The 72,089-nt window shown below is 32.3% G+C and overlaps 1 pseudogene; it reads left to right on the top strand.

Annotated features, from left to right (window-relative positions):
* The first annotated feature begins 20,353 nt into the window (after positions 1-20,353).
* LOC115890513 lies at positions 20,354-45,262 on the top strand (annotated as a pseudogene).
* Positions 45,263-72,089: the final 26,827 nt, after the last annotated feature.

Genomic DNA, 72,089 nt, shown 5'->3' with positions numbered 1-72,089 from the left:
GTCGTTCACATTATAGTTTTCTTAGTCATGAATCGTTTTGGCGAGAAAGAGGTTCAGCTCGCAGCAGCGGCGTGCGTAATTATTTTTGAACAAAGAGAAAGAAAGTCGAGAAAAAAAAGCGGTTTTGAGTCCGCCATAGCCTACCAGCAAGATCTAGATACAGTTGAACTCAATTAGCTTATCTTTTCAATACTTGCCTCGGCTGTTTCTCGTGGTGTGTTTCTGTCTTTTAAAAACATTAATAACTTAAAAGCAAAAGCAAACCATTTTGAATTATCCACTTCATCTAAACCATGCAGTACCTGATTTGCATTTCTTTTGTTCCCTCTGGAACTGGTCTATTAGATAACGCATTTTTTTCTCAACTTTTTCTCTTTCCAAGCGATGGCTATGAAATGAAGATCGCTGTCATTTTATATGGAAAATTATATGGGGAATGTCATCGATTGTCATGCCCAAGCCAACTGGACGGGAGGCCGACGGGACGCAGTTTTTTTTCGATCATACGGTATTATTGACCAGTAAATAAACAAACCAATATCAGCTCACTACACTAAGATTCTGTCGCGCACGTCCCTGAAAATATGAGCGGCTAAACTAGAAATCTAGCAAGTGTGGACGCGTTGTTTCATGTTACAATAGCAATGTTGCACAACATCTTTTGATCTTTACCGACTACAAATGGATAACATCTAGCAAGTTATATAGCATCGAAATTTGCTAAATATAACTAAAAAATATGTAACATGTTATATAACTTTGCTATATAGCAGTGTTATATAGCAAGTGTGGACCGTCCTTTAGGCAAATCGAAAATAACGGTGCCTTGTCCACTGTTTGAATTTTATTTCATAATTAGGATAGTAAACACAGGTTGTTTAAAAATATGATAAAAATATAAAACTATTTTTAGAAGTGTTGTCAGTGTCTGAATTTTTTCCCAAAACTTTAGGACCATACGGTATAAAATGACAGCGATCTTCATTTCATAGCCATCGCTGACGCCGTTTTTATTAAGTGCTCAACAAAATATAAACTAAGACTAAAACTGTGTTAATATATTATGATATAAAATCTATGGTGTTCCACTCAAAATAGATGTGAAGAATATCTCAAATTTGGATAGTATATATCAATCAAGATAGATAGTAGGTATATCAATCAAATTAACCTATTTTAGTAAAATAAGTTCGGAAGGGACACACTATTGTAAAACAATTTGTATTGAAAGTGATTTGCCATTTTGCATTTTTTTGATTTTGGAATTTTGAAGCATTTTTTGGAAAACTGGCCCTTCCTATATAATAGTAAAGTAAACTGTTCAAATGGAAACCCACTTTTTTTATTTCACTAGTGAAAAAGTTTTTCAATTCATTACTTTCTGATTATACATGTTCCTATACCTAAAGTAAATAATTTTTATGTTATTTAAGATTTAGTTTTAAAGCGTATTTTTTTCTTGATTTTATCTAGCTTCGTATGACATTTAAGTGTTAAACCATCGTACAATTTATTTCCTTCTGTCAAAAACCTAATTATTTGAATTTCGTATAAGCACTGGCTGGCACAACTTTATAAAGTGTATTTATAAAAATATATCTCGTATTTTAATGATAGTTAATGGCAAAATGACATGGCCAGATATAGTTTTTACATGGCGCGATGGCGTGACGTTTAAAATCATAAGGCTAGGTACTGGTTAAAAAAACAAAAAATATGCCCTTTAAAACTATATCTTAAATAACTTAAAAACGATTTGTTTTAGGTATAGGAACATGTATAATCAAAAAGTAACGAATGAGAAAACCTTTTCACTGGGTTTCCATTTGAAAAAAATGATTTATGATAATTTTTTAATCGCTCAATTCCATGACAGCTACGGCCAATATTGTATGACATTCAAACAATTTAAATTTTGAAATAGATAGCCATATCCCAAGCAACACAGATAGTAGCAGGTACGTTCCTGGGACTACAAAAGCGACCATCAAGTAGACTGCCACTATCGACGGCTACGTTGCCGCCACGTAGCCGCCACGTAACTGTTACTAAAATGGGGAAGAATTTAGGGTAACGGGGTAGTATACCGGGTGGTCCCAGGGACTAACGCTGCCACTATATTTCGTAACTATAAAGTGAAAGGGTAGTAGCGGCCACTATCCTGCTACGTAGCGGCCTGGTCGCCCCTACGTAGCCGCCTGATAACTCCTACTAGATAGTAGCAAAACATTCTTCTAGCGACCTCTACTTTTAAAAAACGTTTTGAAATAAAATAATAATATGATATGACAGCCGCGGTGCATGGCCATGTTAAAGTTAAGTTAATAATGGCGTGTTATGTTTATGAGGAAAATGATGGTTTTTAATCGCGTATTTCGGACACTTCCAGGACTAATATAATAACGCACGTCACTTTACTGACAAATATTACCGAGTTAGATGGAAATATTTTAACGCGCCTTCGAATTAATTCAATTTTGTAAATATTTAAGGACAAAAAATAATATCAAAAATATTAAAAATAATATTTCGCAATGCACGAAAGTGTATTCGAGTTCTAATTGGAAAAATAAATGCTTAAAGCACTATAAAACTTGGGAAATTAAAGAAAAAATGAAAATATATTAACAAATAAATTTAATTAAAAAATGTCTGACAGTAAAAAATGGCTTCCCTACGATAAAGTTAGGCTCTTCCCTATGAAGTAGCAGGGACTACCCATTTTTTACTTTAAAAGATCCGCTACTTCCAGTGATTAAGTTGTTACTACTCAAAAGTTACTTTGTAGTATCGGTTATACTTCGGAACTTCGTTATTCTTAAATGTATTTAAATTTTGTACACTATGGTAACTACTGGAACTAGAAAGTTACTTTGAACACCCAAAAAGTCGGACAATGAGGCATTTTGTGACAATATAGTTCCATATGTTTCTATAAAGTTCCGCCTACCTCTAATCTCAAAACAATTTAAGAACACTAATTTCTTACCTAGGAGCCTTGGAAAAATATATTTGATCTTTTAATGTTTTTCGTGTCTTGTCCTGACTGGTTAAAAGATGCCTAAATTGTATTTTTAATCATATCTCAATTTTTTCAAATGGAACGAGGATGACTTATTAGCATATTTGAAAAAAGCATTTTTACGAATAATTTGGTACCACACACTTGATATTTCGAGTCAAATTGCCGTTATGAACCGATGTTACAATTTCAAATAAACCATATGAAAAAATGTCGTATTATGATATGTCATTCTATTCAGAGTGTCATTTTCTATTGAATTAAGCAAAAAATATTGAGGGTGCCATTTAAAAATCAAAAGTTGTCTTTTCCGGTGAAACATGAATTGACCAAAAACAATTGCATAAAAAAAATGATGAATGAGAAAATCGAATTTTTACTTTCACCCTAATCTGATTTACTTTAATTCCAGTCTTCAAAATCCCATTTAATTCTGTTACAAAATCATGTAAAAATTCTTGTAATGGAGGTTTTGACTCGGCACAATTAATAGCTGCCACCATGGGTTGATCGCAAGGATATTCATGCATTTTTAGGAGTATCGGCCAAAATTCTAATGGAGAACTCTTAAATGGAGGCAAGCCGTCAACACTAAAAATTAGAGACACCGATTCTAGGTTGGTCTCTTCGGATAAACGTTCTACTAAAATCTTCCTTATTCCATTGTACCAAAATTCTCCATTTCCCATTGGAACAATGACACAATATCTCAGTGTACTCAGTAAAGTCCTGCTGTTTCCTGGCAATGATGTTAAGCCTTCATTTTTTAGCATATCACGTAAATATGTTAAAGCAATGTGGCTAATTTGGTGTTTTAATGGCCAACGCCTTAGTTCCTGTCTTATGTTACTTTTTTCTCTGAGCTCTGTTTTATCTTTAAATTCATCAGTAGTCACCAACTCGACATTCCTAGAAAATGCAGCTATAAGAACTTTACAAATATATAGAAAATACGACAATTATACATAATAATAATATGTATATGAATTTCAAAAAAAAAATTAAAATAATTTATTGTCATATCAAAGCCCAGTCATACTTCTCTAAATTTAATCCAATAAACCCTTTATCCTGGTGAACTTGTCTAGGAAGTTCCACTCGCAGCGCAGTGAACAAACAGTTTTATTGATCTTTATTCTTGTGGTAACGGACAGGATGGGTAAATACGCGATCTGCTACTATAAAGAAATATTTTTTAGTTTCCATAACTTTATAGTAGCAAGACGTCAATAGGAGTATAGTACCCTTTACTTTATAGTAACAAACCATAGTCGCAGCTACTATTTTGGGACCAACAATTAGTATCCAAATACCTCGTAACTTTAAGACCCAAAATATAGGGTACTGCGACTATTCTGCGACTAAGCATGGGACTATATAGTAACAAGTACTTCATACACCCATTTTAGTAGCACAGGCTGGTAGCCGTTCCGTATTTATTGTCACTATGTAGATTTTGCCACTTAGTGGTAACAATGAAAGGATTTCGTAGTCCCAGTTACTAGACGCAACAACCTATTTGCTACCTTAATTTTGGGTGTTTAAATTCCAAATGACTAGTAACAGGGTGGTAACAGATACTATCCAAAAATACTTTGCAGTGGTATTACCGGATATAGTGACAAATTAGGTAACAGGGTGCACCCAGGAACTATGTTTTGGTAGCCAGTCTTAAACCGAAGGGATTTGGAACTATCTGTGTTGATTGGGATGTCTTCACTTAATGCCACAGGGTGTTTAATATCAAAATTCATAAAATTTTAAAGAGAATTTAACTATGTAATAAAAAATGGGGATACCCATTTAAAATAAGAAAGTTGCTGTCAACTTTCGGTATTTCCGGAGGTGCCACCATATTGAAAATATTTTAATCGATAGATCTTGTTGTGAAACAATAATAATAATGTGCAAAAAATCTCCGATCTAGATGTTGTAGTTCTCTAAAAACTGCTAATGCACGCTCAGCCTGGGACACTCTGTATACTTTACTAAAAAAACTCTAGTAGCAATAAATTAAATCGTTAATTTGTTACTAAGATAATTATTTAGTAGGTACCTAGAAATAAGTTGCGGAAACATTGATGTGGGTCATAAAACTATCTCAACTCGCACAAAATTAATTGATCGGTTTTATTGGTAGTTAAGTCTGAGTCACACCAGGACATTAATTTTATTATTCGCTTTATATAAAACGGATACGATAAATGTTTAAAATCCGTTCTCAAATCGAAATGTTCCAAACTTACGAGCTCATTTAAGGCAATAGAATAACTATGACTATAATTAAAACGATACTTTAATAGTGTTCGAATAAATGTTTATGATGCAGGGTAAAAACTTTAAATAATCAACTACACCTGGAGAATTGTATGTTGATTGCTACAAAGAGTTTAAAAGAAAACAGGAAAACAGCTGTTTTAAATGTATGTTATTTCTTTGTCTCTAATTTTTGTAAAATCGCTTATTTCTGGGGCTTACTCAACTGGGTCTCACAATGCAAATTCACCTCAAATATCCATTTAGTTGGTCATTGGCAAGCACTCTCTCATTGTACATTAAAATAACAAAACAAACATTTACTGATCTGGATAAAATTGATAATTAAATAGTAAGACTCACCCCGGGGTATTCCGCCCCCTAACCACTGACATCACTGACATTCTATTCAATATATCACATTTCATATCTTCCATCTAATTCAAATATTATTCGGATCTGTTGGTTAATAATCTTCAACAACTAGCTAGTGCCACCTGAAAGAGTATAGGGGCTTCCCCCGGACGCAATTCTGCCGCTAAACAGATTCGCATACCAATCGAATAAGCTCTAATTGGAGTACCTCACTAGTCTCTCTAGCCCAACGCCGCATCGTGTCAATCGAGAAGACAAGGGAGACCTCAAACTCTCAAGACCAACCTCGAAGGCAAGACGTCACAAGAGGTTTTCTTCTGGTCAAACGACCCGTTGCCTTACAGTACTTGCGACGTTTATAGTCAAAAGACTCTCAACCCCCAAATATCAGCTCTATGACAAAACACAACACAACAGCCGGCTGGCCAGTCTACTACTGACCTGCCGCAGGCAAGCTGAGCCTCCTCTTACATCACAATTTTACCTGATCACAAATATTTACATCGCTTGCCAATGAATCATACTATTTTCTCTAATCGACTTTAAAATAGAGTGTTTTAGCATTACTAGATAAATAAATAGAGAGTTTCCGAAGGAATGCATATTGTTTATTTAGAATAGTGAATAAATAAAAGCATTATTATGACGAACTTATTTTCCAAGTTTTACGTTTTATTACATAATAATTATAATAATAATCGTTTATTCATTCTAGTCATAGTCATTCAACTTCAAACTCAATTACAAAGAACAATGAAAAGATAAATTATTTTTTTTTAATTAATGAAGCTCACTGAAACATACATACATACATACTGCCATTACTCGCTGAGGAGTATTCGACACGCATCAAAAGATGGTCACGCAAGGCGTTTTCTTTCATGAGCTTTTCTGTGACTGAAAAACCCGATACGTGATGTTATTTGCCTACCGCACTCCGGACATTCAAAAATCTCATTGCTTTGTTATCTCTTTACTTTTTGATTGTCGCTGTTAACTGAGTTTACAATTCTTCTCCATTGAGTTCTATTGTGAACTGCTTCTTCCCAATGATTCTGCATGTTAATCCCCTTTAAGTTTTCGTGGAAAATGTCCTTGTACCTTTTGAGCTGTCCACCCGGCCTCCTCTTACCGTCTACAAGCTCACCGTAAAGCAGAGATTTTGGTATGCGGTTTTCTTGCATTCTGCATACGTGACCAGCCCATCTCAAGCGGGATTTTGTAACCATGACTCCAATACTCTCGCAGTTAGCTTTTTCAAGGACCGATACGTTTGAGACATGATGGAACCACCGGATTCTTAAGAGTTGTGTAAGGTGTCTCTGTTTCAACTTGTTTAAAGCGTTCATGTGTCGGCAGTACGGTAATAATGTGTCGGTAATTGCTCGGTACACTGCAAGTTTCGTTTTTGTACTCAAGTCATGATTGTAGAAAACCCTGTCTTTTAATTTCCAGAATGCTCTTGAGGCGCTGCTAATCCTGTGCTGAATTTCAGAGTCTATATTGGCCTTTTCCGAAATCAAACTGCCGAGGTAATTAAACTCCGCTACATATTCCAGTAGCTCTTCTCCGATTTTTATAGCATTGTTATGATCTTGCGGGGGAGTGCACATGATTTTGGTTTTGTCGATGTTTAGCTTAAGGCCCAAAGCCTCGTATGCCCAGGTATATGTGTTCAACATTTCTTGTAATTGTTGTAACGTGTTTGCAACTAGAGCGCAGTCATCAGCGTATTGAAGTTCTCTGATGAATTTTGTACGTGTTTTTGCCCTGAGTCTTTTTATATTGAACAGACCGCCATCATATCTGTATCTAATGCCCAATCTTCTCTCCTGCAGTTTGCTGTCCACTGTAATGGAGAGCGCTGCCATGAATATGTTGAATAGAGAGGCGCTAAGACGCATCCCTGCCTAACTCCTGTATTTGTCAGGAAGGGATCGCTCAGTGATCCATGATGTGACACTCTTGACTGGTTGTTGTTATGGAGGCTTTTACAAACTGTAAGAAATTTGTTGGGTACTCCGAACTTTTTCATAATTGCCCAAAGTGCATCTCTGTTCACAGAGTCGAAGGCTTTTGTTAGATCGATGAATGCAACATAAAGTTTAGATTGCTGCTCTTTTACTTTTTCCTATAGTTGGCGGAGGGAAAATATGGAATCGACGGTGCCACGGTTGGTGCGAAAACCCGTTTGCGATTCTGGAAGGATTTTTTCCGCTCACTGAAAAGGCATTATAATGCAGACATCTACAGGGTCCGGCAATAGTGCGTCGGGCATCTGTAGCTCCTAGAATAAAAAACTTGAGAATTTTGTTTAAGTACAAACCTAAAGTATGTACCAGGATGTATTTCAGGAAAATATTTTAATTTCTATAGGGTGGCTCAAAAAAGTGTTAGTGGACCTGGATGATTTTTTTTTAAATGGAACACTCTGTATATTATTGCATTTTCTTGCTTCCTTTCTGATCACTTTACATAACCCAATAATACGCTCATAATAAGATATGAATTAATTTATTTCGATAGTTTCGGAGATATTAAAAAATAAATAAAATATATATATTTTTCAGCCCTTCTTAAAAAAATTATTAAAAATACAAGAACTGTTCTTAAATCAAAACTATATTAGGTATTTACTTTAGATGGTCTGTTCGTAATCGTAAATCATACAGGATGTTCAATATTCTACGCTAAACTTTCAAAAATATAAAATATGTGTTCTTTGTTTTTTTAAATGGAACACCTTGTATATTTTTTTTTTATTAGATGGAGAGTTAAACAATTAACATTTTTTCTATTTGGAGTATTTCAAAATTTTTAACGGTTTCGCAGATACACGCAGTATTATTTCATATGGCGCTTTCAATGGTAAAATACGAGAGAAAGATCATTGGGTGGCTTTGATAAAATTTTATTCTGGAAAATGCCATATGAAATATAAAACCGCAAATATCTGGGAAACCGTTAAAAATTTTGAAATACTCTTAATACAAAAATGTTCAATTTTAATTCTCCATCCACTCACACTTTTTTGAGCCACCCTATAGAAGTAAAAATATTTCCTGAAATACATCCTGGTACATACTTTAGGTTTGCACTAAGTTTTCAAGTTTTTTATTCTAGGAGTTACAGATGCCCGACGCACTATTGCCGGAGCTTGCATAAATATCTAGATACCATTTTAGCCATAAATTATAATATAAAAAAATTAAATTATCATATATAAAAATATACAAGAAAATAGGAAAGGGAAGGGAATGGAAATGAAGAAATGAATGAGATGAATGCATTGAATATATTGATGCTTTCGAAATATTAGTGAATGCAGAGATTTTTTTGTGATGTGTTGATAAAGAAGTTAATAAAGAAGTTACTGTGTCTGAAGAAGCTGAATTTTAAACTTGATTTAAAGGTAGTATATGACCACTAGACACTCAATAAAATGCGCTGCGTTGATTAAAGTTATAAAATTATATGAAAAGGATATTTTTGAATTTTACATTGAGATGACCCGTCTATTTAAAAATATATTTCTTTAAATTCAAAACATTCAATTTTACGACACACTGTATACATAAATGGACACAGTGGGCAGTGGACACACTCTTTTCAGTTCTGTTCCAGTTAGTAAACTGGCAGTAGCGTGTCGTGGATAAAAGGGCGGAGGGGGCGAAGACCTTACGGGACGCAATGATCAATAAAGGATCAAATCATGAAAAATGTTATTTTTTTTAATTATAAATTTGTTTATATTAAAAAAGTTAGTATACAAAACAGTTATTTCAAAGATGCAAGCGTCTTGTTTTAACCGATATAAAAGAATCAATTATTTCGTCTATATTTAGATCCTGGGCTGTGTCTGCTTCAATACTAAGAAATGATAAATAATTGGTTCTATCTTGTGTGCTGGTGCACCTCCGGTAATTATTAATTCTTCGTAACCTACTGAAAGATCGTTCTGCACCAGCACTGTTGGTGGATATCGGCTATAGTGCAAAAAATCCTCAGTAATGCACATAACGATGGATATGAAGACTCTAGGTCATTGGAAATTAAAAATGATAAATATTCGTCAGGTCAGTCAGGTGCAAGTTTGTTGTCATCAGCATTAATTTCTTTTAATAAACTGCAAAAATGGTTATATTCGTCAACTAAAGAAGGTTTAACATCCGCTTGGTACAATATCTGTAGATTCATAAGACATTTTAAATTGTCATCATTGATGTCCATATCCCATAAACAATTAAATTTTTGGCATATATTAAGGAAGTCTTCAAACCGATTCTTTAGAGTACTGGTTAAAATGTCTAAAGTACCATAAAATACTGTTATCTTGAAATTATCTTCAGAATTTTGATGTAGGTAATCATTCTGGATTTCGTCATGATTTTTTTTTTATTCTTCTTTGCCTTTTTGTGGATAATGGTGTTAACGTATTGCATTTATTTGCCAAAATAGTAGCCTGTTTTTTAAAATTTTCAAAATATTTTTCACTTCTTAATGATTTGAGTAGTGATGTAAAAATTCTAAGTAATCGTTACAAAGTAACAGTTACTTTACGAGGACTCGAAGTAACGCTTACTTTTTGAATTTAGGACTCGTTACTCGTTACTAAGCTAATTCGTTACTTTTGCGCCGGCAGTAATCGTAATCCCTGGAAATGCACGAACCGAGGACTCGAAATTCGATACTGAAATGTTCCTTACTTCGACGTAGGTCTAGTTGTTATCAATATGTTTATGTTTAAAGTGTTGACTTGACGCCAGCCGGTGTTTCGGATGGCAAATGTGTGATATTTTTATTACAATGGGCTCTTTCACAAAAAGTAAAATACCCAATTCAAGGACAAAATCTGAAATAGAAGACTATTTTCAGTATATTTATCCAAAAAAAAATAGTTCCATGACATTGAATAATTTTTTTATAGGCCCTCAAAATTGCTTTAATTTGAAATAATTTTAAAGCGCCAATTGATGACGTATGAAAAATACGCCCAATCACATTGCAGAACCATGCTCGTGCGCCAGCCAACAACTGGCAACATTGCGATTTGATTTGACCAGCACCACCTCAACTCAAGGCCAATCAACATGATATGGGCAAGGCAAATATGGCGGCGAAGGCAGCGCATTATTAAATTGTTTACCTTTAAACTGAAAAGCCGGTAGTGGTTTCTCGTTCCGATTGCATGCCAGAAATAATTAATTATCTCTAGTTTGTTGTGCTTCTGGAACACGTTTGTTTAGTTCTTAGTGTTCAGTGCATGGTGTGATCAGAAAATTGTGATAAAATAATAGTGTAATAAAAATCCAAACCAGACATTCCACATAGAGAACTTCAAACTTTTGTGCTTGTCGTACTCCTCTATTATTAATTATTTTAAGGTAAGAACTAGAAGTATTTATCAAGATATTACACCTAAATGAGTAAAAAACCTTCACCGCCAGTCTGCATAGTACTTTATAATGGTTACTTACAATAATCAAAAGATAGGTATTAAAGGGTAGGTATTAACATTTTATTGTAGCATACCTTTTACATGCTCAATCATTTGCCTTCGAATATCAAGTCAGTTTCATTCTTTCGCGCATTTCGCAAAGCTCTGAAATTATACTTACTGGATAGAGCCCTATATGCGGTAAACGACTTTTTTGTTGATGTTTAATCATGAACAATTTTGAATTTTAAAATTTTGATCATCTCACACACTGGTTAAAGGTCTAGTATTTAATATTTAATATTTTATAACTCTTGATTTTATGATATATAACATGATTTTATCCATTTACAGTTTTCCTTTTGTAAATTTTTCTAGATACGCCTGTGTTCTGCAATGTCCATATATGTTTTATTTGTAATTTTATGACGTAATTTTTTTTGAATTGATTTGTATTGTATGACATTTTTTTTTAATTATTTGTATATTTGTTTTTGTGCTTTTTTGTTTTGTGAATGCTTTGTCGATGAAGCTGTTTTGGCCTTTTGTACAATAAAGCTTTGAAAAAAATATCTCAACTTAAAGTGATCATTTTATATTGTTTTTCATTGTAGTTATTACTACTATTAAAGATATTTTTAATTCTTTATTTTTGTTACAGGAACCGTCTTATAACATCTAGGATACGTTGAATGTAAGTATTTCTTCTTATGTACTGTAAAAATTAAAAGAATTAACTAGGTACTCCCACTAAAAAAGAATATAAAATTTTTAAATTAGTAGGACATTTGGGGATACATAAATAATTTTAAAACGGAGATGGTTAATGTTTAACAATGACATAATATTGTTAATGTTTAACCAGTAAAACCCCTCATAATGTACTTGAAAAATATCAATGCAGAATAAAACTAATTATCAATAATAATGGAGATCGGATATTCATATATTATTATTTCCATGGATTAATATACAAGGTGACAATTTGAAAACGAACAGTATTTAATATTGCCTCTACGGATGATAGTATGAAAATTTGGCGAACCACGTCAATTTACATATCAAGGGGGACAATTTTTGAGGCATTTTTTGTCGTGTTACTTTCAACCCCTTGACCCCCAGGGCACCTACCCCTAAAATTTTAAATAGCAACCCCTATTTCTTTTACCATTTTTGTGTTTCTTATAGAATTCTACATAAACTGCATTATTTTTTTGAGAATTTTATAAGGAACACAAAAATGGTAAAAGAAATAGGGGTTGCCATTTAAAATGTGACAGGGGAGGCAAATTAAAGTAATGGAAATGTTAATAGGATATGTAAATTGACATATTTAGCCAAATTTTTATACTATCATCGGTAGAGGTAATATTAAATACTGTTCTTTTTCAAATTGTCACCCTGTATAAACTAATATCTGTATTCTAAATATAGAAAAATGGCACATGTACCTAAGAAATCGTTAGCCTACTATTTGTTTTATGGCTAAATTTTCACTCTCTGAATGATCGTATCTCTTTCTCTTTCAATCTTAAGAAAATATGGCCTTTTGTTTTCTTAACTAAATTAGGTGTTCACGGCACTTTCTTTTCTTTATTTACCTTTAGATCCAAGAAAACAATTAAATTTATAGTATTTTTGAATAATGAACAATGGACAATAAACAATATTGTTCGAAACGCCGAAAAAAATATCAGAAAGTTTTGATTGTTCAGATGGAATTGATTATTAACCAATTTTATTGCTTATTAAGTATATTAATTAAGAAATTTAAGTGTAAATAATTACAGACTAAGAATCAATGAATTGCAAAAGTTGATTTATGCAAAAACCCCCTGCACTCTCTTATTTGTGAACTTTTTGAAAAATGGTATTAAGAAGATATCTCTTTGTGCTAGTTTATATATTTTTGAAGCCAATTTGATCATATTAGTAAATAATTAGTACTGTCCTATAAAGGGTTAAACAGCAGAACACAGACTATGAAACTAAAAAAATGAAAGAATCAAAGAAATAAATACAAAAACCAAAGAAATAAATGTAAAGTAAATTATTTTAAATTGAATGTTTGGTGCGAAACTTAATGCAATGAAATTATAACCAATAACTTATAGCAAAATTATCTAACTACCTGAGCAAACTAATAATCTGTACCAAGTAGAACAGTTTTGGTTTTTAGACATTTTCCACACAGCTTTCCAATGCTTATGAAAAGGGTAATTATAGAAACGCTGAGTGAAAAAATCTAGCAAAAAATTGATTTCAGAATTTCACTGCATAATTATTATTCAAAATTTAATAATTTCTTTTTAAACATTAAATTAGATTATTGTGCGATTTAAGTTACCAGTCAACCAAAGCATGCGTGTGAAAATCTTTAAAAAAAAACATTATTTTTATTTATTACATTACTAACTGATACGTACCCACTTTGCTGTCCATAAAAATTTGGAACGATATATTTATAAATCTTCAATGTTGGTATACAGTGTGAGTATTTAAAGTGGAATAAATTCATTATGTCAAACACAGAACTTAAACAAAATTCTGGAACATGTCAATTATTATTTTAAGTTGTTCATATTTTTACACATATTTTTACATATATTTCTACGGAAAGATATATGCAGATATTTCTGCATAAATGTTTCTAAAAGAGGATCAGGTAATAAAATTGACAGTTTTGGCAGATATTACTACTTGAAAATTGACAGATATTTCTACTGATTATTTCCCTCATCGTGAAATGGACCAATGAGCTAATCTAATTTTTCGAATAAATTTTGTTTAGATAAGTGATTAAATCCCAAGACCAGTTTAAGTCATTTATCTGGCTATTGAGTATAGTTCTCCCTCATTCAGTGTTCGCTTTGTCTGCCCAATAACGACAGTTTTGTCGATTTACCTGGCTTTTCAACGTGGAAGTTGAATTCTCAGAAAAAAAGTATGTTCTTTGGGTTCACGGTAATATTCTCAAATAAATGCATCATTTGCTTACATAATTGTAGTTTCCTATCGCGATAGTCTTCAGTTCATTCCTCTACAGGGTGGTTAAATTGGACGCTTCTCAAGGGAAACACCATTTTCTATAGATCTCAGTTTTTATCAAAAACATGATGGTGAAAACCGCACACCGATATCTGTTTCCGTTTCGGAGTTAGAGGGTGTTTTTCAAAAATATGCATTTTTAACAAATCGCTGTTTTGAAAAAAAACTTTGTAATTTTTTTGCTATGAAAAATTTTGTATTTTTGTGAAAACATTTCCAAAGCACCTTTTTACGTAGAATTTAATGGTTTAAGTATATATTTTCTTTTAATAATAATTTGAGAATTATCAACAGCAAATTTGATTTTTTATATGGGACACCCTGTATATTTTTAACAACCAAACCAAACTACCGAACTACCCGTAATTTATTGCCTATGTCTTATTCTGATGTTTAAGCTATATTAATGTAAAGTTTCATTAAAATCCATTCAGTAGATTTTGCCTGAAAGAGTAACAAAGATTCATACATCCATACATACAAACTTTCGCGTTTATAATATTAGTAAGGATAGTTGATTTTGGGATCCCAAAAATCAAAACTCGTTTCTATATGATTTTTTCAGTGGTAGTTTCTATATCATTGCATTTTTATCCTTTTATGGATGATTAGTATTAATTTTTATTAACGTCATTGCTATTTTTTTTCATATTTTAGTTAAAGCAGCACAACATTTATAATCACCTTTTTCGCTGTCTGAACCTAAGTTTTGTGCTTCTTTAATATATTAAAACAGCAAAGAATATCACGTTAATCAAAAGTACTAATAACCATTTATCAAAGAATGAAAACCTAAAATTCTAAAAATGATATTGCTACAGACGCATTTTGATTTTTGGAACTAACTATATTTTCATATTTTTTAATTTTTCCCTAAGACTTTGGAACTAACTATATTTTCATATTATTTAAATTTTCCCTAAGACGGTATGGAAATTTGCAAAAAAATATAAACGTTAAATAAAAAAAAAGTTTTATTCTTAATTTAAAAATTAAGATTTTATTAATTAATTTATTTCTTTGTTTATAGCTTAATTTACTTATTAGACGTTGGCAAAAACTAGTCCATTATAAACATTATTCTAAGCGTTATTATGGGTTATTTATTTATTTATTCATATACAGCACCACAAGTGGTAATAACAAAAAAGAGGGTGACATTAATGCACAAACTAATTATGACAGAATTTACTTAAAAAATAACGTAGAAATAACTTTGAAAGTGGTATAATGTGCTGACCAATGACATCGAAATAAATCAAACTTACTTCTCTGACTGCAATCAAGGGTGGTAAAGCACCTTTATTGTCACAGGGAATCACAGGAATATTGCAATCAGGGAAGCTACAAGCCCTTTGCTTCGATTGTTTTAATACTTCGACATATTTTCAACACACAATTTTATGAAAAATGCAAACCAAAAACTCGAAAATCTAATTCCTAAAAGAACTCTGTTTGTGCCTAAAATTTTTTTTTAAAGACTATGAAAATAGGCAAAAAACGAGAATTACTCACAAAGATGCAACAACAACACGATATTATACAAAATAATGACTGACATTATGATAATTGTCAAATAATAAACCACAACATTGCTGAACACGGCGCAATGTGACCAATATAGCGATAAAAATTCGGTTTAAAGTAATTTTTGCAGCTTTAATCTAAATAAAATATCTGTTACAATCATTACGTATTACGTTACGTTAGCAAATGATTGTAACAGATATTTTATTTAGATTAAAGCTGCAAAAATTACTTTAAACCGAATTTTTATCGCTATATTGGTCACATTGCGCCGTGTTCAGCAACGTAAGTACAAAGTAAAATAAAGAGCTGGTCGGTATCTTAAATAATACAAGAAATTTAAACATTTTTGCCAAAATTTCAATTAGTCAGGTTTATAGGCTTTAGTGTCAATTTCGACATGATTGATGACGTGCATCGGAAAATGTTTCACGATTACCGTAGAAGAAACGCTTCAAAACCTTGAATATTCTACACCGGTCTTTAAACAATTTCATAATATACCGGCAGATATCCCATCATTGTCACGTAAAACCTTTTTAACATATGTTCATCTCGGCGGAAAATTTTTTCGCGCTACCGGCTTTCCAATGTACCGATAAGGCCGATAATTGCAGAAATTTTGATAGAATCGAATTAACCGAGGCTAGTTCCTGAATTTCACTGTAAGTTACCAGCATTATTTTAAATTTATTAAATACACAGGCTCGTTAAAATACCGATTCGTCTGTTAAGTACCGCTTCCTGTCGTGAGCTTCCCAAAAAATCTTCACGCGCAATAATTGCTATGTTAAATAAATATGGTTGATTGAATGTTTTCGTAGTGATATCACGCGATGATGTTTTTACTTAAAGCTTTTGTTTTTGAATGTTATTTAGTAGTCAATTAACGGTTTCAGATAATTTTTAGTATACAATATACCGGGTTGTTCATTACATACGACACTGAGTATTGTAGCTAAACGATTACAATTTTAGAAATTATAAGTTTTGGGTTCCTTTATTAGCCCTACAATTTAAAAATAATTTTACAAGATACAGAGTGTCCCTAATAAGTAAAAAATATTATAGTTGTATTTTTTTAAATGGAACACCCTGTATATTATTGTATTTTTAGATTTTACCATTGAAATAAAGGATAATTTGATTAAGGTTTATTACACTTAAACCTTACCGTTTTTGAAATATTTTCATTTTTGTGAAAGTGCAGTAAAAAATTTAAGGCTTCATTTCTCTAAGGGTATGAAAGTTTTTAATACTAAATATTTACTGAAGATTATTTATTGACCAGATATTGTGTTGCAATAATAAAAATTTTACTACCTTATACAGAGTGTCCTAAAATTTATATTAAATAATTACTATCTTTAAACGGCAATAACTTGTTTAATTTAAATGGAACACCCTATATATTTTACGTGAATCAGATGCACAATGTAATTGTCTATCAAATTGTATTATACCATTTTTAACCCATCTCTTCAAGTTTTTGTAGAAAATGCATTTTCTTATACTTTAGACCTCATTTATCACTATACCCATGGAATATTGACATTTTAGATTATTTTTAAAGATGTAACAAATTTTCAAAGAGTACAGATACTAATATTGCCGATATAGTTCGCTTATTTTATTAAAAAATAAAAAAAAACTGTATAAATATTTTCTGTTAAAGAGGGCAAATTAATATGATCCCAGTATTCAAACTACATTAATTGACTGTTTACGTTGATTATTAATAATTGCTCCAAATACTAAAAAACTGATTTTTGTGTGTGTATAGACAGTGTGGTAAATGTAACCCCTTATCAATTTTATTTCATTTTTTGACGAATGCTTATTTATAAAAACAGAGACGTTCATTTTCATAACTTATTATTATTATATTGATTTCTAAGCCAAATCCACATTTATTTGGAATACTTTATTAACTAAAAATTTTTGGTCGGAAATAATGGTGGTATATTTAATTGGTATACTCTTTTACAAATATTTAAATAGTTTTTTTTGTTGACCAATGGGCTTGCAATATTTACTACCTGTACATTTTGTACATATATTTATGTTGCTTTAAAACAATCCGAAATCTCGATATTCCCACTATACATGGGCGCCGGACAGGGGGGGCAAGAGGGGGCATTTGCCCCCCCCCCCTTGGATCACTGAAACAATAAAAATAAAAGCTTACATCCATCTTCTTACATCCATCTGTAAAAAAAATAATCATTATTATGAAATTGTTAGGTGGTTACCTGTAAAATAATAAAAAATGTGGTAATTGTTGGGAAAACTGGAAATCGTCCGATTTTCACCAAAATTGGTATACACACTATTTTGGGGTCGTAGATTACGAATCTATTTTTTTCTTGGCGGTCTCTTACCGTTTTTCAGAAAAACGGAAAATTATTTCAACATTGAATTTTTCTTTATTTCGGCCCTAAAAAGTAATAATTTCACTATATTTTCATTATATTATAGTTTATCTAAAAGCCACACTTGATTGGGGATAGAAAAGTGTCCAACATTTTACTGAAAGACACTTTTCTTAACAAAATGGCAAAGAAAATTGAGACCAGATGGAAGTTTCACATTTGATATATCCTTCTTTCTCTCTCCTATGTAATAAGAGAGACAAATATATTCTAGACCTAATCTAGAAATTTGAAAATTTACAACGTTGCCATATCTTCTATTTTTTTCGGGTGATTAGGGATTTTAAATAAATTACCTATTATGAGATCGACAATAATTAAATATACACCTATATCCACAAAATTACGCGGAAGAGTTTTGATTGCATTGGTTTTAACTTACTTCTTTGCGGAGGGGTTAATCTTTTTTAGTTAATCTAATAATATAACAAAAAGATTAACACCCTCTGCATGAAAGTTGTAACCAATGCAATCAAAACTCTTTCGTCAACTTCGTGGTATAAATAGTCAGATCTCGTTGGTAAAATAGCAGTTATGGGAAGGAGCCGTTCTTCTGGCGACCGCCTTTCGTAATTGCAGAATGAGCGAAAAAAACACGCTAAATTTAGGTTTAGCATTGGCAACGTTGCTTTAAATGCCAGAAACACATAAACTTACTTCGGGTTTCTCTTATTACCGATTCTGAACCGTCCTAGAACTGTGATGCGTATGAGCAGAAGGAAATATGAAGACATTATTTCATTTGCGCATGCGCTGCAGAGTTCTTGGACGGTTCAGAATCGGTAATAACAAGAACCCAAACAAAGCTATAACCTAACATTTTCAGATTGTTTACAAATTTATTTTAGCAAATTTTCCTCTATAATGCATAAAATTGGTTAAAAAAGTAACAGAAAATAGCAAAAACATTATTGATTATTGAATACCTAAAAAATATGTGCTAGAAAACCTTAAAAATATGAGAAATTAAGAAAAATTCGATATTGAAATTATTTTCCGTTTTTCTGAAAAACGGTAAGAGACCGCCAAGAAAAAAGTTCAGATTCGTAATCTACGACTTCAAAATAGGGTGTATACCAATTTGTGTATACCAAAAAAATGTCAATTTTTTATTCATTTTTACCTTGCCCCCCCTAAATTTCATTCTTCCGGCGCCCATGCCACTATACCTATGGAATATTTTTATTTACTTACTCCTCACCCCACTAGGTTCTATATTTCTTATTTTCTTTAACTTTTGACTAATATTATTGGTATAATTAAATATTTTTTTTTTAATTAAGCATTTAAAATAATCCTTACTTTTTAAAAATAAACGAATTTATTTATTTATATTGTTATATTATTATACAACAGATATAAGCGTAGCACGATTCAAGTCGTATCAATTTAGTTAACTATATTTCTTGTAAATTAGTTATTTACATAAGTAGTAAGTATACAGCGTGCTAGCTATTAAAAATATCGGAGTTAGATAATATAAAGAAAATAAAAGTAGATAGAGTAAGTGCGAGAAGATAATTTCTTATGTATTATATCATCAATAGGTGGCAATTACACTGTATTGAAAAATATACAATTTTCCTGGTATTTCAACTACATTAAATATAGTGGAATTCTATGGTGGAATTAGTATTTAAAATAATAAAAATATAAATTGGAAAAAAGTTAACGGTGAAAGCAAATAACCAGCGTGGTTCATAAGTAAATCAAGAAAATTGGAGAAGAGGGAACCATTAAAAAGTATTATAAATATAAAACTCAATTAATTAATAGATATTTACGATACAAGTGAGTTAACAGCATCATTAAGATACTTATGTATAACCACACAAGTATCTTAATATAGGTACCTTAACACTTGCACTCTTTCATGTGCGCCGTTCCAGTCACGCGCATTTTCTCGCGGTCAAGAATGTCGCGTCTCAAATGTACTTTAAAAATTTGTCACGGTTTTAATCGCACAGGACTGGCGTTTGTTGTAGAACGCTGCGTTTCAAAACTGCAAGTGTAAATGGAAAACTGTTAAGTTTCCTACGTGTTTCGCGTGGCTCGTAGAATGTTGAATTTTTCAACAGTTTTATAGACGGGTTCTTACAAAATGGAGAAAATCAGGGAACGGAAATTAAAAGTGGCTTTGTGTTTAGCTGTGTATCTTCACAATACGAAGAAAAAACGGAGGTGTTGGGTAAAAAGATGGAGACAGGATCGCAATAAATATGGACCTATGCAACTGCTACGCGAGTTGGGCGTGATAATTTTCCTATGCAGTTTAGAAACTATTTGCGAATGGATTGTGAATCATTTCATGTTTTATTGGATTTGGTTTCAACAATAATTTCAAAACAAGATACCAAAATGCGTGAAAACATAAGTGCAGAAGGGTTAACCACAACCTTACGATATTTAGCGACAGGTCGCTCGTTTGAAGACTTAAAGTTTTCAACTGGAATATACTCACCATCGCTGTGTAAAATTATACCAGAGACTTGTAGAGCCATATATGAGGTTTTTAAAAATACATATTTGAAGGTAAGACTTTTATTATAAATATACAAACTCAAAAAATTGTGTCATAAGTTTTAACTATGTAATACATTTTCTAAAATACATAATACGTAATAAGTATATATTAACATACCGAATCATATTTATAAAGCCTGAAAACTACTGGCAGCTTGTTCATAATAAGATTGTAGAACCGTAGGAGGTTCTGATACTCCTTGTTATGTGTCTTGAATGTGAGTTGAAGTATTTGATGAAGCTATATGTGGCTCAAAGGTGATATATGGGCTCAAAGGTGAATATATATATGGGCTATATATATGGGCTCAAAGGTGAAAAGGGTGGAGACACTGGGTCTATGATATCTGTTGTTCTTGTTAACTGGTTTAACAATCCATAATTTATAATTTTATTCACAAGCATGTCTGCATAGATCGCTTGCGTTGAATTCATCTTTTTTTCATTTTTTTTGCCCATGAAATTCCTGCCGCATCAAATTCATCAAGAGAATCATTTTTTTCAAGCTGCGTTTGGCAGTACTTTATAAAATCCACCGGTGTCTTATTTTGATGCGAGATCTTACGTCTTTTAGCCGGAGTAGGAGCACTATTTGGAAATTGCTGACAAGTTGATGGTTCTAATGAAGCTTTGGTAGATGCCTAGAAAATAAAAAAAAATATTCTGTTTCAGTTTCCGTCTACAAAAGGGGAGTGGCTTGAAATAGCATCTGGATTTAAGCGGAAATGGAATTTTATAAACTGCGGAGGAGCTCTTGATGGCAAGCATATTCGCATTGTACCTCCCCCTGGATCAGGAGCTCAATACTATAATTATAAGAACTTTTATAGTATTGTTCTGATGGCACTAGTCAACTCCAATTATGAATTTATTTTTGTGGATGTTGGAAAAAATGGGCGATTAGGGGCGTAATTGAGAGCACACAGTTTTATCGCAAATTGCTGAATGGTAATCGATTATTTAGTATTTTTTACAGTGTTTTATATGCTGCTTATTTTTACAGATAAACTACATTTACCGAATAGCACTGAAACAGAACATAATCTCAATTTTGTATTTTTGGGTGACGAAGCCTTTTCTTTGCACGAAAATTTTGTGAAGCCATATCAAGAGAGACCTGACTTATGAGAAAAGAATTTTCAACTATAGATTGTCACGTGCAAGGAATGTATCGGAGAATGCGTTTGGTCTTCTGGCTGCACGTTTCAGAATTCTTCATACGCCAATACATATGATTTATCCACAAAATATTTACTACGTTATACTTGCGATTTGTGCCCTACATAATTTTCTTAGAAAACGGGATACTTCATACACTACGTCGACAACATTCGATCAAGAAAATGTTCTAACCCACGATTCTCAAAATGGAGACTGGCGAAAAAATGCTATCGAATTGACTAACTTGCAAAGTCGTAAAAAAACTGTTTCTACAATGACTGCTAAAGTTAATCGTGACAACTACACAAAATACTTTAATTCAGTTGGGAGATTTGACTGGCAGGATGAAATATTAACAAAAGCAAAAGCCTGATTTTAAATTTTGTTTGCACTTATTGAATAAAAATATTAAAAAATTACCTGAGTTTCAATTTGTTCATATTGTACTTCTTCACCAACATGTTCCTGTGAGACTTCATCTCCAACAGAAGTTTCCGTCTCTTCCTCCCCAATGTTGCTAATGCTTGGCGTTGGCAATTCTTAGTCGAAATACCAAAGTGTTGGTCGATAAATATCGTCTAAACTTGCTCCACTTCTTTTTGAGTCTTCTACTTTTTTTAGTTCCTTTCGGAACGATCCCCGAAAACTTTGAATTTTTTTACGACATAGTCGCGATTTGCGTCCGGCGTTATGCTTTTACAGAATTGTGTAAGTTCATCATAAGCTGCGTTTTTTAAATTTCTGTTTGTATAGTCGCGAGATTTAATTTTCCATAAGCAAGGATGAGACCGGTATATTTCAATAAAATTTGTAACCATTTCATGGGACCAAAATCTTGAATCTGTCATGATGTCTTTAGAAAAACTCTAGAATAACAAAAAGGTAAAGGTGTTAGAAGTACATAATAACGTACACAAAATTAACAGTAGCTGATTTGACATATGCAAGTCGATAATAATTAACAAAGGAATACACCACACTCCACAAACAAAACGAAAAGACCAAAAATGTATTTTACCACAAGATTGCATTAGGGATATCGCGCGTGTTTTAACAAGTCTCAAACTCGCCCGATTATTTCGATTTAGACTAGCGTTCTTTCGCGCATGACTGGAACTGCGCGCTTCAATCGCACAGGAAAGAGTACTAATGTTGACTAATGTAAAGGTACCTAATGGAGATAAGTCGCGTGTATTGTACAATATTTTATCTACGACTAACTATAAAAATACACAATGAATTTTAAAAAATATTGTACTTAACTATATACCTATCCTAAAAATCAATTACCTTAATACCTTTGTTCAAAAAACACCATGCATGGCAATGTCAATATGACAGTAAATAATATTGATGTCACTATATAGTTTAAAAAATGAGCGATTCGGAAAGTATTCCCTCTGACATTGAAGAAGAGGCATTCACAGCCATTTCTGGATTGCTTCCAGCAAGAGCGAAGCAGAAGTATGAATATACATACTCTAAGTATGAAAAATGGTGCACCGAAAAAAAGTACTCAAGTATGGAAATGAAGAGGTACTTTTAACATATTTTTCCAATTTAGTACAAAATAAATGTTTTACAAAATATTTTTTTCTCTTTGGTAGACAAACACTGAGTGACACTTAAAATGCGTGAGTTAAGAGCTTCTTAACTTACTGACGTAGATAAATTAAATTAAATAGACAAAATTTGTTTAAACGTTTGTCTTGGCTTTGACGGTGAGTCGGTTCAAATCAAATATTATGCCCTTTTGGAGTCACATCTTCGTTATAGCCTTCGATTCTGGGGTACTCGCTGCGCAACAAAATTTGATCGTATTTTCAAACTTCAAAAGAGAGTAGTTCGATATTTATTGGGACTGAGCAATAGAACTCACTGCCAGAATTTTTTTAAGAATTTCAAAATACTGACTCTTCCTTCTTTATTCATTTTTGAATCCGTTTGCTTAATCCGCAAGCACATATCTGCTATTCCCGAGAGGCCATCTCACAACTATCCACTTAGGAATGCGGAGCACGATCTTTATCTGCCAACCCCGAGCTCAGAACTAGTTAAAAGTTCAATACTGTACAATGCCAAAAAATGTACAGGGTGAGTCAACGATAGAGATGTCAACTGGTATACAAATGGTAGAGGTAGAGTAAGTCCATTATCTCATTTGTTTCCAGGTTTACAAAAAAATGTTAAATACAAAAGTTATAGGAAAGATTTAGATTATACATATTTTAAAATTATTATTGAGTATACAGGGTGCTTAAAAAAAGTGTGGCGGATATAACATATGTTTTTTTTAAAGGCAACACCCTATTTTTTATTTCATTTTTAGATTATGCGTAAAATGCTATAACTTTTTTACATATAACGTTATATACCTAAAATTAATAATTTTTGTAATATTTAAATTTGTTTATACAAATGTTAAATTGCAGTTTGGTAAAAAATTGTCAGTGGTACCATTGTTTCTGAAGTTGGAATACCAAAATTTGGTATGAGAGTTCTATAGAGATTAAAAAGAAGATATATGTTAAGATATTTTAGTTAAATGCTACAGGGTGTTCAAAATATATTTATAAATTTCAACTACTTAAAATTAAAAAATCTAAAATTTTTTAAAAGGTACACCCTATATATTTTGATTTTTTCTGATAGATTTTGCAAAGCTCTTCAACTTTTATTAAGTATGTCATATACCTATTTTTAATAATTTGCGATTTATTCAATTTTTTTCTATTTTTACCCATATCTTTAATACAATTACGCTATAACATCATAGTTACCATGACAGAAAATAATAATTATTAGCAAAATTTCATATGTCTGTTAAGCAAGTTAAGAACAAAAGGTGAATTTTAGTTTAATTTGTTGTAATAAGTATAAATGGTAGAGGTAGAGGTAATAGTTTCAGATTTTCCTGAAAATGGATTAGTCAATGTGACTGATATACACGAACAAGCCAAAATAAACATATTTTTTGGTTCAGTACTATATATTATATAGTACTTTGCTAAGTACTATAAGAATAGATGTAGATTATCTAGAAAACATTTTCATATTATATTATATTATAATATTTTCAGTGTGTAATGGGACGGTTTTGTGGCAGTAGTAATATTGGCTTGACGAAATAAATTATAAACCAGAATTACTACGAGAACAAAAACTTTACTGTATGTCGGAGAAAATTTCAATATCAGTAGTCGTCAACAATTAGGTAATCTAGTTAGAATTACCATAATCTGTGGCTATTCGGCCCGACGGAAAATCCAAATGTCATCTTTCATAAGATAGAAATACACCAAGAAATTCACGACGATTTTAGTTTATTTGAGTAAAGTTAATTAATTTTGACTAATAATAACATTTGTAACTGATTATTAAACTACTTATTAAAAATAAGTAATAAATATGTTTGTTTTGTTACGGTAACTATGATGTTATAGCGTAATTGTATTAAAAATTAGGGTAAAAATAGAAAAAATGGAATAAATCGCAAACTATTAAAAATAGGTATATGACATACTTAATAAAAGTTGAAGAGATTTTCAAAATCTATCAGAAAAAAATAAAATTTATAGGGTGTACCATTTAAAAAATTTGAGATTTTTTAATTTTAAGTAGTTGAAATTCATAAATATATTTTGAACACCCTGTAGCATTTAACTAAAATATCTTAACATATATCTTCTTTTTAATCTCTATAGAACTCTCATACCAAATTTTGGTATTCCAACTTCAGAAACAATGGTACAACTGACAATTTTTTACAACACTGCAATTTAACATTTGTATAAACAAATTTAAATATTACAAAAATTATTAATTTTAGGTATATAACATTATATATAAAAAAGTTATAGAATTTTACGCAGAATCTAAAAATAAAATGAAAAATAGAGTGTTGCATTAAAAAAAAACATATGTTATATCCGCCAGACATTTTTGAAGGACCCTGTATACTCTATAATAATTTTAAAATGTGTATCTTAACCTTCCCTATAACTTTTGTATTTAACATTTTTTTGTAAACCTCGAAACAAATGAGATAATGGACTTTACTCTATCGTTGACTCACCCTGTACAATCATCTTCCTTTGAATATCAAGTCACTTTCATTCTTTCCAGCATTTCGCAAAGCTCTGAAATCATACTTACTGGAGAGAGCCCTATATGCGGTAAACGATTTTTTTGTTGTTCATGAACAATTTTGAATTTTAAAATTTTGATCATCTCACACACCGGTCAAAGGTGTTAATATTTTATAACTCTTAAAATTATATCCATTTACAATTTTTCTATTGTAAAACTTTATTGATACGCTTTTTTTGTGTTCTACAATTGTCTATGTATGTTCTATTTGTAATTTTAAGGACTTAAATATTTTTGAATTGTCTGATTTGTATTGTATATTTTTTATTATTTGTATATTTTTTGTGCTTTTGTTTGTTTTGTAAATGCTTTGTCGATGAAGCTATTTTGGCTTTTTGAAAATAAAGCGTGATTTATTTATTTCTAATTAGAGTCGTTTTCTTTGCATAACAATATTTCGTGCTCATTAGTTTGTAATATTTTTTATATTTGATTTGTATTAATTATTACTTCAGGGTTATATTATTACTAAATATATATTTACTTAAGAATTTCAACTGAATATTTTCAGGTTGGACTTAAAAAATCTTATTCACCTACTTTCTGAATAAGCCTCAATTATTGCCAATTGCATTTCCGATCAGGTCTCCAATCGTCTGGCTTTTACTAAAATGTAGTTCATGAAAAACCAGTGGCTTTACTGAAAACGATAGCCAATTAACTTGTAAGTTGACGGTCTTGTCATAATTTGTACAACCTTGAGTATGCCCCTGGTAAGGCCCAAATAATCATTTTAACATTTGTCTGGAAAATAGCACAGAGTTAACAATTTATTTTGTCCTACATTTAAGAGGCTTTAGCTTTATATTTTTTTGGGGGTTTGGACACTCATTAGAAAATTAAATTATAGATATTTTAGTAATGTTTTAGTGCTTTTAAAATTTATTGTTTAAGATGAGTTCATCAGCATATTCTGCAGATAAAAATAAGTAAGAAAGTTCGTATAAATTCATGCCCAAAAATTTTTCGTTTGGGAGATACAGGGTGTAGAAGTTTAACTGGTGAGGTCACTTTTTGTATACAAGTTTTCATTACAAAAAATTAATAGGAACAATTAATATACAGGGTTGTTCACCACATACGACGCGGAGTATTGTAGCTAAACGATTAGATTTTTATAAATTTTAAGTTTTGGGTTCGTTGAAGGACTATTAGAGCTACAATTTGAAAATATTTTTACAAGATAGTGTCCCAAATAAATATAAAATATCAAAGTTGTATTTTTTTAAAGGGAACACATCTAGTTTCGTAAAGTTCTAAGTTTCGTAAAATCAGTTCTAATCGTAGTTTCTACGATTAAAATAAAGGTAAATTTGATTAGGGTTTACCGCATTTTAATCTTACCGTCTTTGAAATATTTAGGTTTGTCAAAATACAGTAATAATTTTACTGCTTTATTTCTCTAGGCGTATTTAAGTTTTTAAAACCAAATATTGTACTGAAGTATTTATATTTACTAAATTTTGTGTTGCAATAATAAAAATTATATTACCTTGTACAGAGTGTCTAAAAATTTATTTTAAATAATAACTAACTTTAAACGGCAATAACTTCTTTAATTTAAATGGAACACCCTATATATTTTACGAGAATCAGATGCACAATTTAATTGTCTATCAAATAGTATTATATAATTTTTTACCAATGTCTGCAGGTTTTCGTAGAAAATGCATTTTCATATAATTTAGACCTCAATTATCAATATAGCCATGGAATATTGACATTTTAGATTATTTTTAAAGATGTAACAAATTTTTAAAGCGTACAGGCACTAGTTTATATTGTCGATATAGTTCGTTTACGTCATTAAAAAATAAAAACATTGTTTAAATATTTGTAAAAGAGGACCAATGAATATGATTCCAGTATTCAAACTACATTAATTGACTGTTTGCGTGGATTAATAATAATTGCTGCAAATACTAAAAAACTGAATTTTGAATGTGTATTAGATAGTGTGGTAAAAAGTAACACCTTAAAAATTTCATTTTTTGATGAATACTTATTTATAACAACAGAGACGTTTATGTTCATAACTCATTATTATATTGATTTCTGATTCCAAATCCACATTTACTTAGAATAATTTATTAACTAACAAAATTAAATATGTAATTAATTAGTATTTGGGCGGAAATAATGGTGGTATATTTAATTAATGGTATACTCTTTTATAAAGATTTAAATAGTTTTATTTTTGTATACAAATAGGCTGGTAATATTATCGCTTTTAGCACCTGTACATTTTGTATATTTGTTGCTTTAAAAACAATCTAAAATGTCAATATTCCATGGGTATATTGATAAATAAGGTCTAAATTATAAGAAAATGCATTTTCTACGAAAACTTGAAGAGATAGGTAAAAAATGGCATAATACAATTTGATGGACAATGAAATTGTGCATCTGATTCTCCTAAAATATACAGGGTGTTCCATTTAAATTAAACAAGTTATTGCCATTTAAATGTAGTAATTATATCATATAAATTTTTAGACACTCTGTATGAGGTAGTATTATTTCTATTATTGCACAATAACTGATCAATAACTTTGATACCCTTGGAGAAATGAAGCCTTAAAATGTTTACTGCAATTTCACAAAATTGATAATATTTCAAAAATGTTTAGGTTTAAGTGTGATAAACCTTAATCAAATTTACCTTTATTTTAATCGTAGAAACTAAAAATGTAATAATATACAGAGTGTTCCCTTTAAAAAAATACAACTTTGATATTTTTTATTTAGTTGGGACACTCTGTATCTTGTAAAAATATTTTTAAACTGTAGCTCTAATAGTCTTTCAACGAACCCAAAACTTACAATTTGTAAAAATCTAATAGTTTAGCTACAATACTCCGTGTCTTATGTGGTGAACAACGAACAACCCTGTATAATGAAGTGCTTCAAAGGAATTTTAAAAGAGATTCCAAGAGTAGTATCCAAGTAATATATTAACAACCATAATTTCCGTAAAGAAAAGTTTATAGCGATCTTGAATTATTATATTGTAATTTTATTTCCAAAATCAATGTTTTTAAGATAATAAATTTTGTAATCTACGACATAAACATATTTTACGGTTTGTTCAAGCGATGAAAGTGATATGCAAATTAAATCTCATTAGCATAAGTATTATTTTGAACATTTTTCCAGTTTTCTTCAGTTGCAGACAATAATTCTTGCTATTTTATAAGTTACAGTGTATCATTTCGGTTTAACGTTTGGGTAATTTATTATGTGCAACGTTTTCCTAATTAAACATCCTTTCTATGATAAATATTCCGCCCGTAGTACGATATAGTAGTAGTTTTATACGCACATAGTAACTTTCACAATGTCACAAGATAGATGTAAATATACGATTTAGGCTATGATTAAATACACGAAAGTACTTGTGAGAAAATGATGACAGACTTTCTCATGACCCTTCATTTGTCAGATTAGACGACTTCTTCCATTTCTTCCATCATTAACAGTGTATATTTAGTCTGTTTTTATATACAGGGTGCTAAAAATTCGAGGTACGAGCATTGGTATCTCGGAAACCGTAATAGATACGAAGATGGTTAAATTGGGACAAAGTTGCCACCTTGGGATGTTCACCAAGATGCTATCAAAAAACTTTTAAAAATATCAATGACTGGTGAGTTTTTTGGAAAAACCGGATTTTTTTGTAAATCAATTTTATTTTTTCCTGTCGTTACTTTTTAGAAAATAAAAAAACTAATTGCACATTCTCATAGCCACTTTATTAGGGCTATTTGATAGTATTTTTAGATTTTCAAATTAGCTGATAATTTGTGAGATACAGAGATCAAACCAAACCAAACCAAATTAATTTTTTTAAATACGAACCTGCATTTTTTATCACATGTTTTCAAAGAACTCTGTCTTCTGAGTACAATGATATACACTCTTTTTTTTTGTTTGGGTACCTAAACAACAACAAAACTATTTAATTATCATTTAAAATAATTTCAAGTCCGACTCTGGTTTTTTAACCAGGTTACCACCCTCCCTATTTCACAAATTTATTATTCGTTCAATTTTATTTATAGCGCTTTGAACATATCCTCTTCTTATACTTCCGAATGCATTTTGTACTATTTATTGTAAATGTTGAAAAACATGGATTACACTTTTACAAATGACGTCAAGTATGCCCGCCCCCTTGGCGACAGGTCCAGGAACCTCGCTGGCTATTATACTACTCTACCATATCCTATCCATTTTCCGGGAAAATGATTTGATTGTTTATATTATATTATATTTATATTATTTATTTTATTTTGCATTTTTTGTTGCATTTGATTTTCCGTATTCAATGTTTTACTTCACGTCATTGTCACAAATTACCTATAACAGATGCGAAAGAACACCGAATTACGCGTTCAGGTTTCTGTGACCTTCAGAAAGAGTTCATAGAAAATCCGCATCAATGTATAGTTTGGGTTATTATTTGTTTGGGTGAAAATAATCTGTACCAATATATTATCGAGACATACAAAAAGGTCCACGGACTTCGAGACATACGAAAAATCAAGTCCATTTAGCGTGTGTCGCAATTTTCACACCTTAAAAAATTAGTTTTTTATAGCTATAGCAACTGCAGCGACAATGAAAAAAGCTGTGTGATTTTCATAAAAAATAAGGGCACCTGTAATTCATTTGAGAATGTTATAAATCGCTAAAAGAGGTTTCAAATCTCTTGGATTTCTATTAATATTAAATAAATTTTATTAAAAATTGAACTAAAATTGTTAGTATCATTAAAAACAATTCAAATTCAAAAATTGTATCAGTCAAATTCCCTCATTTAAGGTGAATATTAAAGTAAATATAAATACAGCTCATTCTAAGCTCTACTTATCTTTAAGAAAAATTTAAATCATTGTTGCAATTGGGCCTTAATGCCATTTCGAATGAACAATAGTATTAATAATGTACATTATAATAATAATAAATTTTATATCATAGTGTGTATTAAAACTACTAAAACCCTTTTAAATTGATATTATATTAACAACTTTTGTTTTTTAATCCAAAAAAAAGTTACCAATTTTCTCAATCAGAATATTTGCGGTCCTGAAAAGGACCTCCGTTTTCCCATGTCCGTCAAGGTAGGTAATGGGTAAACGGTAAAAAAACAGGATAATGAAATTTAAAAAATTACAAAAATTGTTCAAAAGTGCCTCCCTCTTGCATTAAACAATAACCCAAATGATCATAAAATCCCCTCCACACATTGGATAACATATCAGGGGTGACAGTGTCAAAGGCATTAAATATTTTCTGTCTTAACTGCTCCAAGTTTTTAATTTCTTCATGGCCGTAAATTTTAGATTGTATGTACTCCCATAAAATCATTCACCGAGAAGTCAGGCGAAATTAAATGTCAGTCTAAACAAAACTGTAATTTTTGAAAACTTGTCAAAATTTGGACACACGCTAACTGGACTTGATTTTCCTATGTCTCGAAGTCTGTGGACTTTTCTGTATAATCTCACAGTAATTTAATAGATTGCTCGTCATATTATATCAGCTCGTAGGAGATTAGGAAAAAAAAAGATATTTATAGTTTAAAAAATAATTTATTTAACAAAATTTAATTAAAGACGTGACAAAATAGTTACATTTCTATTGGTTCTATCGGACTTTTTTCGACTGTATAAATCTTTATTTTTTGTACTAACTTTAATGCATAAAATATTTTCAATCTAATAAATAATTTAATGATGTAAATAAGAGGAAATTTCTCACATGGGTGGTCAAATTCTATAGTTTTCATTATATCAAACAGCCTCTGAATGTTTTATTCAGTGCAAAACTCATCAAAATTTAATATAAATAATTTTTCCAGCCCGTCAAAAAAAAATGAACAAATTTTTCCACTTTCATGATCAAAGGCTTTTAAATGGGTAAATAATTTCGAGTTATCCAGAGATTCGGATTCTTTTGCAAATTTTAGACAAATATCACATTGATGTATTTGAAGACCCTTTTTAATGATGTAGTCAAACATAATTAAAGGCATTTTGAGTTGAAAACATTTCTCAGAGGCTGTTTGATATAATGAAAACTATAAAATTTGACCACCCATGTGAGAAATTTCCTCTTATTTACATCATTAAATGATTTATTAGATTGAAAATATTTGATGTATTAAAGTTTACAAATAAAGATTTATATAGTCGAAAAAAGTCCGATAGAACCAATAGACAGGTAACTATTTTGTCACATTTTTAATTAAATTTTGTTAAATAAATTAATTTTTTATACTATAAATATATTTTTTTTTCCTTATAAATAAACACATTTGCATCCCATTTTAAATAAGATATACAAATTACCAAAACTTAGAAATAACAGTTCAAAATTTCAACAAAAATCCTACACGCGTTTTTAAAAAGAAACATATAACCACGCACTATGTCATTCCAGCAAGCGAATACGACACAGCATAGGTTTCCGGATTAAACGACTATTGTATTTACACCACTCAGTAGGCGTGTCGGGTTTGCCGAGCGGTTTCCGATGCAGTCGCTTTCTTTCGCATCTGTTATAGGTAATTTGTGTCATTTTTAAGTTTGAAGGCTTATCAATATAGTAACGATGAATAGATTTAATATTTAAAAAAAACAGAGCCGGACTTGAAATTAGTTTAAATCAATTGTGTTCAAATGTCTGAAACAAAAAAAAAGTATGTGTGGCATATCATTGTACTCAGGACACCGAGTTCTTTCAAAAACTGAAATAAAAAATGCAGATCCGTATTTAAAAAAATTAAGTTGGTCTCTGTATCTCACAAATTATCAGCTAATTTCAAAATTTAAAAATACATAAAATAATTAGTTTTATGATTTTCTAAAAAGTAACGACAGGAAAAATTAAAATTGATTTTCAAAAAAATCCGTTTTTTCTAAAAAACTCAGCAATCCTGAATGAAATTTAAAAAAAAATTGATGGTATCTTGGTGAACATCCCAAGGCGCAACTTTGCCCGAATTTAACTATCTTCATATCTATTACGGTTACCGAGATACCAATGGTCGTACCTCGCGTCGATCAATGCGCAGTAGGGAACGCAACGTTTACCGGCAGCCAGAATGGCCGCATGCTGTTCTAAAGAGCATAGTAAAAGATATATCAAAAAGCCAAACGTCTTAAAATACTTGTTTTACCGACGTTGGTAGCTCTCGTACTATTAATGTTGCTCTTCTCCAGATTAAATAATAGTAGATAAAATAGTACTTTAACCGCAAGGTAGATTAAATGATACTTCAACAGCGAGGATAGATTAAAAACTTTATTTCTTCTCGCACGTTTTTTAATTGCTTCCATTTTTGTATTCCTTTTCATAAGGTTATTCCGGATTTAAATGGAAGTAGTTTGGATATGGCGTTTGTCGCCACAGCCTGAATATCTGTTGGTAATTTACTTATATCGTTTTGAGCCATTTCTGGCTCCAATTCAATCAGCAATCGACACGAACGGGAATTAAAAAATATTGACTCAAAACTGACAACTAAAGAGACAGCTTTATTTATTTGTCAAATTACATAGAAACCAAAGCCAACCCAGCACAATATTTTTTCTACTCGTAATAAATTTCTTGAAATAATAATTTCTGAATATTTTTTAAAACGTAACTCGCTATGGAAAAAAATATTGTTTTATATACGACGATAAAATTGCATTATCGTCTTATATAAAAAATAACTAAAAACTTAAGGGGCCCACACACGATACAATCAGTTGTACAACTGATCGTACGATAGGTTGGACGAAAAATCGTTCAGACAGACCGTAGATACTTTTGGCCACAGACGTAACGACATTTTAAAGCGACTTGTAGTACGATTAGTTAAATGTTTTAAGTAAATTAGTTCAGTGACTCAGTGTATGTTTGACTACGTCACAAACCAGCTTCAGAAGCTGAGAAACAGCGGCGAATGCAGATTTTGTGGGGAAAATGGGGAAACACCAGAACACCTTATCACTGAGTGCGCCGAGACGACGACCGTCGATTCGTGCCATGAACTTTGGTACGTCTGATGGCGAGGATGGAGAGCTGGCCTCTGTGGAGCCGTCTCAGATACTGGCTTTTGTTAAAGCCCTGAGACTGTATGATGAGTTATAACTCGTTATAACTCAAGAAAGGGGACCACACAATAGATCTCTAAGGTCACGGTGATTGACTCCCCTCCTAAACATTCTACATTCTACATGTCACAAACCATGTCAAAAAACCGTAGCTACTTTAGCAGTCGCGTTGTTTTCGGATGATAATAGTAATAACGTGCAAAAGAAGAAAAGAAAAAAAAATTAAAAAAAAATAAAAAATGGTTTAAAAATGGCTGTTACAAAGACATTCGCATATAAATCTACTTAATTGTCACTATAAATTTCAATAAATCCTGTCCAAAACTGCCTATTTTCCTCCATGATGAAACACCACAATCTCACTACACGATGTGTTTCTGTATTAACATAGTAGCAACAAGTCGCTGAAAAAGCCACAGACGTTCAAACTTGTCGTTGATCCAACCAAGTTGTACGACAGATTTTTAAACATGCTGAACTACCAAACGATTCAACCGCGTCTTAAACGGGCCACAGATTATACGATTTATCGTACTACAAGTTGTACAACATCAAATCGTTTCGACCGTTGGATCAATGGTTGGATAGTTAGTGGCTTTGTAGTACTACTTGTAGTAAGACAAAGTCGTATCGTACGGAAGTATGGCATGCAGAAAATCTGTAGTACAACGCAGTATATACGATCGATTTGATGGTTTGTGTGCAAACCCTATGTGTCGCAGACAGATCGTTTACATTTTTCGTTGCACATGGTTAAACAATCTCTTAAAAGCGAGAAGTTTTGGGCAGAATTTATTGAAATTTATCATAATCAACCTTGTTTGTGGGATGTGAAAAGTAAGGAATACCTAAATAAACAAAAAAGAAATGCCAGTTATGATATCCTACTGGAAAAATTAAAAGAAATAAAAGCAGTGCTACAATAGAATTCAAAATGAATGGAAAATAAAACTACTACTTGTTGGTGATTAACATCAAATGGTAGTTTTAGTTAGTGAATAAACGCGGATCCGATCTGTCGTTCCAGCGGTTTTATCAACTTGTCGTACGACATGTAGTACGACGAATCGTATTAATGTGTGGCCCGTTGTAGTTTAAGTTTGTGGACAACAGCGCGTCCGATATGTCGTTCAAACGGTCGAATCAAATTTGTGTTGTACAACCTGCAGTACGATAAATCGTATACTGTGTGGGCCGTTTTAAACATGCTGAACTACCAAACGATTCAACCGCGTCTTAACGACAAGTTGGACGACAAGCCCACAGACGTTACGATTATCATTCAAACATCAAACGAAATCGTTCAACAACAGATTGGATCACCTGTGGGTTGTTTTATTGTCTCTGAATTGTTAAAGTAGTATCAACCCAATATCACAGTCTGAAACCTGTCTGTTACCTTGATATTGATATTTAGATCGTATATTTCAAGCGATAAAAACTTGCGTAACACTTTCACTGTTTCCAATCACCGAAAACTAATGGTCGGATCTGATTTAAATTCATATAAACAAATTCCGTCTGTCGAGTCCGACGCTCGATTGTACCTAGACATATTTACGATAATAGAAATGTCACAATATTGTTATTGATTCTCTAGACGATAATGCATTTAGTTGAATTTAATTGGAAAACCATGTTTATTAAGATTGTGTAAATACCTTTGTTACTTTGAACGTTTCTCATTATTTTTGAAAATGTAAGAGAATAAGCAAAAATAGTGTGTGCACTACGTGCGGCGCATATTTGAAGTGAAAATTAATATTAACAGCTATTAAATTGAAGGATTTAAAGGACATGTTTGAAAAAGTGACATATTATACTGCTGTTTTAATATAAATATGATTTTCCATATATTTCTGTAATCTGTACGTTTTCTGTTTCCTCAATAGCCTGCAAATTTTGTGGAATACCACCCAAAATACACATCACTTTTATGCAAATGCCTAATTACAACGACATTAAAGTACTTAATTTTTTTCAAGTCCACAAATGACGTTATGTTTACCCTCCTTAATAAAGTTTACTCCAGCCTAAATAACCATCATTCTACAGCAACAATTTTCTGTGATTTTTCTAAGGCGTTCGACTGTGTAAATCATAAGAGCCTAATTGATAAACTGCAGCACTATGCGTTCAGGGGAACATCTCTCGAATGGTTTAAGTCGTATCTGAGCAACAGAAGTCAACTTGTGACGGTGGATACCACGTTGTCTTCTAGCAAGCCAATAGAATGTGGAGTACCACAAGGCTCAGTACTAGGCCCTATTTTGTTTCTTCTTTTTATTAACGACATTGCTAACATAAACATCAGTGGTAACATATATGTCTTTTTGCGGACGATACTAGCTTCACTTGGAGTAACAAGGACATCACGGCACTCATAGGATTATATCAAATGACTTAATCACCATTAAATCTCGTTGCGATTCGAACCTCCTGAGTCTCAACATTTCTAAAACTAAAGCTTTGTCGTATAAAAACTCGCTACAGCCTTTTGTACTTAACAACACCACCATTGACGTCGTAAAATCTGTAAAATTCTTACGGCTTGTTGTAGACAATTCTCTGAAATGGGACATTCATATCGACGCTTTGTCGAAAAAATTAAGCCCTGCCTGTTTTGCATTAATTAATTAATCATCTGTTTCTAAGGAGGTTAACTTGTCAGTGGCTAGAACTGTTTATCATGCACTTTTTGAGTCGCACCTCAGATATGCCCTTCCATTCTGGGGTAATTTAATTAATTAATCATCTGTTTCTAAGGAGGTTAACTTGTCAGTGGCTAAAACTGTTTATCATGCACTTTTTGAGTCGCACCTCAGATATGCCCTTCCATTCTGGGGTAATTTAATTAATTAATCATCTGTTTCTAAGGAGGTTAACTTGTCAGTGGCTAGAACTGTTTATCATGCACTTTTTGAGTCGCACCTCAGATATGCCCTTCCATTCTGGGGTAATTTAATTAATTAATCATCTGTTTCTAAGGAGGTTAACTTGTCAGTGGCTAGAACTGTTTATCATGCACTTTTTGAGTCGCACCTCAGATATGCCCTTCCATTCTGGGGTACGTGCTGTTCGACTCAATTTGGCCGCATTTTCAAGCTCCAGAAGAGAGCTGTTCGATATTCAATAAACAGCGGAACTCATTGCCAGGACTTTTTTAAAAAATTAAAAATATTAACTCTTCCTTAGTTATATTTGAATCCGTTTGCCTAATACGTAAGCATGTATCAGCTTCTCAAGAGAAAGGCCATCTCACACTTATCCACTCAGGAACGCGGAGCAAGATCTTTATCTACCTAACCCACGCTCAGAGTTAGTTAAAAGTTCAATATTATACTAAGTACTCGAAAAAATGCACAATCACCTACCATTTGAAATCAAATCCATAACATCATTTTCTTCATTTCGCAAAGCATTGAAATCTTATTTACTAGACGAGGCTTCTTATATTTTAATAATCGAATTTGATCTTGTAAACACTGGTCTAATGCTTGCTATTATTATATTTACCAATGACATCCAGGTAAATTTATCTAGAGGTCATTGATATTTAGTATAAACTTACTATATACTTTTGAATCTTATTTTTATATTTATGTTTTTGTTCTTTGACATTGTAAACATTTATAAATGTTTATTTTAAAGAATAGGACGGACAATGTTATTTGTATAATGTTTTGTATTCTCTTTTGTTTGTTCACTTTACCTTTGTCTACAAATTGTAAAAATTTTTGACGATAAAGGCATTTATTTATTTATTTATTTATTTAAATTTATTTAAGAAGAGAAAAAATTTGAAACTAACTAACAATTCGAATTTATAGTGGTTTACAGTAATTTTGTTAAATTATACAAATATTCTCGTTGACAATGTCCTCCAATGAAAACCCGAGTTACTAACTCTAATAATTCTAATTCTAAGCTGGTAACTGAGCTAGTTGCTTTACCTAGATCGTTATTCAGAAGCTGCACACATATCGATGAAAATATACAGGAAAATTTACTTCCTAGCACACAACTATAGGATACTGGTACATAGGTACAGTATCAAGTTTAATATAGTTATTTTCTTGGCCGCGTATGTCAGGTTGCCACATTTATTTATTTACACACACCGGAAAAGTCTAGGGATATTACAATTTTATCCAGCCATCGTCAGTAATTTTATTATTTGCATTTCTGATATAATAAAATTAAAATAAACAAATAGTTTACAGGACGTATTGGAAATAAAAATGCAAAATTTACCGGATTTTTCAAATTTTCCTTGATTTTTATTGAACTCAAAAAAATACACACATTTTTTTAATTCTAAACTGTGAATTAAAAAAAAAAGATGAAACCATTTTTGCTTAATAAAGGGTATGGCCTCCTCTACTGTTCATTACAGCCCTACATCGTCTCTCCATGCTTCTGATCAGGTTGTCGATCTCTTCTTGAGGTACAGCCCGCCACGCTGCATTCACGGCCCGAACCAGATCCCTACGAGTTTCATGAGGCATACCCATTCTCAAAATTTTTCTTTGGACCCCGTCCCATACGTGTTCGATGGGGTTGAGGTCAGGAGATTGTGGTGCCAGGGTAAGATGTTTAATTGATGAGCACTGATAAACTCACTTATCACTCTGGCTGTATGAGGCCGTACATTGTCATGCATGAGAATGAAGTTTCTCCCAAAATCATTGGCATATGGTAACACGACAGGCTCAAGAATTAAATCACGATATGTGATTCCTGTTAGAAACCTTTCAAGAAAAACGAGATCGGTTTTTCGGCCTAACTGGACTCCTTCCCAGACCATAACTGTTCCACCTTGATAAGGGTGAACTTCCTGAACATGATCCAACCGAATAAGATTTCCCGGTTCTCTCCATACCCTAAGCCTTCTCGAATCTGGATGAATTCCAAAGCGTGACTCATCCGTGAAGAGAACATTAGCCCATTGTTCATTCGACCACTGAACATAATTTTGAGCCCACAAATATCGTACCTCTCAATTTCCTCTCGTTAAGGGTTGAGCTCTCCAGGGACGTCTGCTTCTTAAGTTGACCTCTCTTAATCTATTGCGAACAATGCCAGGACTAACGGTTACATTATGTGTTTCCTGGAGAATTAAACTAAGCTCTGGTGCTGTAAGAGTCGGTCGGCGTCGAGCATTTAATTGTAAAAAATGATCTTGCTGAGCAACATTTCAGCAACATCGCCACTTTCACGGTAGCGTGCACTTAATCGCGATATTACACTTTGCGTTGTATTTAATGCTCTAGCTACGTCAATTTGGCGCATTCCAGCGTCGAGCATACCCATGGCCCTTAGCATTTCGTCTCTGTTAAGATGTATATGCTCGATAATGTCCTTTAATACTAAACAGAGTTATTTGAATGAATGCTGGCCAGTTATCATAAAAACATAGCGAGTACAGGTTAAATTCGAACAATTGATGCTAGGTGCTTTTTATACATTTGACAAAAAATGCACAAACACTTCTACAAATATTGAAACTGCAAATTTAGAAATAACTAGTGTGACTACTTTGTTTCAATCGAAGTAGAAAGAATCGGCCTACAAATATGTGGTTGTTTATTCAAAACATTTATTTTTAACTTTAATAAAAATATATCCCTAGATTTTTCCGGTGTGTGTATTTCCTGATATTGTCTTTCGTTTTGACACTTTAGTTCTGCATTACGAATTTTTGGTTTAAATAAATAGTATTAGTAGGGAGTAGTAGGAGTTAGGCAGTTGATTGACCTAAAACTTGGATCAATCAGCAGAAATAAAAGCTCGAATAGAAATAGCCAGAGCATTTGTAAAACTCAAAAAATGTCTGTGCAGTGGAGACATCAACTTAAAGCTTAGATTAAGAATGCTAAGGGGTTACATATTTGCAACTCTACTCTATGGCTCAGAGGCTTGGACACTTAAAAAGGCCGAAATGGAGAAGCTTGAGGCATTCGAAAGATGGTGTTATCGGCGTATGCTGAGGATTGCATGGACTGACAAGGTTACAAATGTAGAACTGCGACGCATAATTCAGAAGGACGAAGAGGCGATTAACACCCTTAAAACAAGAAAACTTGAGTACTTTGGACACATAATGAGAGGATCTAAATATACCCTGCTGCAGAACATAATAGAAGGAAAGATAAAGGGCAGAAGGAGCCAAGGAAGAAGAAGAACATCATGGCTCAAGAATTTGAGAGAATGGTTTGGTATGACTTCAAACCACTTATTCAGAGCAGCCGTTAACAAAGTTAGAATTACCATGATGATTTCCAACCTCCATTAGGAGATGGAACCCGAAGAAGAAGAAATAGTGTTGTCGTACTTTAAGCTTAAAAATGTTTATTGGCAGACCTTGCAGTCGAACATTGATTTTTTTAGAACCTCTTTTAGTGTGAAGTGTACAAGATAGCTTAATAGCCGTAAAAAACTCAAATTTATTATAATATTTTGAACGGGAAAGCGGTAATAATGGCTCCTTATGTCCCTTAAATACTGTTAAGCAGATGAGTGTTGTTGATGTAAATAATAACTGTTTATATATTTATAATTAATTCATTGTTGTCTCCTAAAATATATTGATTAAAAGAAAATATGTAAAAGTGGGCCACGCTGTGCCATTTAAACACAGACTATTTTAAGTTTAAGTATATTTATTTTCGATTTTTTATCGTATATGATTGGATCTACAAGAACTAAAGTTAACTTTTAGCATTTGTTTACAACATCATTTTTTGGGTTAGCTCAATTAAAATTTGTAATGCGTTCGCAATTCCGTTGCACCAATGCGTACCCCTTATGTATTAAGACTACACACAAATGTGCAATGAATATGTGCAATGTGTTTGATTAAAGAGAACATAGCCTGATTGATTATACAGGTGCCGTTAATGCACTATTGAAAATTACAGAACTACGAGTTACTGAACTTCACGCTTCAATAAAAAATTATGCAATTTTTTTTAAATGAGTAACTTTTCGAAATATATTCATCGGTGGCTTGAATGGAAATTATATAATTATTTAAATGTTGTTTACTTGTTGGTGTCATAAAAGTGTCTAGATATATTGTAAAATATGTTTTGATATAAAAATATTTAGAAGTTTTTTTTAAAAAAAACTTAAGTTTAATATATTTTGTTTTAATTTGCCGATTTTAATGATTTTAAAGCAATTTGTAACCAAATTATTCCACTTTTTCGTATCTTTGTCTAAATTAAAAATGAAAGTTTCAATCTGTCAATTATACGAGGGAAAACAAAATGTTGATATTTTGGTGAAAGTTTGAAACACCCTCCAAAAAAATCCTTTATGGGTATTTCGCCACTGCACTACAAGAAAATCTACAAAATAAAATAGTTATTTTTTGTAAACACTTCTGGCGTTAAACCTAAACGGACACTGCTTGTCAGAAGTTAACAAAGAAAAAAATGCTTAACATTTCGGAAAGTTTATCTCCTTCCGTCGTCGGAAGCAAAAAAAAATACAAAGAAGATAGAAAAAAACTATTTAAAATATTTAAATTCAACTATTCGAGAACACTTTACTTTTTTAAAACAGATACGTCTACAAGAAACCGTGGACGTTCTGTTAAAATGACATTATATCAAGTTAAACTTCACAATTAACAATTACTACCTGATAACAATTACTTAATAAGGTAAAACCAAAAAGCCTCAAACTTTCTGTATGATTATTTTTAAATTATACGTGTGTTCTGTTTATTTATGTTATGTTCTTTAAAATCAAAGAAGTGATTGCTATACATTACTAACATCTACAGATGCATGAGCAATACATTTATTTTTATTAGATTGAATTAAAAAAGCCTCCTTTATTTTTCTTTTCGAGACTTTTTTTTTTTTTTTTTCTTTGGAATCGCTTCGAAAATTGATAATATAACTGCAAAGACAGTGACATTACATAAATCATAATCACTCTTTTATAGGTATGTTGACTAGGACCAAAAGCAAAGGCATGGTTTTACTGTAAAAAATACGAAAAAAAATTTTGTGCCTTCTTCAAAAGCAACTATCTCCAAAAAAAGCTATTGAGATGAATCAAAAATTAAACTATCGAGGAAAGATAAAATAGATGATAAAATTATTTTTAAATTCTTGCTTTATTAACGTACTCCGCGGGATGATTCAAACTTTCCCAAAATATCAACATTCCGTTTTCCCTCGTATAATTAACAGATAGGAACTTTCATTTTTAATTTGGAAAGAGTCAATAAAAACTCAAATAATTTAGCTACAAATTGCTTAGAAAATCATCAAAATTGGTCAACTAGAACAGAATATATAAAACTTCAAAATACATGAACATTTTAAGGTGCCCTTTTTTCGTGCCTATAAGTGTCTTAACATAATAGTCCAGATATATGATTACCTAAAAATGCCTGTTTAAAATCATTAAAAGAATCATTAAAATAGAACTACGAAATTATATAACACAATCCTATTCTTATTGTTCTTAACGAATTAAGCCAAGATTGACTGCACAAGTATAACATTAGAACATTTCGCTCCGTTTCATGCACAGCAATTTTTACGCCATTTAACGTGAAACAACAAACGACGTTTTTGTAAACGTCGTGTTCTATCGCAGAACAAAAAACACGTTTGCTAAGTGCGGAAGAAAGTAAATACATTGCTGGCTGACCCTCATATCTGACCATTCCTTCAGATAAAATTCTGTTACATTTCCTCTACTTTCATTTTTATCTATCTGCCTACAAGAGTGTTCCAATTTTTTCTTTCACTCTCATTGAAAAAGGATGTGATAGTGAATCTGAATGGCAAAGTCAATTTCTCTTTCTGTATTAGTTGTTGGTGCCTTATTTATTTTTACTTAATTTATATATATTCTTTCACTAATAATATACACTCACTGGTACCAGACTAAACTGCTATTACTACTACTAACTAAACGGGCACCTTAAATTTTTGATGTTTTTTAAAGTTTAATAAACACACAACCAAACTTATATGGAATCATCTATTATTTTTCATAATTTTTGAGACGTATGAAAACTTAGTCCTTACCAACGACTTTTAATGAAATACAGGGTGAGTTTCCTACGATGTTCCCTATGGGTATCTCGGAAACTACTGGAGATAGAGAGTCGGTTAAATGGGGAAAGAATTGCAGTTTTGTGGGGTCATAAATATTCGCCTTTCAGATTTTTGAAAAAGTTTATGGCTTACTAGATATTTCGAAAAAAACAAATTTCGGCTATTTTAAAAATTGTCTCTAATTCCGTTATAAGCTATTTTAGACAAAAAGTTTTCAGATAAAAGTTGTAGATAATCAGATCCTTAATGAGAGTCCTCCGTTTTTTTCTAAAGCCTGTCATTTTTGATATATGACACAAACATATGTTTTTTTTAAATGGAAACTATAGTTGGCCATGACATTCATTTTAGCGATATAAGTTATAATATGTTTTCTTCGAAAAATTACTAAGCTATAGCCAATTCTTATTATTTTTAAATAATTTCACTTAGTTAGCCATGGAAACAAGTTTAATCGTCTTTGCTCTCATAAATGTGAAGCTGTCACATCCAATCTTTGTAGATTAAAATAAACAAAAATTGTAAATATGATTTTTTCAAATGAAGAAAAGCGTGTTAGATACTCGCGCATCAATAGAGTGGTTCCAACATGACTTTCAGTATGACACACCACCCCTCACCCTTCATAATAAAAGAAATTTTAAAAATTATTTATATCATAATTATACAAACGCAGGGATAGGAAGAGGTAGACTAATTGCATGGGCCTCCTCGATCACCTGACCTATCCATTTTAGAATTTTTATGCGGTATAGTTAACAATAAGGGTATACAAAAGAACTTATGAATTAAGAGAGGCACTCGAAGTGGCGGTACGAGAAAAGTTTAATTAAGTCGACCGGTCATTCTGTGAGAATAAGTAGTAATTCAGTTTTAAAAAGATGCAACTCAAAACAATGGCGGATTTTTTGAACATTTTCTAAAATAACTTAAAGTGTATGTAGTGATATTATTTTTTTAAGTTTTAGTTTGTGTAATGTAAATGGTAAAGAACCGTTTAGTAATATAATCTGACTTTTTATAAAATTTTAATATTCCTTGTTGCCACCTTATGCAAGCTTCTATCCGCGCTGGCATGCTTTTTATTAAATTATCAACGTTGTCTTGGGGTATGTTTTCCCATTCTGCTAATGCTGCATCAATAAGCTGTGCAAGATTTCCTGGATTGTTTCGACGAGCTCTAACCCTTCTTTTGAGCTAGTCCCATAAGTGTTCGATAGGGTTTTGATCTGGTGAACATGCAGGCTAGTCCAAAACTATGACACTTTCCCTTTCAAGACATTCTCTAGGGGAGGTGCACTATCGTACAAGAAGTTAAAATTATACCCAATTGCAGCTCTCCAAAGACTAGAGCTGTAGCTGCCAGAACTTGTCTTTGTAGCTCTGGATGAGAAACATTGGGATTTATTTTAGCAATTTGGCACACAAGGCGCTTTTGTTGTGGCTCTTTGACGACTTTGTCTGGGCCTATCCTTGTGTGTTTCTATATCCTTGTGTGTTATTGATCATGGTAGAGTTTAACTTTTGGACGTAAAACCATTTCTGCTAGAGTAACTGTCTAACAAACAAAAATAATATATATTTTTTCAAATGCAATGACATTACTTAATACTTAATATCATCCAAACACGTATATATAGAAAGCTCGATGAAAACGTAGATGAAACTCAGTTCGGCTTCAGAAAGGGATTGGGCACCAGGGAGGCCTAATCCAACGAGTACGCGACGTCAATGTAGATGTCTTTGCGTGCTTCATAGACTTCGAAAAGGCCTTTGATAGAGTCCAGCATGACAAACTCATCTCGATTTTACAGGAATCAGGAATAGACGATAGAGATACAGAGATAATAGCAAAACTTTATCGTCAACAAAAGGCCGTGGTTCGAATCGAGAACGAAACTTCAGAAGAGTTTAGTGTAAGGAGGGGAGTGCGACAGGACTGTATATTGTCGCCTCTGCTATTCAATGTGTACTCGGAACATCTATTTAGAGAGGCACTGGATGGCACAGAGGATGGGCTGGTAATAAACGGAGAAATAGTAAACAATTTGAGATATGCAGATGATACCGTTCTGTTGGCCGATATCGCTGAAGGTCTCCAAAGGCTTATAGATCGTGTGGCGGATACATTCAGCAGATAGGGAATGAAGATGAACTGAAAGAACACTCAAACGTTGATCATTAGCAAAAATTACATCAACAACTTTCATTTCACTGCTAACAACATCGTTCTCCCAGCGGCCGAGACAGTTGCATACCTGGGCTGCACCCTGACTAAAGACTGGGACCACTCTCGCGAAATAAAACACTGAATCGAAATCGCGAGAGGGATATTTAACAAAATGCGAAATATACTATGCAACCTGTCCCTCAACGTCCGCACTAGAATCAGAATCCTGAGATACTACGTGCTCTCAGCCCTTCTATATGGAGCAGAGGCGTGGACCCTTACCGACGCATCATGCAAGCGTGTGGAGGCATTTGAGATGTGGTGCTATCGGCGCATGCTTAGGATTTCGTGGGTGCATCGCGTGTCAGATGAGACTGTACTACATCGCATCAACAAGGAGTTGGACTTTCTGGTAAATGTCAAACGAAGAAAACTGGAATACTTCGGACACATCTTGCGGAACGAGAAATACCGCCTACTCCAACTCATACTGCAGGGGAACATAGAAGGCAGAAGATCAGCGGGACGCAGACGAATATCATGGCTGCGAAATCTACGAACATGGACCGGATTGACGTCAACAGCTTTGTTCAGAACGGCAGTGAACAAAGTAATATGGATCAATGTGATAGCCAACATCCAAAGAGGTTAGGCACTTTAAGAAGAAGAAGAATGACATTACATAAATCATAAACACTATTTTATAAGTCTATTGACCAGGACCAAAAGCAAAGGCATGGTTAGTGTCTTCTTCAAATGCCGAATATCACCAAAAAATTAAAAAAAATGATAATTAAATAATAATAATAATTTTAAAATGTGTATCTTAATCGTCCCTATAACTTTTACATTTAATATTTCTTTGTAAACCTCGAAACAAATGAGATAAAGGACTTTACTCTATCGTTGACTCACCCTGTACAGTGTTTCTTTATGGGGTAGAAACAGGCACTCCGAAGGAGAAAACCAATCAAAACTCCGAGCTTCCGAACTGGGGCTGTACGGAAGGATCCTGAATATTTCATGGGCTCTTAAGCTGACCAATAAAGAACTGTTACGGAGATTGAATACAACCCTATAAATAGCCAACATTGTGAATTTGCCGGAAGCTTCAATATCTGGGACACATAATGAGAAATCAAGAGAGGTACGAGCTACTGCAGTGCATCGGAAAAACGAATAGGAAAAGAACCCCAGGACTAAGAAGACTTTATTGGTCTACCAACTTTAGCCAGTCAAGATTCGGAAAAAAACATCCATCCAATTATTCTGGATGGCTGCCAATAATTAGCACAGCCATAATGATTGACAACGTTCGAAGCGGACATGCACATTAAGAAGAACACGTGTGATGTGTCTATTAAAAAACATTTTAGTCGTTTAAGCTATAAAAAACTCATAAAACTGATCTAATATTTAATCTGTCTCCATTCATATGAATCCAGTGGATTTTTAGTTATTTTTTATACAAGACGATAAAATGGTATTTTATCATCGACCGAAAAGATTAATTCACGATGAAATCGCGAGTGAATTAATTTCGAGAGACGATAATGCAATTTTATCGTCGTGTATAAAACAATATTTTTTTCCGTAGCGAGTTACGTTTTAAAAAATATTTAGAAATTATTATTTCAAGGAATTTATTACGAGTAGAAAAAATATTGTGCTGGGTTGGCGTTGGTTTCTAGGTAATTTGACAAATAAATAAAGCTGTCTCTTTAGTTGTCAGTTTTGAGTCAATATTTTTTAATTCTCTTTCGTGTCGATTGAATGTGAATTGGAACCAGAAATGGCTGAAAACGAAATAAGTAAATTACCAATAGATATTCAGGCTGAGGCGACAAACGCCATATCCAAACTACTTCCATTCAAATCCCGAATAACTTATGAAAAGGAATACAAACATTTTCAAAAATGGAAGCAATTAAAAAACGTGCGAGAAGAAATAAAGTTTTAATAAATTGTACTGAAGCTGTGGTTGGTTCCTTGTGAAACATCGTTGAAATATTAGTATTTTAATAAAGCACGCTTTTAGATGTTTCAAAAAACTTTTAATAAGAGTAACTTTAACTCTACATATATGTTTCGGCTTGTTAGGCCTTTTTCAAGAGTTTTTTAAGAACTAATCGTCTAACTACACTGTAACTATATATATATATTTGCTATTGGGGTGGGTTCAGAGAGTTTACAATAGGGGTAATAAAAAATGTGTTTAGAAATCCTTGTTGGTCGTTAACATTATTTTCGTTTTTAACAGATTTTAGTATGTCTAACTGTTCAAAGTAATTTAAGCGTCTACCTTTTGTTTCTCTGTGTAGTAAGTTAATTGAGTTTTCATTAATTTTGTGATTATTTACTATACAATGAGTTGCAAGACCAGAACTATGCTGGAGATTATTAAAATTCTTTACATGTTCTTTAATCCTTATATCTAAATTTCTACCTGTTTGGCTTATGTACACGGCATCACAATCATTGCAATCCACCCTATATACACCCGACTTATTTTTGACATTAGTTTTGTCTTTATTATTTAATAAAATTTGACCTAAATTTCTTTTATTTACGTTAATAGTTTTACATCCTATTTTATTGAGATTATTTGATATTTTGTTAGTTAAAGTAGTATTTGAGTTTTGTTAGTTTTGTTAGTTAGGAATGTAGTTTAAAAGTCGATAATTGTTATTGTCTTTAGAATTAGCGGAATAAAAATTTTTCATTAATATTTTCTTTTGTTTTTTCTTTAGCATATTATCAATAAGGGAACACTTATATCCATTGTTGATGGCGATTTGTTTAATAATATTTAACTCTTTTTTAAAATTCTCTGGGCTCAGTGGAAACATTACTAATCTATGAATTAAACTATGAAAGGGTGACATTTTGATTTGCCAGGATTGGTGTGATTGACTATGTATTACAGTGTCTGTGGTAGTGGGTTTTCTGTAAATATCAAATTGTAATCTATTAGACTGTTTTATAATTGTAACATCAAGAAAATTGATGGTATTAATACCTTTTTCAATAGTAAATTGTATTCTCGGGTTAATTGAATTTAATAATGTTAAAAAACTGTTTAAATTTCTCTCGGTGCCTGACCAAATACAAAAAATGTCATCTACATATCTTGCCCAATAATTTATTTTTGATATTAAACTACTCTTGTTTTTAAATAGCTTCTTTTCAAAATCTGCCATAAATATTTCTGCGAATAACGGTGAAATTGGGGAACCCATCGGTAACCCATCTTTCTGTTTAAATATTTCATTGTTATACTGAAAATAGTTTTGTTCTAAACAAGTTTCAATTATTGTTATTAAATCTGATTTTACTATTATATTAAGATTAGATTTATCAATTAGTTCATAAATAATAGAGGACAATTCATGGGTTGGGATAGAAGTGAACAGGCTTTTGACATCGAAAGAAACGAGTGTTGCATTATGTGGAACTTCAATATTTTTCAAATTATCTAGCAACTCAAAAGAATTCTTTATGGCAAATTTTGATTGAAAATTGATCATGGAAGGAAGTGTTTTAGCTAGTATTTGACATAATTTATAAGAGGGAGCATTTATGTACGAGACGACTGGTCTAACTGGATTATTGTCTTTATGTAATTTTAGTAAACCATAGAGTAATGGGGGTGAAGGATTCATTATTTTGGCATAGTATTCATTGTTATTAGGTAATATAGATTTGTTATTTTTTAAAATAGAAAGAATTTGTTTTTGAAAATTACATGTTGGATCAGAAATTTTAGTAAAATCTCCACTATTTAAAATATCAGCTATTTTCTTATCATATTCTGTTTTTGTAAGAATTGTTATAGTGTTGCCCTTATCGGCTTTTGTAATTATTAAATTGTTATCATTTATTTTCTTGGTTATAGACTGTATGATATTTTTCTCTTTACTGTTAGTTTTTAAATATTTGTTACAATTATTGAAATTTTTAGTATGCGATATTTATTACATGTTGAGGCATGAGGTAAAGTCCCAACTGCGATTTCGGTGTTAACTGCTAGCAATTCTATGTCTTTTTTGTTAAAAACAGCTGGGGAATATTTTAATCCTTTTTCCAATATTGAAATTTCATCATTTGAAAAAGTAATATTTGATAAATTAATAAGTGTAGAGTGAAATGCAAAAAGACTGTTATTTTGTGTACTTACCACCTTGTTAACATTGTCACAATTGTTGGATTTAATAACTTTATTAAGTTTCTTTAATTGTGTGTTATAATGTAAACCTCTATTTTATCTACTATTTTTGATAGAAATATAAGGAAATTTTCACAGTTGCTATGGACAAATGTATTAAACAAGTTTTACTTTTGTCTGAAATTATTTTATTATTTCCGTTTGAAATAAACTGTTATCTTGATTGCCGGTGTTTAACCATAAGCACAAAATGCATACTTTGGCAATCATACGTTCTCTATATAAATTAAAAATTTGGTTTAGGTATGTAAACTATACCGATCGCACAGATATGGATAATATTGAATAGTAAATTATATGCAATCAACCGCAAACCGTTGTTGGAACCGCTTATTTTGTCAAAGATTGGGACATAAGTTTAATCACCTCTAATCAATAATCCTTGTGCCGAAACCTTGAACGCCAATCTAATTACCGCGGGTACAGAACGTGTCACATTGAAACGGCGTGCGTTCTAATGTTCAAAAGAATCATCAATTAAAAGTCTTGCCTAATTTACTATTGAAGCATGAAGTTCAGTAGCTCATCGTAGTGCAATTGACAATTATGCTTATTAGTTATTGCTCAAATATGCATCCCTAATTAATTCTGGTTGTTTATTGCTATATTAATACCAGTTGTATGGTCTTGTTTTAAGTAAATGATATGTTATTATACTTATTAAGAGATATGGTGTCTTACTATAATTAGAATTTGTAATGATGTAAAAAAAATAAAAACAGGATATCTATATTTTTTAAGTGCGAAACGTCTAATGACATTCACCAGGAACGTGTCCATAACCTAACCAACCATAACAAATGGGAAATGTAGAAAAATTCACAATTACGTAAAATACAAAAAAATGTATAATAAGACTATTAGAGCCGCTAAGGCCCTTTATTATAATAGGAGAATCGCCAATTCTGGTAATGTTGCTAAAGAAACATGGTCTATTGTGAATGACTTGAGAAACAAAGCTTCTTCGTCTAGCAATATCTCTACATCACCTGAGAACCTTAACGATTACTTTGTAGATGTAGCCAAAAATTTAACTAATACCATATGTCTTTCTTTTGATCCACTTTCATATCTCTCTAATGACAATGTAAACTTACACAGTTTCTTTTCTTTGCTCGTAGTTTTAGAAGAGCTTCGCAGTACAATTAATACCATCAAAAATAAATCCTCATCTGGGACCGACGCGACGTGACGGGCTAACTTTAAAAATGTTTTCGAATCTGCCAGAAAGCGCTCTGAATCACCTAACTACTTTAATAAACATGTCATTCCAAAATGGTATTTTCTCAAAATGTCTTAAGACGCCAATAATAATTCCTCTGCACAAAGGAGGAGACAAAGAACAAGCTTCTAACTATCGCCCAATTGCACTCCTTCCAACGCTATCTAAGATCATAGAAAGTTTGGTTAACAAAAGGCTGGTATCTTTTCTGTTTAAGTACAAAATACTTACTGAACATCAATTTGGATTTCTAAGCAACAAGTCCACAAATGACGCTATGTTTTCCCTCCTTAATAAAGTTTACTATAGCCTAAATAACCATCATTCTACAGCAACAATTTTCTGTGATTTTTCTAAGGCGTTCGACTGTGTAAATCATAAGATCCTAATTAATACACTGCAGCACTATGGGTTCAGGGAAACATCTCCCGAATGGTTTAAGTCGTATCTGAGCAACAGAAGTCAACTTGTGAGGGTGGATACCACGTTGTCTTCTAGCAAGCCAATAGAATGTGGAGTACCTCGAGGCTCAGTACTAGGCCCTATTTTGTTTCTTCTTTTTATTAACGACATTGCTAACATAAACATCAGTGGTAAAATATGTCTTTTTGCGGACGACATGCGACACTAGCTTCACTTGGAGCAACAAGGACGTCACGGCACTTCATAGGATTATATCAAATAACTTAATCACTATTAAATCTTGGTCCGATTCGAACCTTCTGAGTCTCAACATTTCTAAAACTAAAACTTTGTAGTATAAAAACTCGCCTGCAGCCTTTTATACTTAACAACACCACCACTGACGTCGTAAAATCTGTAAAATTCTTAGGGCTGGTTGTAGACAATTCTCTAAAAATGCATATCGACGCTTTGTCGAAAAAATTCAGCTCTGCCTGTTATGCATTAAGATCTGTTTCGAAGGAGCTTAACTTGTCGGTGGCTAGAACTGTTTATTATGCACTTTTTGAGTCGCACCTCAGACATACCCTTCCATTCTGGGGTGCCTGTTGTGCGACTCAATTTGACCGCATTTTCAAGCTCCACAAGAGAGCTGTTCGATATTCACTGGGACTAAACAGCAGAACTCATTGCCAGGACTTTTTTAAAAAATTAAAAATATTAACTCTTCCTTCCTTATTTTTATTTTTTTTTGTTCTTTGACATTGTAATCATTTATAAATGTATATTTTAAACAATAAGACTGACAATGTAGTAATTTGTATACTTGTTTTGTATTCTGTTTTGTTTGTTTGTTTTTTTACTTTACCTTTGTCTACAAATTGTAAAATTTTTTGACAATTTTGACAAAAAAATTTGGCATTTATTATTACAATGTATCATTCAATGGAAACAGTATTAGTTTTAATGTAAAATAACAAAATTAACCTCAGATTTATTCAAAGCTAGCTGACACCTATTCATTTCGCTGTGCACAAAGATTTGGAATGATATGTCTCTTGCAATGTTGGTATTTATCCATATCATTGTCATCCCATGAGGAGCAGACTTTCTAGATGCTTTTTGTCCATTTTTTCGAATTTTGGCAAACAAAGAAAAACTGCCAAGCAGAAAAAGTAGTATACTTGAAAAATGGATAAAAAAAATCATAAAAATAGTACACAGTGATATCTGTTGAAAAAAATTGAAAAAAAAAACTGTTGACTGTCCTTTAGACATGAAATTTCTCTTTATTTTTCTGCTACCACGATCCGTATTCCCAACTACATAGCCTCCAGTCGTAGCTCCATTCATTGTTTTAAGTAGTATTATTCAAAAAATAGGGAAATTGTAGTACAAAAAAAACTCTTCATCTGGCAATGACAAACAAACGCAGTATGTCTACAGCACACAAGGACATACTTCTGTTTGTTTATCTTCGGCCAATGGACATACAGCACATAGAAAGTCGAAGGTAATTTCGCCATTTAATTCGAATGGGATAATTAATTTCGGGAGACGATAAAGCAATTTTATCGTCGTGTATAAAACAATATTTTTTTCCATAGCGAGTTACAAAATTAACATCAAGAAATCTTTAATAATGTATTTATAATTAAATTCCGTGTTAGATTTGTAAAAAAGAATCATACATTTTGTATTTTGGTGTGCATAAAGCAGATCAAAAATAAATAAAATTGGGAAAAACACTGGGATTTCATTACATAAGAATGGAGATTACTTAGTGCATAATTTAATTTTAATTAATAGATATTATGGCTTACTCTCCATTATTTATAAATTAAAAAAAATAACACATTTTAACATTAATTTTTTAATGGCACTTTAAATTATATAACATTACTTTTATAATTTGATTCATTTCTTGAAAAAAGATAACAAAAATGTTTTTTTATTAATATAATATTAATTTGGAAAACAATTGGTTATTACTAGACGGTTTTCTAGACGGTAAGAGGAGACTGGGTGGACAACTCAAAAGGTACAAGGACAGTTTCCACAGAAACTTGAGGGGGATTAACAGCAGAATGAGTGGGAAGAAGCAGCTCACAATAGAACTCAATGGAGAAGAATTGTAAACTTAGTTAATAGGGACAACCAAAAAGTAAAGCAATGAGATTTGAGATTCAGTCACAGAAAAGGTCATGAAGAAAACGCCTTGCGTGACCATCTTCTGATGCGTGCCGAATACTCGTCAGCGAGTAATGCAGTATGTAGTATGTAGATTTCATGCGCCTGGGAAAATACTTGCTCTTTTTTCTTTATTCAGTACATCTTATTGTACTGAGCATATTGACCGTACTCTTAGTACACACGAAAATCCGCACCCAAGGCGAAAAATGTCCACCCTCTATATTATTAAACGAGGCATGTTTTTTAAGTAAGTACTGTTTTGCGATTCCGCCGCCGCAGCGCTACGGTCGGCGTTCCGCACATGCGCGCTGGTTACCTACATCTCTTGTCTATGCACAGACGCCAGTACAGTCTGATTCTTCATTGTATACGTTGTTTATTGAGTGTTTAAGATGCCTCCGACAATCGTGAGCCCCGCCGATTGTGAAGTACGGGCTGTCATACGATTTCTTAGTGCTAAAGGCGTAAAACCGATCGATATTCATCGTGAGATCTGTGAAGTTTACGGACAAAACATTATGAGTGATGGAATGGTAAGGAAATGGGTGAGAGCATTTAAAGATGGCCGCACAAATGTGCATGATGAAGAACAGAGTGGGCGTCCTTCGGTCGTTAATGAAGATTTGGTGCAGAAAGTGGACGAAAAGGTGAAAGAAAACAGACGCTTTACAATTTCATCATTGTGCGACTACTTTCCTCAATGTTCTCGTAGTGTTTTGTATCGCATTGTGACCGAGAACTTGAATTACCGGAAATTGTGTTCACGTTGGGTTCCGAAAATGTTGACGGATTTGCACAAAACCCAACGTTTAGGCAGTGCATTGACTTTCCTTTGAGCAGTACCACAATGAAGGTGAAGATTTTTTAGACAAAATTGTTACTGGTGACGAAACATGGGTGGCCTACGTCACACCAGAATCGAAACAACAGTTCATGGAATGGCGACATTCATCATCACCCAAAACAGTGAAGTTTAAGAAAACAATTTCTGCCCGGAAAATCATGTGCCCAGTTTTTTGGGACAGAAAAGGAGTATTGCTAGTGGAGTTTCTGCCTCGTAATGAAACAATCAATGCAGCATCTTATTGTGAGACATTGAACAATCTGCGCCGTGCAATCCAAAACAAAAGACGTGGCAAGTTGAGTAAGGGTACTGTTTTGCTGCATGACAATCCCCGTCCACATGTGGCTAATCGGACCAAAGATCTCATCAAATCTTTTAAATGGGAAACTCTAGATCATCCTCCATACAGCCCTGATCTGGCGCCCAGTGACTTCCATTTATTCCTGCACTTGAAGAAACACCTGGGCGGTCAGCGTCTTAAGACGATAACGAAGTCAAAACAGTTGTGATACCTACAGTGGTTAACCAGTCAGGCGGCAGAATTTTATGAGGAGGGTATTGAAAAACTGGTGCCACGTTATGACAAGTGCCTCAATATTCACGGAAATTATGTAGAAAAGTAGATTAAAGTACAGGCTTTCATGTAAAAATAAAATTATTGCGATATCTTTGCACGTTTTTTTTTTAATTCCAAAACGGTACTTACTTAAAAAACATGCCTCGTACTAAACATTTAAATTTACTTGAGTTTACAAAAATATATTAATTTTTGGCAATCTAATCGCTATGTAAACTTGAAACATAATTATAGCTTTGCATAACATTAAAATTAACCAAGTTTGACGTAGATCGAAGAAACAGTCTGTGAAATATACCCGGTAGAACAGAATTGGTTAAAAAAAGAATACGATTAAATAATTAATTATATAAGAATATTAATTTTGTTTATTTACAATAACGGTCAGCTGACGAATTAAATAAATATGCCGCTCTGTCGACTACAAGTTCTGATTGTTTTTAGGTCAATGAATTATCTGGTTTTGTAAGAGAAATTTTTACTTGTTGTGTTTATTGAATTTATATTGCCAATTTATGTAAATATACAAACGTTAAAATAAAAAAAAAATATTAAATTTAATTTTGGTTGTATTATAATATGGCAACTAATTGGATTAAAAGCCAATATATTTGATACTGAACTCTATTTTACAGTATGTATATTTCAGTAAGATTGTAGTTATTATTTTTAGTTGCATATTGTTTAGTACTGGAATTTAGAGCAATTAATTTTCTCTTTAATATGGCTTGTTATAGTAGCTACAGATACTAAATTATTCAAACGATTATATTATAACTAGAATGTTTAAAAAAGTCAGGGCCCAAATTCTGTAACTTAGAAGACACTAAGCACTTTTAGACGCTCAGCGTATAATATGACGTTAATTTTAGCTTAAGGCTCATTTACATTTGTCACTTTGGATGTACAACTTTGATGAATTATCCAAAGTGATAAGTATAAATTGCCTTTCATCACTGTTTCATCCAAAGTGTACAGGGTGGGTCAAATTCGACGCTTTTAAATGGAAACACCCTTTTCTATAGGGGATAGAGAAAAACTAATATCGGTGTCTGGAGCTCATTTTTTGTCAAAAACATGATGGTGAAAACCGCATGTCGATATCTGTTACCGTTTCGGAGTTACGGGGTGTTTTTCAAAAATATGCATTTTTAACAATCGCAAAAAACTTTTTTGCTATGGAAAATTTTGTATTTTTATGAAAACATTTCCAAAGCATCTTTTTACGTAGAATTTAATAGTTTAGTATAATATTTTTAAAATTAATAATTTAAGAATTATCGACAGAAAATTTGATTTTTTATATGGGACACCTTGTATATTTTTAATTTATTGAAAATAATTTAAAATTACCTTTCCAAGAATATAACACACTTGATATTTTGCTCGATTCCTTTTCGAGATATAGAGTATATAAAAATTTGCCCGCTTTATTAAGTAGGCTTTGAACGCCACCGGCTGTAATGCAAAAAAATTCTAGCTGTGAGCATCAATTAAAACGAAAATAATATTTGCTATGAGAGATGCAGAATTTTATAACAATTTAAAATATATTTAACCAACATCAACACATTTAAACTATATCTAATAACAATAAAAATAAATAGCAAACCAAGACATGAGATTCTGCTACAGGTGTTCGACATATCGACCGTCTTCTGTTATGGACAGACGGGGCAGTTTTTGGACATTTCTCGCGGAATTCATTAACACTGTGGGGGTGAAAGATACCCTCTCATAACTGATAAGTATTTCTAATTATTGTCTAGATTATACGGAAGAATAAGGAACCTTTATTCTTCCGCGAATACATCCATAGGATTAGATCCGTGGGCACTAAATCAGGCGGCCCCAACGGCCTACGGCTGGGATCTTGGTTAGCTATTCAATTATTCCTGAAATTGGCTGCAAAAATTTGCTGATAACTTCAGCTTTCAGAGGCGGTGCGTCGTCTTGCTGGAAAAATATGTTATCAAGTTCCATTAAGGGCATATCTTCAACAAGCGGTCCAAAGCCTACTAGTTAAAAGCGGCAAACTTTTAAAAATTCTTTATTTCGAAAGGGATTATAACAAAATATTAAGTGTGCTATATTTTTGGAAAGGTAATTTTAAATTCTTTTCAGTTAATTAAAAATATAGAGGGTGTCCCAAATAAAAAATCAATTTTTCTGTGGATAACTCTTAAATTATTAATTTTAAAAAAATTATATTTAAACCATTAAATTCTACGTAAAAAGGTGCTTCGGAAATGTTTTCATAGAAATACAAAATTTTCCATAGCAAAAAAGTTACAGCGATTTGTTAAAAATGCACATTTTTGAAAAACACCCCGTAACTCCGAAACGGTAACAGATATTGATGTGCGGTTTTTACCGTCATGTTTTTGATGAAAATTGAGCTCCAGACACCGATATTAGTTTTCGTCTATCTCCTATAGAAAAGGGTGTTTCCATTTAAATGCGTCGAATTTGACCCACCCTGTACACTTTGGATGAAACAGTGATGAAAGGCAATTTATACTTATCACTTTGGATGATTCATCCAAGTTGTACATCCAAAGTGACAAATGTAAATGAGCCTTAAGCTAAAATTAACGTCATATTATACGCTGAGCGTCTAAAAGTGCTTAGTGTTTTCTAAGTTACAGAATTTGGGCCCTGACTTATTTAAACATTCTGGTTATAATATAATCGTTTGCATAATTTAGTATCTGTAGCTACTATAATAAGCCATATTAAAGAGAAAATTAATTGAACGATGAAACAAGTTGACGGTCTTCCTACTTTTGTTGAAAGAAGCGTTCAACGAACCGTTGATTCATCCAGATTGAACGGCAAGTGCAAAAAGGTAAACAGCCGACGCCGACCCGTGCGGCCAACCTCGATATAGAAAACACTGGGAGAGGTGGCAGTCTCTGGAAGATGAAACAGTGAATTGCTGCGAACTGGATGAAAATATGTAAACAAGGATGTACAATTTGGATCAATTCAATCTGAGTGATTCATTTTGGTTGTACATCCAAAGTGACACAGTGTAAACTCTGCTTTAGCTCGCACTTGACTACCGATTTGGGTAGTCTCATTTGATGCGCTAGCGTCTTTACTCATTGCGCTAAGCGATTCAAAAATCGGTTACTTAAAAGGATCCTTAAAAGGACGGTTACCTTAAAAGGATCGTTTTGCTTGTCAAACTAATAAAAAAAACTGTGATTTTGTGACTAGTGAAAACTACTTCTTCTATAAACCCCTCAATAAGTATTTGACAATTTACGACTTGGTACCTATAAATATTGTTCAAAACATCGAGAATGCTGAGAAGCGTCTTGAACATTTCCGTCGTATAATAATGACATCGGCCGGCCGTGGCGCAAGCAGTTAGTTTGTCGATCTGCGGTGCGAGAGATGGGATGGTACTGGATTCTATCCTCAGCCAGTACGGTCGCTTTATTTATTTAAATAAAAAAAAAAATTCACAGATTTTGCAACATGCGCAACCATCATAGGCGTATTGAAAATACCAGACACAAAAGTCGGCGGTGGTCGGCAATCATCTGTTTTTTACATTTTATATTAACCTGTGACGTCATTTGGAAGAGCTCAATAGAAATATGAAAGAACTAAACCTTGTTTGGAAAGCAATTTGACATTCGTGACGTCAGCATTCTGGCAGTCTAACGTATCGCTAATTGCCATTCGCAAATACTGGGGTCGGCATTACTGGTCTTGGGGTGCCGATTTTCGTGTGTACGAAACGTAAAATAAGATGTACTGAATAAAGACAGAAGGCAAGTATTTTCCCAAGCGCATGGATCTAGCGTCAGATTAAAGTGATTATATTAAAATATTTCGTATTTTGGCTCTCTCCGACTTAGTAGATTAGCGATTCACTCCTATACATGTAAACGCCGACCTAAGGTTTTGTTTGCCAGTAGGGTATATTCGAGATACGTATAGTGAACAAGTGAACCGTTCACAACGTTAAATAATTTTGATATTTGATTTTTATCGTGATGGCTTTTTATAAAAGTGAACAATTTATTAAAAAAAAATATTAATGATGGAGATGGACGTGTGCGGATTCATGAATGGTCACGATCACGGTCACTACACTATAGAAATGTGAGGTATGTATATACATAGAATTAATGGCATTAATTTGCAATAGCACCTGGAACCCACAGTTTCATTATGGAGCCAGATTAAACCAATCAGAATGAGTATTATGTTACCGTAAAAGCCCGAATATTGGTTAAACGTAGGGTTACCCACGTAGGAGCCCGAAATATGCAAAAAATGTCAGTTTAGGTTAAGTATAGATTAGGCCTATATTTTTTTATTAATGCAAAACCAACTAAAACCTAATTCTAATCTAACCTAAACTCACTCCCCCTTTTGCATATTTTGGGCTATTACCTAGGTATTTCTAGGTTTAACCAATATTCGAACTTACGGTTAAATTCGCCGTACAAAAAATAAGTAATAGTTACTGTAGATAAAAATAAATTAAAATATAGTTCCACGATAATTTAGTTTGCAACTTCTTTTCATCATACCTAATAAAAAACCGTCACAACCACAAATATACATAGGTGCCCATAATATGAGTAGCGGTATTGACGGTTTTTTGTTATGATGAAAATGTTGTGTGATATGAAAAAGCAATAAAATATATTATCGATTGCAGGAACTATACCTAGTTTACCTTCAGTATGTCCAATTAATATAGAACATTATACCTATGCATGATATCTATGCATGAAAATTTGCTACCATTATATTTTGATAGTTGAGTTTTTGAAATTATTATTTTATAATTATTATTTCTTAAACAAAACAGACCCACAATAATTCAAATCTTTATGATCCAAGACTTCCAAGAATTATAAAGTAATCTCACGTCAATTTTTCACAGTTTTTTTTAATTATTGCATGCTTTAAATGTTTGCAAAGTTAACAAAAATATTTCTTTGAATACCTTGCAATTGATATATTTGCTATTTAATATTATCAGTTCCCCCATTAAGCCTATTTAATATTATCAGCTCTGCATCATATCCGAAATTCAGATTGTGTGTGACACAACGAAGAGTCAACGTGCAACGTGAACGACAAGAAAAATGGCAAGTAAAAAAACTTGTAAAGTCTTAATTACTAATTACACAGTCCTTCCCTTGAGTTCTCCTGCCTAAAATCTATATTGCCTTTCCTAAGATTTTAAATATAAATGATTGAAACTCAAGTTTACCACAATTTAAACTTAAGATAATTATTTAATTATTAAATCCATAATTATACTAAAATATAACACTTACGAAGTTTCTAAATATTAACTATTTCTACTTAATCCAGTAGCGTAGCGTAGGCCCCGCAGCACCCGCAATGGGGCCTCGTGATTTTGTTTACTAAATACATATATATGTGAACAGCGTCCCCTACAATTTCCAAAAATATTGTGTTGATTTATTTTTTAATGTTTTATTTTTTATGTTCTTTTATTATTATTTTTTCTAGTTCTAGTTATTATTTTTTCTAGTCTATAAGTTTTTTTTTGTTTTTATATTTTAAATGACTTGATATACGTACATAAAGCTATATTATGTTTTTAGTGTGTTTTTTTTATTTTAATATAAGGGCACCAAAAAAATTTTGCGGGGGGGCCTCACATTTGAAGTTACGCTACTGACTTAATCATTTAATAATTCTGATAAAAACACTCTTGATTATTTATTTTGAAAATCATACGGGCTATAATCATTAATATGACTATATTAACAATACTTAAATCAAAATTTATTTGAAGGAATGCCATAACCATCATTACAATAAATTGTAAAACAATAAGTATGTAATAATAACTCGGAATAATTATTAAAAACTGCTCATCGCGTTATAGATGTCGGCGTCTTGTCTCTATTATTGTATTACCCGTTTAGCTATAGTTTGATTTCAGATAATGCAGATTTTAATGTGCCATTTATGTTTTTTATTGGAATTATTATTTTTAGCATATTTTGTATACTCTATGAAGTGATTTTAAGAAGTGCTCCTGTTCATTTTTCATTTTTCAATTATTAAAGTGCCTATTTAGATACATTTAAAATTAATTAATTAATTGGTGTATAGTATTTGTATTATGGGTTTGTTTATTTTTTATGAAATGTATTTTTTTCCTATTAAAATAAACATAGCTTACTAAATCACTAGCCAGCCATTTTTAAATACAGGGTGTTAATTAAGTATCTGGCCAAACTTCAGGAGATGATTTTTTGAGTGTTTTTAAGGTAAAAAGTTCATATAAACATGTGTCCGGAAATGTATAATTTTAAAGATGTCAATGTGTTTTCTAATAGGCCTTTTTTATTAATATCTCAAAGATCCGTTGGCCGATTTTGTTGAAATTTCGCCGTGTTGTGAACTTTGATAAGTTAGCACTAATTAAATGATAATTATTTACAACAATATTCAAACGATAAAAACTTATCCCGATAAAAAATATTTGGCACCGCCTTGGATTCATTTGTTTTTACGCCTGTTGGCGGTGGAAACCATGCAAGCTTTTTCTTTGTCCTAAGTTGTTAATTAAAAAAATAATAATCATATAAAAAAAAATATAGGTCCTAATAGCCTAAATTTTATCCTTGTTTATAATAATATACAAGGATTTTATCAAAATGTATCAGCAGATCCGATGAGACCCGAGTTATTATATGTTTTGGAACTTAATGATTTAATTAATTATTCCCTTTAATGCATCGATTGTGCGCATTATCCTACGCGCCAAGAAAAAAATATTGCATTAGTCTAAATTTATTATTTATGTTATTCCGCTCTTTCACGTATAATTTGCCTCTTGATTCTCTACGGAAAGAGTTAGATTAAAATAGCCCAACTGTACCTAACAACCCATGCCTTGACGCATATTCTTTTTTATAATATCGGCTTTCCCAGACTAAACATCCATATCCATAAAATAGTTGGCCCACACACACTAATAAGACCTGATTTCGGCCCTCGAACGGCCTTGCGATCGACTTACGTGTTGACAAGTTGATTAGGCAGGTTATTGAACTCATGTTGCCTCTAGCATGTCGTTTTTTCAAAGATGGGTCCCATATAAACGCGGCCAGAAGTATTTTCAATACTAAAAATATTTATCTAAATAGAGCAACCAGCGAACCGCCACCTCAATGAAGGCAATGGCAAACCACCTTGAGTATATTTGCCTTGTACAGCCTCTCAAAATAGTGCCTTTCGAATTCGGCGATAAACTGTAGGTCCCGTGTACTTGTGAAACGCTCATGAAACACATCACAAGTACATGCGAGAGGTAGCCGACGCTCTGTATAGAGTATGGCACTGTAAGAAGAATAATGACATATCCATAGAAAAATAGGTCGAAATAACTCAATATCTACGCAACATTGACATTTTTCATCGTTTTATCCACATTTGATTATTATATACCTGAGAAATTGCGATGCTGCCAATATGTGCTCAACGCGTATTCAGAAAACGATTTGCACATTTAATAAAAAATAACTCAATACCTACGTAACATTGACATTTTTCATCGTTTTATCCACATTTGATTATTAGATACCTGAGAAATTGCGATGCTGCCAATATGTGCTCAACGCCTATTCAGAAAACGATTTGCACGGCAAGGAAAATACCAAAATATACTGCTCAGCGTTCTGCTGAACGGCTACTTTTGCTTGCCACTTTGAAATCGTAACGTTTTTATGTCGAAGTTCCAGAATTCGAGCCCAGACACTGTCTCCTGAATCAACACAGCAGTAGACAGAAGCTAAGAAACAATGACAAATGTAGATTCTGTAGGGAAAATGGAGATGGAACATCTGTAAAACCATCTCAGATACTGGCTTTTTGTCCAAGCCCTGAGACTGTATGAAGAGTTATAGCTCAAAAAAGGAGGATACAATAGATCTGTACGGTCGCGGTGATTAAACCCCCTTTCATACATTCTATATTCTATGTAATCCTGAGTACTACGACAAAATAAAAGAGTTATGAAGAAAATGGAGTATATTGTTAGGAAATACGGACTACATTTCAACATCAGAAGTGGGATCTACCTACTAAAAGTACCACAAAAGTTTTAAATAGTTTTTTGCATGAATCCATAAGTGCTAACCATAATACCATAAAGCAACAAGTCCAGTAGTGTTAGTGAATAAAAAGGATGATACCTCCAGGAAAATTTGGAAGTTAGTTATTGCATAAACATCCTTTTGAAAAATAACACACCTTCTACTTCAGAAAGATCAGTGGTATATATTTATAATGCACAGGAAAAACAAGAACAAGACCAAGACTTCCTTGGTCATGGTGTTGGTCTTACTATAGTGTGACCAACGGATCTGTAGCTACGGGGTATCGGCAGGGGAATGCAGTTGTAAACAAAACACGCCCAATTTCATTCATAAAATAGGCATGGGCGTACGGTGTTATATGAAAATAATGTGTATCATAAATATAATACTCAGATTAATATTTTTTTTCAAAAATCTTTATGCTGTTTGAATCGTTACTGTTGAGTTAGCAGATAAACACTAAAAGCTTTTATTAAAGCTCCCTTAAATATTTTGAATCATTATATTATCGTGTTGTTAATATAATAGAAGAAATAATTACAGCTGGGGGTTGGAACCTTTGGTGTTACGCAGCAAAATAAAACACTAAATCAGTACAATACACCAAAACACTTTTAATTTTACACTGGACGCATGTTTCGCTAACCATGTCTGCCATCAGCAGATGATCAAGACTGAGTCTTGAGGTATATTTATTTATATATCTGTACTAACTATATTTTTTTTATAATACATAATTTTAGATATAACTATTTCCAGCAAAAAAATCTTGAAAATAGTTAACTTTGGAAGCGCAAACAAAACATAATTTTACTCACCAGTAGATCCAATACTGCCTATTACACCAGATATGGTATCGCTCCGCCAGCAGTTTTTAAAGGTTAGGTCATTGTCTACCCATATGTTTCATCCAAATAGATAATACTTGGCTACATTTTCGAATTTTGCGTATATATTTATATCTCTCTCTGCAATATCATGGGCCGCTCCATTAATATTTATCTGTTATTTTGACATTTACGCCAAAAATTCATTTGATTTTAATAACCCCTAAGCTGTTTCCCCTGCAAAAGGAAAATTCGATTCTTCCTGCAATTTTTGCAAAAGCTTTCCTAATTCCTGACCACTTCGAAAAAGTCGTCGAGTTTTCGACAGCAGTCTCGTGGTCGTTTCTTTCCAGAGCTGGATATCATTTTATCGGGGTTAGTTTTTCAGCCTTTTTTTATCTTCTGTGTGAATCTTTTTTATAGCCGATACGCTAACTCCGGTATAAAAAATATCCGCTCAAGTTTACGTTTAAGCGGCAACTAAAGCAGAACTCTCTGTAGCTTCTTCATCGCAAACCCTATTATGAACACAAGGAAATAAACCAAATGAGATTTCATCCACGTTATTATTAACATACCTATATAAATTAGCTATTATTTCTCTTGTCTGACTATGTAGCGTCTTACCCTTAACAGATTTATTCATTTTAAAACACAAATATACGATCAAACTTGATATTAATAATTAAAAACTACGAACGAAAAAACATTATAACAATATAACAAAAAATAATAAAAACACAACTTAACTATCAAATATACGAAAAATATAGGAATAAAGTTTAGGATAACCGGTATAAAATAATGAAATAAAGTAATAATGATCAAAAATTACACCGCCACTGGATATTTCAATAGTATTGAATATTCCTACTCTTTTCAGAAGAGACCGTGAAGTTGGGGATAAAGCAAGCGAATAGGAAAGGCGTAAAAAGCCATGGCAACCGCGTGGTAACAAATCCTGTGACGTACTCTGGCCAATGATGTTCAATGAATAGGTGGCTGCGTGCGCGGCGATGCCGGTTTGCCAATGATATCGTTAAAAATCTTCAACTTTCATAATAAGCAGATTATACAGAATGAAAGAAATAAGTTATTAAATAAAACATATCGAACAATATGAACTACGTTAAAATTCCTTAATAATATACGTCAGAAGTGCTAAACACATTATATATAATAAAAATATATTAAATTTATAGTTCATGTCTGGCAATTTTGCAATTTTATAGATAAACGTGGCAATATCGATTTTTTTTCTCGCATTCCTTCCGTAGCTTCAGATCCGCTGGTCAAACAGTATACTCTTGCTCTTTAGTGAAAACTACTTCTTCAACAAATCCCTCAATAAGTAATTGACAATTTACAACTTGGTGGCTATAAATATTGTTGAAAACACCGAAAATGCTGGGAATCGTCTTCAACATTTCCTTCGTATAATAAGAATAATGACATATCCATATAAAAATAGGTTGAAATAACTCAACAATAGGTTATGAAATTCACGTAACATTGACATTTTTCATCGTTTTATCCACATTTGATTATTAGATACCTGAGAAATTGCGATGCTGCCATGCTGCCAATATGTGATCAACGCGTATTCAGAAAACGATTCACACGGCAAGGAGAATGCCAAAATCTACTGCTTAGCGTTTTTCTGAACGGCTACTTTTGCTTGCCACTTTGAAAGCGTAATGTTTTTATGTCGAAGTTCCAGAATTCGAGCCCAGACACTGACTCCTTAATCAACACAGCAGTAGACAGAAGCTAAGAAACAACGACGAATGTAGATTCTGTAGGGAAAATGGGGAAACACCAGAACACCTAATTACCGAGTGCGCCGAGACGAAAATCATTCGTGCCATAAACATTGGTACGACTGATATGGGAGATGGAGAACTAGCATCTGTAAATCCATCTCAGATACTGGCTTTTTTGTCGAAGCCCTGAGACTGTATGATAAGTTATATCTCAAGAAAGGAGGTATGGTCGCGGTGATTAAACCCTCATACATTCTATATTCTATGTAATCCTGAGTACTACGACAGAATAAAAGAGTTATGAAGAAAATCGAGTATATTGTTAGGAAATACGTACTACATTTTAACATCAGAAGTGGGATCTACCTACTAAAAGTACTACAAAAGTTTTAAATAGTTTTTTGTATAAATCCATAAGTGCTAACCATAATACCATAAAGCAACAAGTCCAGTAGTGTTAGTGAATAAAAAGGATGATAATACCTCCAGGAAAATTTGGAAGTTAGTTATTGCATAAACATCCTTTTGAAAAATAACCCATCTTCTACTTCAGGAAGATCAGTGGTATATATTTATAATGCACAGGAAAAACAAGAACAAGACCAAGACTTCCTTGGTCATGGTGTTGGTCTTACTATTTATTATAAAGCAGGCTGCAATTTTGTCCTGTACTTTGGTAATAGATTTTGGCTAGGGGGCAATTTCAATATAGAAAATCTTTAAAATAAGTTGTTCTAGTAATTTAAAGCAAATGAAATATATAAAAGAAATATAAATATATAAATGAAATGCATATAAAACTGTTTAACAGTTATGTAAGATCCTTTTAGTCGCGTTAAGGCTTACTATATCAAAAAACCGACGAAAGAAATTGAATGGATCCTTTAATAATAGAACCAAAAAAAAAATAATTATTAAAGTCTATAATTACCTTATTATGTGAATGTCTTCCACGAAGAATACACAAGCCAGGAAGTGATATTCTTCAAAAGAGAAAAAAAAACATTTTTTTTCCATTCAAAAAGACCAATATGTAGGTCGACAAGGACGAAAGTTACGGTGTTATGCAACTTTAATTTATGTTTCGCAACGAAAGGTACTGAATTCGGGTTTGTTTTGGTACCATTGTGGGTCGAATGAACGTGTCTACGCGATAATAATAAGCTTGATTTTATTATGTATCATTCAAAAATGCGAGGCATGGTTTACTGATTTATTTCCTGTTCTTTAATTTTATGTTACAAGTAATATTATAAATAGTTTTTATGATGTAATGAATATGTTAGTTTAAAAAATATTTAAGTTATTTTTTTATATGGGAAAGGAATAGTAAACAATGAGAGGAACATATCTGTGGTAACGGGCAGTTTTAAAGTTCACTGAATCTATTATGCAGGGTGCGTCAAAAATGTGCAAATATTTTCAGGATTGGTAGATCTCAATAAAATAAACATATTTTCTCTTTGTCGTTTTTAAATAAGTCCATAATAAATAAGTTATTTTACTTTGATTTTTTATTATTTTGAGAACCACTAATCTTTTCTGCTTTTTCTTTCTTATAAATTTGATCTACAATCTATGTTACCATATTATAAAGATATGACGTTAGGTTAGGTTAGTTTTTTACCAATTTTTTTTTCAAAAAATTCCAAATTTTAAATTTTTTCTTTCTCGAAAATAACCTCATAAACGTGTTTTTGGTGTCGAAATATACCACCCATAAAAAATATTTGCACTTATTTAAGACTCACCCTGTATAATTATAAATTCATTAGTAAACTTTTATATTTTTATATTAAATATAAGTATATCTATTTGTGCGACATCATGGTATATTTTTTAAAAACTAAACCAAACCAAACCAAACCAAACTTTTACTTTTATATTAAAATGTTTAAATTTTATTATAAAAATAATCTGGTTGATGGATTTTAATAAATGCTGATAAAAAAAATTAATATCTTAATACACAATTCTCTTATAAAATATAATAATTTAAGATCAACTGAAAGGCAATGATTTTGATTGACATCTGCATAAAAACTCGTAATTCATTTGTGTGAAGTTTCTATTAATTTAACTGATATTTTTTGATACCACACCTAATCGAAACTGTATTAATATTTCTTAATCAGAAAATTCCATTGTATACTATAGTTAAAAAGGAATGAGATATAAAAACTCAAATAAAATGCTTAAAAACACAAATTACACGCCTGGAAATACTAGTCAGCGTTTCGGAAATCAGGCGTGAAGCGTGAGGTTGAAAAAAATTGGATACATTATATTTAATAATATTTTTAACATGTGGTGAAAAAATTGTCTCAGAAGTATTATCTAGTTTATGAGGTAACAGTTGATTTTAATTAAATGACAATTTTAATGAAATATAAACTATTCTTGAAGTCAGAGTTTCAAGGGAGATATAATTTTTTGTTACAGTAATAACATTTGAGTTGGCTTGGAAATGGAAGTCGCTGTCATATTATATACGAAATGTCTAGTCGTGATTTCCAAATAGTGACTAGCGAAATTGGTCTTGGTTTTGCGGTCTGGATCTTGGTCTTGCATAAAAAACAAGACCAAGATCAAGACCAAAACTAGCGTTAGATCTGCAAGACCAAGCCCAAGACCGACATGTGCAAGATTTACTCAAGACCCCCCCCCCAACACTCAGACCCAGTATAAACTTTTCTTTTAGTTCTTTAGTATCATATACTGTTTTTTTCGATTGAAAACCTTGACCTCTTAAGCAGTAATAAATATTGTTTATATATAAGGTTGGTATGTTTTTGTCTTTTTCCTTTTTGATGTTCACTTTCCAATGGAGATGGAAAACAACTCTGTCTTAGTTTAAAGCGTATATCAATTTTTGGTGACCGTATTAAATTGCCGTGCTCAACCATACTTGTCAGTAGTACACTTGACCTCATTATAAACTTGACCAAAAACAGGTGCAGGTATACCAAAAAATAAATAAAAATGTATATATTTTGCGTAACAGTAATTAATTGTATCACAAATTAAAACATGTACCTATTGAGTAGGAAATATAGATATTATAGAGATTTATCAGTTATGTTATTGCTGTACTATTTTTGCTATTTGAATTAATTAGGCACAATTAGTGGAGTAAAAGCACTGAAAAAAGTCGCTTCCTTCTCGAAATTTTTTTTTTGAAGGTATAACCACATAAAATATTTATGAAATGATCTGTTAGGGCTCTGTGCATGTGGAATGACTAATTACGACCTCTTTGGAGGTATCAGAATTTTTTTATTTTGGAAAATGTCAAAAGTTTACAAGCATGATTTTTAGCTTTCCTACATGATAACTCCTAAATTAACCACCTTATTCAAATACTAGTTTTTCTAATTGATTGAGTTTACTTTTTGTGTTCTGTTTTTTAGTCCCTATTCGTTCCTGATTCTTTTAGTTCCTGTTGTGCTTAGATTTTAATATTTTACAATCTTTTTTTATTATTTATCTTGAAGGACACCCTCTACGTAGAAAACAAATCATCATCATCATCACCTTCAGCTTATTCAACCATTTCTAATTATGGTGTAGCCTCACTCACATTTAGATACTCTCTTTGTAGTTGGGCCCATTGTTCCATCCCATGTTTGGTCTTCTTCTAAGTCCCTTAATTCCTCCTGGGTACCATGCTGTAATGTTTGTGGTCCATCTCTTGTCCATCCTTCTTCCCAGGCTATTTGCCACTTGAGGGATTTGATTCTGTGGATGCATCTATCAAATGGGTCTTTTGTCGTATCTACTCTTTCATTATTTTCATTCTTTTACGGTCTTTCTTGTTTTTTCCCAGTTTCCTTATGATGTCCGTTTTAAGTGTCCAGGTTAAGCATGCAAAGGTCATGATTGGTAGTATACATTGGTCGAATATTTTTTTCTTTAAATAAAGTGGCATTCTAGATTTGAATATGATTGAGTTTCTTCCATAAGTACTCCATGCTAACTTAATTCTTCTGTTGATTTGTGGTAGTAGAGATCCCGAGCAGGTGTATTAGTTGTCCCAAATATATATATTCTTCTACTAGTTCCAGTGTTGTGTTTATATTTATTAGAATGTCTTTTCTGTTTACTAGTTCGTTGTACATTACTTTAGTTTTTGCTAAATTCATTTTGAGTCCTACTTTATTGTTAGCTGTATTTAGTTCATTAATTTGTGCTTGTAGTTCTTCTGTTTACTAGTTCGTTGTACATTACTGGTTAAGATATTCCTCATCTATTTTTAATCCTTTGTTGGTCCAGTCCAGTTGACGGAAGATTTCGAATATTGATGATTATTTTTAAACAAATATATGAATCGTATATTTTTTAACTTTATGACTTCATAACAATAAATCATATATTAGTCTTTATTAAATTTTATTATGATATTCAGTTTTTTTTTGTAGTTTTATTTAACAATCAATTAAATATGAAGACAGCATTAATTAAGGCATATGTTCGTGTTTTAAGATAATATTACTGTCAAGGTGTTTTCTCCAACATTTCGTAATTATAATCCCGTAGAAACAACAACTTTCTGTATAGTTGCTGGAACTGGTGTTGAAATGATAAGCAATAAAAACGATATTTCCACTTTCGTTGAATTTTTGAACTCTAAATGTCGAATTAATAACCATAGACTAATTACACCAAAAAACTATCAATATTTATTATACAAAACAAGCCGGCAATTAGCGCTTTCATTTTCTAAAATAAATATAATATTGGTACATTTTGAAATAATCGTAGGTATGTTTTATTTTAGTAATTAACTGTTAGCATAGATTCTTAAAAGCGCCCGAAAACTACTCGTGAGGTGGGCGTGGGGGGATTTTTTTTGCGTTTCCTATTGTCCCGTTCAATTTTGTTTCGTTTTTAGCTATTTCCAAAATGTGGCGGTATTTGTACCCGAGGCAAAGGACTTTCTTTTCATAACTCTCAGTGAAATAAATAAACCTAGACGTTTCTAAAATAGCTTTTTTATGTTAATTTCATCTCGTTTTATGTTGATATATATTCCAGAAGATTAATATTTGAACACGCGATTATACCTATATTATGTAGAGTAGATATTTAAGAACAAAACTTTTTACTCAATCTTTAGGAATATAATTACATTATGTTTGTTATTTAATTTTATTATAATGAATTAGTATATAAAATTGTATGTTATGTTTGTTTACGAGGCCTTAATTGATTAATATAACATTCATAAGTCATTGTGAATTTTTGTTTGGAAAAAAGTCCGGAAGTTTTGAAACTTTGCAGGTTTGTAGGTTTTGGGGTCCCTAACTAAAATCCATAAAATGCACATTTCAAGACTTGCCGCCGGCACCGCCATCTTCCAGACTTGCCGCCATCTTGCCAAGAAAATCGGTGTTTTGTAAATATCTCGAAAACTATGCGTTTTTCGCAAAAATTTGAAGAGAGTAAAATTAAAGAGAATAAAATTTCCTATAAAAAAGGTTCTATAAAATTTTTCGCTAAAGTCAACCGTTTAGGCACAAAATCCCTGGAAATTTTAATAATTTTGAACTTTTTTTTTGAATTTTGCGTAAAGTATATATGTATAGTCGATTTTCCGAAATCAAATGTCGATTAGGGTTCACTAAAACTAGTTTTAGTTTAGTTTCTTCAATTTTGTCATAAAACAGTGACGTATCATTAATTCGCTCATTAATTTATGAATAATTAATTTTTATCCGTATTGAAAATGTGTACTTGTTTCCACACCACCCAAGAGGTAAAGTATATGGCGCGTTTTTTAACGTGGTCTCCCGGAGGTCTACTCCGCTAGGCAAATTAAAAACTTTAACTTTTCTGCACAAGCCCGACGGACCTGACTCATTGATGTCAAAGTCGATCGTGTCTGCTGTGCTGGGCTCATCAAGGGTGGTCTCTCAATTCGTCCAACTCTTCATCTTCAGTCGCCAGAAGGATATCTACAGGCAAGTCCAGCTGAACCACCAGAACACACAATGTTTGCCTGTCCAAGATGGGAACAAGAAAGATGTGAGGCACGCATGACGATTGGTGGCAACATCTCCGCAGATACCTTCTTAAAATCGGCAACAGAAAAAAGAGAAAACTTTGAAGCCATCTCAAAACTGGCCCAAAATATACTAGAGGCAAAACACAGCGAAGAGCAGGGGTAATGAAATAAAAAGAAGTCCGGCGCCTACTTGAGGAGATGCGTCCAGCGGGCCCAGGTAGACGTGGCAGGGGCGAGGGGGTGATGTTTAGTGGGTAGTGTCCTCCAGTCAGCTTAAGGAGAGATTGAGTTCCACACTCCCTACCTAAAGGTATTTTACACCTCCAGGAAAAAAAAAAAAAGGCAAGTCCAACTCCTCTTCATTGGATTCGTCGAGTGACACTCCATTGACGTTGTCACAGGTTTTCTCATTACAGTATGCACAAATCATTGAACATTTTAATCCTGCTTTTCTGCATCCGTAGGCTTTACCACAGTTGTTGGTTTCGCATTTACAGGATAAAAATGCCAATAGGGATTTTGGAGCTGGATCTTTCAACGTCATGACTGGAGTAATGTCTGTTCTTGTTTTCTTTCAACCCCATTCTTCGGCATCTTTGGTACAACGAGACCAATGGTGAACCTGGT

The sequence above is a fragment of the Sitophilus oryzae genome, unplaced genomic scaffold (genome assembly GCF_002938485.1).
Source record: "Sitophilus oryzae breed Bouriz unplaced genomic scaffold, Soryzae_2.0 scaffold_87_pilon_pilon, whole genome shotgun sequence".
NCBI classification, from domain to species: domain Eukaryota; kingdom Metazoa; phylum Arthropoda; class Insecta; order Coleoptera; family Curculionidae; genus Sitophilus; species Sitophilus oryzae.
Note: the sequence above shows the minus strand (reverse complement) of the source record. Positions and strands in the feature narration are given on the sequence as shown.